At 33.7% G+C, this 58,013-nt stretch overlaps 3 protein-coding genes and 2 long non-coding RNA genes across 6 annotated transcripts; 4 read left to right on the plus strand and 1 right to left on the minus strand.

The window, feature by feature from the left end:
• Positions 1 to 5,137: 5,137 nt before the first annotated feature.
• LOC140875536 (putative disease resistance protein RGA1) lies at positions 5,138 to 8,140 on the plus strand. 2 transcript variants are annotated; one of them, XM_073279245.1, is made up of 2 exons: positions 5,155 to 5,224; positions 5,322 to 8,140. In XM_073279245.1, the coding sequence occupies exon 2, from the start codon at positions 5,546 to 5,548 to the stop codon at positions 7,988 to 7,990; it is 2,445 nt and encodes an 814-aa protein (XP_073135346.1). In that variant the 5' UTR covers positions 5,155 to 5,224; positions 5,322 to 5,545; the 3' UTR covers positions 7,991 to 8,140. The 2 variants fall into 2 exon arrangements, with proteins under 2 accessions (XP_073135345.1, XP_073135346.1); XM_073279244.1 differs by having other exon boundaries at positions 5,138 to 8,140.
• A 7,419-nt stretch (positions 8,141 to 15,559) lies between these two features.
• On the plus strand, positions 15,560 to 16,111 carry LOC140893232 (uncharacterized). Its single transcript, XR_012153078.1, has 3 exons — positions 15,560 to 15,652; positions 15,731 to 15,847; positions 15,935 to 16,111. It is a non-coding gene; the product is annotated as an uncharacterized lncRNA (long non-coding RNA).
• Positions 16,112 to 16,483: 372 nt separating this feature from the next.
• On the plus strand, positions 16,484 to 17,943 carry LOC140867161 (uncharacterized). The gene is made up of 3 exons (XR_012145072.1): positions 16,484 to 16,663; positions 17,684 to 17,791; positions 17,887 to 17,943. It is a non-coding gene; the product is annotated as an uncharacterized lncRNA (long non-coding RNA).
• Positions 17,944 to 19,952: 2,009 nt separating this feature from the next.
• On the minus strand, positions 19,953 to 24,675 carry LOC140874356 (CSC1-like protein At1g32090). Its single transcript, XM_073277642.1, has 9 exons — positions 24,629 to 24,675; positions 24,123 to 24,275; positions 23,950 to 23,980; positions 23,764 to 23,817; positions 23,357 to 23,458; positions 23,055 to 23,174; positions 22,872 to 22,952; positions 22,431 to 22,771; positions 19,953 to 20,043 (listed from the first exon to the last, which is right to left on the minus strand). Exons 1-9 carry the CDS (start codon positions 24,673 to 24,675, stop codon positions 19,953 to 19,955), a joined length of 1,020 nt encoding a protein of 339 aa, XP_073133743.1.
• Positions 24,676 to 32,780: 8,105 nt separating this feature from the next.
• On the plus strand, positions 32,781 to 33,263 carry LOC140874357 (uncharacterized). Its single transcript, XM_073277643.1, has one exon. The coding sequence runs from the start codon at positions 32,781 to 32,783 to the stop codon at positions 33,261 to 33,263; it is 483 nt and encodes a 160-aa protein (XP_073133744.1).
• Positions 33,264 to 58,013: the final 24,750 nt, after the last annotated feature.

A 58,013-nucleotide genomic window follows, 5' to 3' on the forward strand; every position in this document is an offset into this window, starting at 1 on the left:
TTCACAAATTCCTGAACAAAAAGGAGACTGCGGTCGACACCTTGCCCGCTACCGCAAAGGTTATTGCTATCCCACAACCGCTTTCAACGGTTCCGGTCGTGGCCAAACCAGTCGACACCAAAAAGTCTGCCAAGCGCCAACTGATCATCGAATCTGACTCTGAAGACGAATCACGTGAGAATGTTCCACTGATTCAAGCTTTCAGCAAATCATCTCCTTCTCTATCCAAAGCAGCTGTGTCATCTACGCCTGCAGGCGAGAAGAAGAGGCAGCACAAGAAGCTAAAGTCTCTGTCTGGCCTTGCTCCTACCCTGCCAACGGTCGAGACCACTACCGCTGCTGCTTCTACTGCTCCTCATCCTACAAAGGGTGTGACAATCCGGGAAGGTGCCTTATCAGCTCCTAAGGTCACTCTAGCTGATCCCAAAGACAAAGGGAAAGGTGTGATGATCTACACACCCAAGGCTCAACCAGCAGCTACGATAGAGCTAAATCTGATCATCTCACACGTCCTCCGCACTGTCAAGCGTCACCTACAACGCTTTGACAGATGACATCACTCCCGCACACACCTGACTCTGGCTCAAATATTTCCTAAATGGAAATCTCTAAACCTTATTGAGCAAAAGATGCTTCTATTTGCTGATACTAAAGACATCATGGAGGCTTTGGGAAGAAGACAGCTCATAGACTTGAAGCTTCGAGGAAGCCTGCTATCTCTGTTAATTAATGAGCGTGTCAAGAATTTCAAATCTAAGAGTTCTACCGCTGCCGATGACTTTGTGATTTTGACTGGACTACAGGATAGTCTACGTCAAATCACTCAACTGCTTCAGCACTATCAAGCTCTCAACATTGACAATACACCAGCTTCAGCAGCCTGTTTACAAGCTTATGTGCTGGAAGGACAAGTGATGATGAAGACCTTTCTCACTCAAGATCAGGGTGAGGAAGACGTCTATGCTTTTTCTTCTTCAGATGGGATTCTGACCGATCTCATCACTTCCGACCTCTTTCAATCATCTGCTCTAAAATCGAGTGTGGCAGCCTCTTCATCGGTCGACCCCTCCTCCACCGCAGTCCAAGCAGTCACTCAACCGGAAGTAGTTGTGATTGCTCACTCCTTTCCAGTGACGACCGCTTTCACCTCTCCAAGTCATCCACAAGATGTTTCAGAAGTGGTTGCACAAGAGATACCTGTCACCTCTGTGACAGAGGCTCCTTGCAGTAGTACAGCAATAGTGCTCCCAATGGAGACACCAAGCACTATTGTATCACCTGCATCTCCAGTGAACCAAGTGCCTGATGCTGATCAAGCACATCAACCGTCTCCATCCACTGAAAAGTTTATGGAAGATCTCATTATGGATGAACCAAGTGCTGATCCTGATACTCCACCAACCATATTGGCTGCAGTCGAGACTATTACATCTCCAACTATACCATTATTGGAAGGTCCATCATCTAGCTCTCCAGCCAGATCACCATCACCACATCATCGTGAGTCTAGCCCGGTTTCACCAAGAAATGACCAACAAGGGCAAATGCTTCAGACTGATGAGTCTTTGATTGACGCCATGGCCGCAGCTCTAGATCATACCTTGATTAATAGGCTACATGAGCTCACGCAAACGGTTAGGTCCATCTCTCAAGATATCACTAACTCCTCCTTCTCCGTTGATAATTCACGCCAGACGATGATTCGGCATTTCGAGACCGTGTCTCGAGATCTTGCTCGTATGACCACAGAAATCACTAATCATCATCGCACTCAAATCAACACGCTCTCTACCGTCTCTGAACAAGTTATCCGCTCCGAAAATCGCCTTCACAAGCAGTTGAATGATCGGATGGACACTATGCAAGCTACTCTACTTGCTCAACTCGATGCAAAGATTGACAATATGCAATCCTGCCTTGGCACTCAACTCACTGAGATCATCGTTCGACTCAACCAAGGTGATGTCAAAAAGGGGGAAGAAGAGCAACGTAGAGCAGCAGAGGCAAGAAGACGAGAAGAAGAGTCCAGAAGAAAGGAAGAAGCCGACAGAAGAAGAAGAGAAGGCGACAGGTCAGGCGATAGGTCGGGAGGAGCCAGTTGGTTCAAAAGATGAACAATCTTCACTTATCTCAGCTGCATCTCATTTTGACTTTCTTCTGTAGGTGTAATAAAAATGTTTATTGTACTTAATGAAATTCATTCTCTCAATGAAGTTCATTGTACTGCTTTCATATTGTTCTTGGGGCACTTAAGTTTTGTCATCACCAAAAAGGGGGAAATTGTTGAATCCGATATTTTGGTGATAACAAACAACAACTCATTGTATAGGAATGTGCTGCCAACCATTGTATTTCAGGAATCTACTACAACTTCTACCGGAAGCTTGTCAACCGCCTATGTCTCTCGACCGGTTGAAGTCTCAAGCCTATCGACTGGTTATTCAAACCAGCAGAGGACAAATATCCCTACCGGTAGAATGCCAACTGCCTATCAAGATATCTCGAGACAAGTACCTGTGACAAGATGTTCTTTGCAGGATCCTTTATTAAAAGCAGAACCGGCGTATCAGAAGATTTGTTGACTCCTGCAAACCATTGTATTTCAGGAATCTACTACAACTTCTACCGGAAGCTTGTCAACCGCCTATGTCTCTCGACCGGTTGAAGTCTCAAGCCTATCGACTGGTTATTCAAACCAGCAGAGGACAAATATCCCTACCGGTAGAATGCCAACTGCCTATCAAGATATCTCGAGACAAGTACCTGTGACAAGATGTTCTTTGCAGGATCCTTTATTAAAAGCAGAACCGGCGTATCAGAAGATTTGTTGACTCCTGCAAATCAAGACAACAGGTTATACCAAAATGGCAAAAACACAGAATGACTGCAGATAAAGCACTCGACCGTTTATTCCAGTTTTGGACCCTGGAAGTTGTCTGCAGTGTACGATCCTCATGCAGAATCATCAATGCATTTATGAGCATTAAATGTGCATTCAATGCAGCATCAGAACGTTCAAAATAAAGACGTTGATGATTGACCTATTTAAAGGGAGGATTGCTCAAGAAGTCAAAAAAAACAACAACAACAACAACAACAAACAAAAAAGGAACAACATCAAGTGATACGAGACAACGAAGAGAGACATTTTCAATCACTTGAGTAATATCAGAAGTCCTCATCTGATATACTTGAGCACACTCACAAGATCATTCATCTGCTGCTCAAACAAACCCTCGCTTATAGTTCACGTATCTGATCATCAAGGATCATCCTAGGGTTTCCAAGCCTCTCGACCGCTCTGCAGTCTGAGAAGCTCAACTCAACTATACTCAGTGTTGAAGAGACCTGAAGCTGCTCTGAAAGCTTCCACCAGTCTGATAAGAACTGAGAATCTTATCTGTGTAAATCTAGGAGTTTCGGATTAGGCATTGGATAAGTCCTAAGTCTGAAGTGGGTGTATTACAAGACGTTGTAATAACCAAAGTCTTCTAGTGAATTCCTTCCTAAGTGGAAGAAGGGGAGACGTAGAAGGATTAAGCCTTCGAACTTCCATAAAATCGTGCTTTAGCCTTTACTGCCATTTATCTTACATCCTGCTCATACATTGCTTTATAAACTTTGCATCACTAAAACCTCTAAACTAGTTCCGCACAATTTAAGTTGTTCAAAACGTTTTAGAAGTTGAGAAAACAGATTAAGTGAACTAAACCTCACTTGATCATTCTTTTCTAAAGAAGGAGAAGAAAAGTTTCAGAGTGTATTCACCCCCCCCTCTACCCTCTGAACCGATCCCAACACAAACTATTATCAGTTAATAGATGCTGATAAAAAGGAACATTATAAATTAAGTATTTTTAATAAAATACCTAATATACCAATAAATAGTAAAGATGAATTCTTAACTAGCGCTTATGCCAAAACATTAGGAGGAGCTATTAAATTTATTAAAGATGTTATAACAAAGAAATGTCATGAAATAACATTAAATAAAAGAATATCCAGATCTTACAAACAAAACAATAAACTTTGTTGTGACAAAATGGAATTCACAGTAAAAAAATACGGTTGTAAAACAAACATGTCACACAAACATTTAAAACGACAGAAACAGAATAAATTTAATAAACCTTATAAATATTTTAACAGGAAATTTATTCCTTATAAGAAAAAGATATTTAAGAGGAATTTCTTCAGAAAACCTTATAAAAGAAAATTTTATAAAAAGTTTGATAACAAAAAATCACCTTGCCCAAAGGGTAAAGGAAAGAATTGTACATGTTGGTTGTGCAACGAAGAAGGACATTATGCGAATGAATGTCCAAAACGAAACGAAAAGAAAAATAAAGTTAAACTTCTTGAAGAAATATATACTATTGATTCTATCCAGTAGAAACAATTGAATTTTCATCAGACGATGAAAATATTTATTATCTTGATGAATCAAGTGAATCAGATTTTGAATCCGATTCCACATTTGATAATTCAAGAAATAATAATGATTAAAATAAAGACAAGGGCATTTTCGGAAAGACAAATATAGGGAGTAAATTGAAAGTTATGTTTGATTTAGGAAGTTATCTACAAGTTGCCCATATTATATAGTGATTCAAATTAATATAATTGATATTTGTTTTTGGTTTTTGAAAACAATTTTTATTTTAAATATAAAAACGACCTCAAATTTATCATCTTGCATTGTTTCTATTAATTTTAAAATTATAAAACGGCATAATAATTGATATTATTCATGCCCAGAAGTCAACCATACGCAATTGGTGGTTGTTGGTCAACTTGTAAAGTGTTTTTTAATAATGGCGTCGGCAAGATTCCTTTGTAATCCCAAATTCAAAAAAATTAAAAACTGCAGATGGCTCCGACGTGCATGCCAAGTTATATATTTTCTATTTCTCCAAATTAAATTTTAAATTCCAAATTCAAATTCTATTTTCTATTTCTCCAAACATAGTACGTCGACGTGCATGCCAACCCATATATTCTTGCCTGCATGCCCACTTGCGTTTTGTTAATTAAAAGTTGTAGTTAGTCTCAAATGCATGTGCTCTGTTTTATTTTATTCTTATATATAGTGCAAATTTGCATTTTTTGACCACTATCATTTCTGAATTCACTCCGATCCGCAAGAACAATTCTCTTAATTATTATGGCTGATGCTAGCATTTCGATGGTGTTGGATCGATTGGCTCCGATCATCGAGAAGAAGGTACGAGATGAGGTGTGTTTGATGCTGAACGCAAACGATGAAGCTCAAAAACTTGCACTGAAACTGAAGAAGATTCATGATGTGCTGATGGATGCAGAGCAACAAGTAGTAACGGATCCGAAAGTTAAAAGTTGGCTGGATAAGCTTCAAGATATTTCCTACGACATCGACGAGGTGTTGGATCTGTGGGATTTGGACATTCAGAAGCGACGGCTCGACGAATTGGACGACGATGATGATTCACAATCACTGCTGCACAAGGTAAGTTCCTTTCTCCAATCTCTTTGCTTGTGCTTCAGACAAAGTATAGAGCGTCGAACTATGGCCAAAGACATCAAGAAACTAAACGAGAGGCTGGATTTAATTGCCCAACAAAATGAGAATGAATTCAAATTCATTCCCAATTTGAGCCGAGTATCTCAAGTTGGTTTTAAGCCACTCACAACTACGTCAGTTGTGGATGTTTCTAAGATGGAAGGAAGAGATGATGATCTGAAGTCACTGATGAAGAAATTGTTGCCTGAGAGTACTGTGAAAGAAGATGGCATCCTGCAGATTGTGTCCTTAGTAGGGTTGGGAGGAATGGGGAAAACCACTCTGGCTCAACTTGCTTTTAATGATGATACATTGAAGGATCACTTTGATCCTTCAATGATGATATGGGTATGCGTTTCTGATCCTTTCGACCGAATCAAGATTGCCAAAGCAATCTTAGAAAAGGTTACTGGGAATTCTCCGAATGTTTCTGAGTTTGAATCATTACTGGGACAAGTTAAGAACTCTATCTCAGGACAAAGATTCCTTCTTGTCTTAGATGATGTTTGGTTGAAGGATGAGGATGACACGATGTGGAATCCACTAAAGATCACTTTGATCAAGAGTGGTGCTCCTGGGAGTAGAATTTTGGTGACAACGAGGAAAGAAAAGGTTGCAAAGATAATGGGAAGCGCTCAAATACAATTATTGGATCCATTATCAGATGCGTATTGCTGGTCAATCTTGAGCCGATTTGCGTTCCATGAAAGAAATGAAGGTGACTGTTACATGCTTAAAGAAATTGGTTGGGAGATAGCCTTAAAATGCAAGGGCTTGCCATTGGCTGCAAAGACTTTAGGGAGTCTATTGCACCGCAAAAGCAGCCTTCAAGAGTGGGAACATGTGTTGAAGAGTAAGATGTGGGAAATAGATGACGTGAGGAAAGATATTTTCCGTATTCTAGCATTGAGCTACAACGATTTACACCCAGCGGTGAAACGTTGCTTCTCCTATTGCGCCATCTTTCCAAAGGATTCCGACATAAATGTCGATGAATTGATAAGGATTTGGATGGCACAGGGATTTCTCTACTCAACTGGCACTTCAGGTGACATGGAGATGAAAGGGCGAGAATATTTTGAGGATTTAGCAATGCGTTCTTTCTTCCAAGATTTTGAAAGAGGTGGCAGGGTAGGAGTCGAGCGCATCATATCGTGCAAAATGCATGATCTTGTGCACGATTTTGCCCAATTCTTGACAAATAATGAATGTTTGATTGTAGAAAATACTAAGGTTGAGGTCAAAGATGTCCGTCATCTAAACTTGCTGAATTTCAAAGCAAAGGCCACCATGGATATGTTTTCGCAATCCCAAATAGAAAAGTTATGTAGTTTTACATGTAAAGACAATGAGATTCCTCTGAATTCGTTGAACCATTTGAAAAGGGTCAAATTGCTAAAATTAAGTGATTGTAAGTTGGAAGATGTTCCTACGGAAATTGAAAATTTAATTCACTTGAGATATTTGGATCTTAGTGGAAATTATTTATTCGAAAAGCTCCCAAAGTACATATGTGATTTGCACAATTTGCAAACATTGAACCTCACAAGGTGTGGCAATCTCTCGGGACTTCCGCTCGGAATCCACAGACTTGTGAACTTGAGGCATCTGTTGGTTTATGGAACTCCAGGAAGGTTCAAGTTTAGGGAGGGATTTGAGAAACTAGTGAATCTTCGAAGCTTGGATTGTTTCCGTTGTGAAAGAGAAGCCGGAAATAAGCTGGGGTATTTGAAGGACTTGAACTTGATCGGAGGATCTGTACATGTTTACATAGAGGATATGGATGATGGATGTGATGATGTGGCGGATGCGGAGAAGGCCAACTTAAAACACAAGGCATTTCTTGAACATCTGGAATTATTTTGCGTAGGAGTGGTTGGGTCAAGAGTAATAGATGCTCTACAACCATCGCCAAACTTGCGTGGTCTTCGTTTTATCGGCTCGTATTTACCAAACTGGATGGCCACGCTCATCAATCTTAGGAAACTCAAGATTGAAAGGGGAGGAAAGGATATTGATGTTTTGCATTCTCTGAGGAACCTGCCTTTCCTTGAAGATCTTACTTTATATCAGTTGGAAATGGAGCGTTTGAGTGTTGAGTTTTTTGGACTAAGTAGAACAAAGACACAATATTCAGCAATAATAGCATTCCCCAATTTGTTGAGTTTTCGCTTACAACATTGTTGGAGGTGGAGAGAGTGGGAAGACATAGGAGAAGATGAAGAAAATGAAAACATCTCCTCTGTACTTGCACGCCTTCAACATTTGGAAATTGTTGGTTGTCCGGAAATCAAGGCATTGCCACATCGTCTCCTGCGCAAGGCGGCATCGTCCCTTCAAATTTTTGATATCGATGATTGTTACTCTTTAGGAGAGCGTTATGGTGAAGAAAAAGGAGAAGACAGGGATGAAATTGCACACATTCCATTTGTTCGCATAACATATTCTTAATCATGTTGGTGCTAAGATAAAAGTTGCTCTCTTCGCCCTCTTTTTTTTTTTTTTTTTTTTTTCAATTTCAATAAATAATTACATTACTTTTTGTTTTGTAATTATTAGATCACATCAGATCAGATCCGACTCTCCCCTCACTGTTTCTTATTCTTAGATGTGTTCATCGGTCGGTTCGGTTTTAATTTGTCCAAATTGAGTTCGGTTTTTCGATTTTCGATTTATGAAAAATGTAATTCGAAGTCAAACCGTTTTACTTCGGTTCGGTTTTATACTATAATGGACCGGTTTATATGGCTCGGTTTGATCAATAATACATAACAAAATAAAATGTAGATGTTTTCATTAGTCAGTTCAATTATTAAAACAAAAATGTAACATTTTTGTATAGATGCATTTCTAAAACTCCGAAAGATTCATGATCCTGATGACTGAATACGTTTCTAAAATGTAGATGTTTTCATTAGTCGGTTCAATTATTAAATGTAATAATATAAATATATTGTAAAATATAATATGTTATCTTTTTAAATAATTTTTAGTAAATTTTTTAAAAATAAAGTTTAAATGAATTACATAAACAAAAATTAACTAAAAATTACATTAAACAACCATCAATTAATCAACTCTGAATTACATAAACAACAATCAACTAAGAATTATTCAAAATGATTATTCATTCACTAAATATCATCTCATAACATATATAATATAAATACAAATATAAACAAAATTATTAATTTAATTAAATTTTGTTTTTTTCAGTCGGTTCGGTTTTGACATGTATAATCCAAAACTAAACCAAATAAACTTTGGTTTTAAGATTTATATCCGAATTACAAAATACGGTTTTCGATTCGGTTCGATGTTTGATTTTTTTGGTTTGGATTTACTATTTTTTTTGGGTTATCCAAAATTTGAACACCCCAACTATTCCTTGAATTTTGTATGGTTAATTGCAACTGTTTTTCGCATTACCTTAATATAAACACAATTTCTAAATTATTTTTAAAATTAAAATTAATAAAATATTTTCAATTATGCATTATAACTAAATCATGTTTTCGATCACAAAATTTGAAAAAATGGACTTGGTCAACCATTTTTTTTTTAAAAAATGGCATCTCAAAGTATATTTGAAATGCACTTGAGGGTGGATTTTTCTGTGACCAAGGTTGGATTAAAAACCTCGGTTTTCAATGTTTTAACTATTCTAACATTATATGTGTGTGTGGTATATAAACTTTAACATCTCTTTAAAGATTATCATAACTTTTAAAGTGGATGTGTGATTCTCTGTACCATGTGTGTTGTTTATCAAAAAAAAATATTATATTTTGCTGGAAAAAAAAAACTAATTTACTATTAGTATATCATCAATAGGATGCACGAAATGTTATTTTATATAATTAATGACTAGAATCAGTAAGTATACGTGTTTGAATAATAATTATTTTAAAATATTGATATAATATAATGAATATAATTAAATTTTAAATATTATTATGAAAAATATTTGTCAGTTGATATAACACTCAAATGGGGTAACAATCTTTGGCGATCAAATTGACTTATTTTATATTTTGACTATGTGAGACAGTTTCATAGTAATCATGTGTTAAATTAAATATTATATTGAAAAACACTACGACGGTTATTCGCAACCCAAATAGGATATTTTTTTTGGCTAAAATATTTCTCTACATATATCTTCATATCATGTAAGCCACAACTCAATTCACCTAATTAATCAAATATTTAATTACATAATTCAAAAATTAGATATATTGAAAAACACATTACAGTTATTAGTTATCTATTACTATATAATAAAGCAAAAGGATACTATAATAACTACTTTTGATATATTTACGTGAACTTTCATATCTACCCTTATTAACTACAATTAATCCAAATTTATCCTTATTAAATACCATTAAATTTATATATTATCAATTAATTTTCACATAACTTAGTCGATTTATTTTCTATTTTAAAATTAAAATAAAAATCATGTTTTTTTCAATCAATTTTTCATCTCACAAAATATGATATTTTAAAATACAAACAATATATGCACACATATTACGTGTGCAAAGACGCTAGTTATAATAGTATATCATTTGTATTAATACGTTTATTTCGTACATTAATGATGCATTGCATTATTTTTTTAAAAAAAAATGTTATCGGAGTATAGTTTTTAAAAAAACAATTGAGAGGTGTTTTTAGATTTTTTTAGAATGAAAGACAATTATGAAAATTGTAACACAATAGTTTTTTGAAATATTAAAAAAAATTATATAATTGTTGTCCAAACACATATTTATTTTTAAAACAATTTTTAAAAACATTTCATAATTTTTTTTCAGAAAGTGACACCCCTAAAAATATCGGGCCTGGTATGACCTGAGCCCATCAGTCCATTCCCAAAGAGGTTGATTCAAACTCATTCGACCATATTGTGCAAAGACCCAAGCCTTATGAAAGCCCAAATAATACACATTTCTATAAGGACTAGTAATTACCACGTGCCACGCACGTGAACGACGTATTAATTTATTAAATATAATATAAAATAAATTTAAATTTATTTATATTTATAATAAAAATTAAATTATCAATAATTAAATTTTCAAATAATATGTAATTGTTTGATTTTTTTAGATGTATTAAGTTTTTAATAGTTGTTAAATATCTTATACTTGAGTCTTAAGTTTTCTAATGTAAAATTAAAGGTTGAATTTAGGTGATTAATGACATAATTAATGGCACAATTACATCCAAATAATTTGACTTACAATATTGCTCTAATTTTTATCATCTAACTTCAAAAAATAATCAATTTCATTTTTAAATTGTTAATTAAATTAATCAATGTAGTATATTAGCAAGTCAATGCATAAATTAAACCACGTTTTTTTTCTTCCTTTTTTGCGCCAAGTACCCAACTATTATCTCAATTTTACATTTATATCCCAAACTATTTTCAATCCAATAAAAAATAACAAAAATATAAACATGAAATTGCTAAATTATTTAACTTCTAATTTTTATTATTTCAACTGTATTTTAACTCTCTTTCAATAAATTTTTCTATAATTAATTGTTAAAGTATACAAATACATTTCTCAAAAAATTAATCCTAAAGAAATAACCAAATAAAATTCTAATTCTAATTATTGAATTCAAAATAAAATTCTATAGCACTATTAAAATAAGTTTTTATCATTTATTTAATATTCGTTATAAGTAAATGAAATAATTTTTTTAAAGTTTTGAAAAATCTAAATTTTAAAATTGTGTCTCTTGGCTTCCCGTCACTATTTTAAATCCTAAAGAAATAACCAAATAAAATTCAAATTCCAATTATTTAATACAAAATAAAATCATATATCACTATTAAAATATGTTTTTATAATTTATTTAATATAAAAAATTTGCAAATATTTAGTTAATATGCAATTAACGGATCCATTAACTGCAATTCAATTAAAGCCATTAATTCATATATTATTATTATTAATATTATTATTATTATTATTATTATTATTATATCTATATAATCGAAATATATATTTACTTTTATACCCTAATTAAAAATTTGGCTTTGACTTCTATATCTCTACATATTTTTATATGATCTTAAATAAAGTGTAGAATAAAAGTACAAAATTGTTATTTCACAATTGTAAAACTATACCTTTTATTCACACTTTTAGATAAGTGATAGAAAATAGATAATAGATAATAGATAATGGGTAATAGATATTTATTTTTTAGGCTCTGAAATTCAGATTTTTTTTAAGGAATAAACCAAATTAAATGAATGTAAACAATATATATTAGTTTTATTGAAAATTGGTTTTAACATTAAAATATCATTTTTTTTCTAAATCTGTTTTATATTTATTGTTATTATCATTTAAAATAGCATTTTTTATTGTTTTTAGCATTTAATAATTTTAAAATAACATTGCATATATAATTAATGATTGACACGTCAGCTGTTGCCTTGTACGTGTTCAAGGTGGTTGCTCATTATATCAAAACTCTATAATTCATATTTTAATTAATTACTCATTTAATTGATCTAATATTTCATTCACACAATCAAAAAATATTTTTATATATAATTGATCTAATATTGAATGTACACAGTCAAAAATATTTTTAATAATTTCAATTTTATCCTTTCAACTTGTCAGTTATAAATGTTGGCTTTCATTTAATTTTTAATTAATAAATAATCAATTTTATTTTTTAATTGTTAATCAAAAAATATATGTACTTCTTGTAACCTAGAAATATTATATTAGCACTATAAATGAAATTGAAGTGCAAATACATATGTAACAATTTTTTTAATTTTATAAACTATTTAAAAGATGAAATTATTGATATTTTTTTTTTAGGCTCTTAAAATTCAGATTTGTTTTAAGAGATAAACCAAATTAAATGAATGTAAACAATGTGCAAATATTTAGTTAATATGCAATTAACGAATCCATTAATTTCAATTCAATTAAAGCCATTAATTCATATTGATATATATATTTTTTTGAAAGGTATATTATTATTATTATTATTATTATTATATATATATATATAATCAAAATATATATTTACATTTATACACTAACTAAAATTTGATTTTTTTTTTGGGAACTAAAATTTGACTTTTATTTTTATATCTCTACATATTTTGATATGAACTTACATAAAGTGTAGAATAAAAATGCAAAATTGTTATTTCACAATTGTAAATCTTTAATCTTTTATTTACACTTTTAGATAGGTAATAAATAATAGATAATAGGTAATAGATATTTGTTTTTTAGGCTCTGAAATTCAGATTTTTTTTAAGGGATAAACAATATAGATATTTGTTTTATTGATAATTGGTTTTAATATTAAAATATCATTTCTTCTAAATCTGTTTTATGTTTATTGTTATTATTATTATTTTAAAATAGAATTTTTTTATTGTTTTTAGCATTTAATAATTTAAAAATAACATTGTATATATAATTAATGATTGTCACGTCAGCTGTTGCCATGTAGGTGTTCATGGTGGTTGTCCATTATATCAAAACTCTATAATTTGTATTTTAATCAATTACTCATATAATTGATCTAATATTTCATTCACACAATCAAAAAATATTGTTATATATAATTGATCTAATTTGCATGCACACGATCAAAAATATTTTTATTAATTTCAATTTTATCCCAATTGCAACATGTCAGTTACATATGTTGGCTTTCATTTAATTTTCAATTAATAAATAATCAATTTTATTTTTTAATTGTTAATCAAATCAATGTAGTATATAAGTAAGTTATAAAGGCATAAACCACATTTTTTTTCTTTTATGCCCCAACTAATATCTCACATTTACATTTATATCTCAAACTATCCTCAATCCAGTAAAAAATAACAAAAATATAATCATGAAATTACTAAATATTTAACTTCTAATTTTTATAATTTCATTTGTGTTTTAACTCTCTTTCAATAAATTATTTTATAAAGAATTTTTAAATTATAAAAATACGTTTCTCAAAAAATAAATCCTAAAGAAATAACCAAATTAAATTATTATTCTAATTATTTAATTCAAAATAAAATTCTATTGCAGTATTAAAATAAGTTTTTATCCTTTTCAAAAAAAAATAAGTTTTTATCATTTATTTAATAGTTCTCATAAGTAAATGATATATTTTTTTTATTTTTTTAAAAGTCTAAACTTTAAAATTGTGCCTGTTGGTATTATATTAAAATAAGAATGATTCACTTAGAAAATTCAAAAATAATTTTTTTTTCAAAAAATAAATCCTAAAGAAATAACCAAATAAAATTCTTAAAAATTCTTATTCTAATTATTTAATTCAAAATAAAATCCTATAGCAGTATTAAAATATGTTTTTATCCTTCTAAAAAAAAATAAGTTTTTATCATTTATTTAATAGTCCTCATAAGTAAATGAAATATTTTTTTTATTTTTGAAGAAATCTAAACTTTAAAATTGTGTCTCTTGGTATTAAAATAAGAATGATTCACTTAGAAAATTTAAAAATAATTTTTTTCTCATGTTTTCTTTATAATAATTAACTTTAGGAATATGATGAAAATAAATTAAAATATAATGTTGTATTCAATTATTCAAAAAAATAAATGTACCACTTTAATGAATAAGCAACACATTGATTCTCCACAATTTTAATATCCCAAATTTGACTCTAATTTTTACACTATTTTTCCACACAATGCCCATGCAATTAATACACATAATTCATAGTTTTTGGGCAATATAGTAAATACGCAATAAAAACTTTGCCCACCATTCATATTTTTATAGTAGAAAATAGATATATTCAAGGTTGAGCCTATGTGACTGTGCCCAAAAGGCGAAGGCGTAGCAGGGGTGAAAAAGGACCGACCCGAGCCCAAGAGTGAAAGGCTGGACCAAGACTATTGGATATAGGAAACCCTTATGAATCTCTAAAGATAAAGGGAGATCTCGATAAAATCAGGATTGGATCAAGACCACTAAATCGGTTAAGAATCTTAGCCGCTACAACAATTGAGTCCTATCACCAAGGGACTCCTACCTTGGGTAGAATCCTACTATAACAAGTATTCTATCTCTACAAGGTAACTAACCCCTTCTACTTCTATAAATACCAAGGTTTTGTTTATAATATTACATATTCATTTTTATTCACACATTTACTCACTTATATTCCCTTGCTCTCTCGAATTTATGGCTCCCTTAATACTCATAATATGAGTACTGACATAAGCACCGGAGGAGTCACTTCGAAAACACCTTCAGTTTCCGCTGACCCTAATTTTGTCCGTGCAGAGTTCTATTTTGACCTTGAGGAGTTGGTGTAGTAACACTGGTAAGGATTCTGCTGACATCGAAACAACTAGAACTCCTAGAGGTCGCACAAAAATGGATAGTCTTGCTATATAAAGAGTTCAAGGATTTAAAAAGGATGTTGCATTCAATAAATTTGGATAGCCAGTTGGAGAATCTGCTATTGCAATGCAGAGTTATATTGGTGTGGTTGCACGGGAAAAGGTTAATATTTGTTACAAGACTTGGAAGCAAGTTCCAGGAGATGATAAAGAATTGATATGGGATTTGGTTAACGGAAGTAATTTAGCATGTATTAATATTTAGGATATATGTAATATTATTTGATTAAATCTTTCTAATGTATTTCCAATTTTGTGATTTGTAGTTGTTGTATAATGTTGACGCAAAGTGAAAGAAGGGTAGGGTTGTTTGCGATCAGCAAACACTAAGTGGCGTCAGTACAATACCCATCTCACTCAGACGTTCATTTAAGCCATCTTGATAAACCTGCGGAGTTGTACGAGCCACCTGCTGGATATGGTATACCAAAAGATTATTGGAGTTCTTTTGTCATTAGTCGCATGTTTGGAGACTTCATTGTAAGATTCTTAATTATTTATAATTTGTAAACAGTCGACAAAAATTCATTCTTTAAAGATTATTCATATTTGATATGTCGCATATTTTAAATGACTAGAAAGTAAGTGTGCAACAGAAAGAGGGGAGAAAACAACACATATATCCTCATCGACTTTCATGTAAGGGATATGCACGCTTGGCTGAAGAAATAGTAAGAATTTCTTTTGGCATATTTATTTACAAACCCTCCAATTAATTCACATATGTTATTGTATTTTTCTTGTTGTAGGCGACTGAATTATGCAACGATGATGACATTAGCAGGGCTATTATGTGGAAGAAAGGAAGAGTCAACAAATCAGGGGACTTTGAAGGGGAGGATTTGGTGCAAAGAGTACAAAAGATTGTAAGTAAATTCACAGTTCAAAAAACTCAGCAATTTTGTTGAAATAACAACTGTTTTAGTAATTATTCTTTTTAATGTGCATGATAGGATGATTATATCCAACAAAAACGAGATGGTGTGCTGAAAATTGAAGGGACAAAAGAGGATATCCTTACAAAAGCACTTGATACCAAAGAATATTATGGGCGTTTGAAGGGTATTGGAGGTCATGTCACTCCAACATTATATTTCAATGCTGGTAGAACATGGAAGAGTGTTGCAATTCCCACAGTTGTAATCAATGAGCATGAAAGGAGGTTGGTTGAAGCAAATAAAATAATTTCAGAACAAGATGCACATATACAAAGACTTGAAACAATGATGTATACCATGGGTTCACATTTTACTTGAGGACAAAGGTAGTTGCTCAGTGAAAAATCAAATTAAGCAAGCCGAGATGGAAGACAAGGATGATGAAGACCTGCAGATTTTGAGTAAATTCGATTCTTTACAGGTATGGCAGTATTTATGGGAATATTAAGTAGAAGTAATAAAATATATTGACATGTCTATTTTCTTTTTTAGGGTAAATCAACTGCATTAACTTTGGAATCTAGCACAAATATTGTTGCATATGGTACAGTTATTTGTGTTGACCCTCATAAGTTGCTTCATGGGTTTCCATTAGCAAAGAATTGCATGCGAGTCTCTATTGATGTAGCAGTTGAGAAATCAGCGCCTTTGCCATGTCCTATTGCAAATGAATGTAAAGTAGTTGGTGATGCTCTTGGAACCCATGTGGCTTGGCCACAACACTTGATAGTGGAGCAAGATAATGTAAATCTGATATTGTAACTTTTTTCATTATTTAACCTATCTAACTTGTATGTATTTACAAATTTAATAGAAGCCTCGAAAGAAGGATTTGGCACCACGTACCCAAAGAGAAACATGTTGTGTCACCTAGTGTCCCAAGGACATTACATATGTTGAATTGTTATAGCAAGCATGCTTTCGGTGAAGAAATATTTATATCACTGCATTTAGATCATGAGGTGTTTGACGATGATTATGTACTTCTTTTGAACCTTGAGGACATTGATGGTTTGTATCATGTTGGGCCAGTATCAGGCAATTGTGTAATTGCCTATATATAGAAAGTTTTTTTTCCTTAAGCTAAGTAATTCATCAACTTCATATTTGAATTGACATGCATGTTTAATTTTATTATATTTACAATGAAATGTATCTTTACAAAAAAAATGTTGGGAGATAACAAGAAAGAAAAATTCAGATTTGTGAATCCACACAAAATCTCGGATATGGGAGAAACTACACACGACAAAAAAGTAATCTTTAAAGGTTGAACCAAAGGGAAAGTTCTTTAGCAGATAGGCTGAGTGGTGCATCGGTTGATCAACTAGTTTTGGTGCCATGTAATATCAGGTAAGTAAAAAATTTAAAATCACTTTGGTAGCTTTATTTTGATAATTTATATGAATTATAAGCACTAATTATGTTTTTTTGCGTAGTTATCGCTGGATTCTCAATGTCATTGAACTTTACAATGATGTTATTTATGTGTTGGATTCCTTAAGTCACCGCATTCGTAATGATGATTGGAAATATGTAGTGAAAATGTGAGTTCATATTTTTTTTTTACCAAGTACTTATGTCAATCATTCAAAAACTCATTTATCAAGTATATGAAGGGCCTTGAGATTGTTTAATTCAAACAAAGGAAGGAAGGGTAAGAAGAATGCTATGTGGGTAGTAGTACAGGTATGCATAATTATGTTTAATATATTATGTCTAAATATCTAAATTTGTCACCAACAATTTTCTCTACTTCCATAGGGTCCTCGGCAACCAGATGCAAAACAATGTGGTTTTTATGTGATGAGATATATGAGAAAAATTATTCAATAAGTGGAGAATATCGAGAACATTTCACTACGATCAATCGTAATCTTCCTTAACTTAAATAATTACAACTAAATTGTTATAAATTTGTAAAGTTATTGTTGATTGTTTTTGTATTAAAATAATCTATGTGACAGTTCTCAAAAGGTGAGTACTCTTTAGAAAAAATTAATGAGGTGCGTTCGGAGTTGACAGAATGTATACAAGAACACATTTATGAATAGATATGCACATGCATTTTGTGTCTTGAAGAATGCTACTATTGGAAGTATTCACAGTTCATTCTTTGATTAATCTTGGAGGTAAAATTAAAAATACTTGATATAACAGATTTTAGTGCACAAAAGAATTTGCTTTAGCCGTCAAAGTTAAAATCTGGGAACTTTGCTTAGCTTGATGACCAAGAATTAATGGTAATGTAATATTTCAGTTTCAAAAAAAAAAGTGATGTGTGCTGACTAAAAAGTTCATTTTCAATCAATTTAGCTGATTTTTGCTTCTTTGTCTCAACTATATTCGATTAGGATGATTGAGCTTTGATCATCGGTTTTAATCACCAGTCAGACGGTAGATTCAGTTGTTTTACAGTTTTCTGTTGGTTTGTGTATCGTGGGATTGTAGCATTCTTTGCTTGCTGACTTTTTTTGTTTGTTGTGTTCTTGATGTAACGTTAAATGTCTAGCATCGGGATTTGTTAGTTCAGTTAACTCAAGTTCATAATGTTTTATTTTTCGGTCATGGCAGTACTATTACTTTGTGTTTGTATTTTCAATTTTCTTCATGGAATTGTAGATGTTGATGATTTCAATTGTGCAGTTTTGTGTCTGAATTGTCTTGACAGAAGGCTTATTGATCTTCACCAAAAGGGTTGTTTCTGATGAACTTCAACTTCCAGTCGGTTCAGTATTCATCTTGGAGGTTGGAAGATGTATAATGATCTGAAGAATCAGTTCTGGTGAAAGAAGATGAAGAGCGATGTTGCAAGATTTGTATCCCGATGTTTGAACTGTCAACAAGTGAAAGCAGAGAGGAAGCAACCGGGTGGTCTGTTGCATAGTTTAGTTGTTCCTGAATGGAAGTGAGATCACATTTTGATGGATTTCGTCATGAAGCTATTGCGATCTGTTCAAGGATGCGATGCTATTTGGGTAGTGATCGACATATTGACGAAGTCGGCTTGCTTTATTCCATACAGGATGACGTATCGTCATGGTCAGATGGCTGAGTTGTATGTTAGCAACCACTAGTAGAAAAATCGCGTAAGACTTCGGTTAATAACCGAAGTCGTAGGAACATAATTACCGAAGTAGTGTCACGTGAAGTAATAGGGTACTTTTTTACTTCGTTAAATCACCGAAGTCTTATACCTTAAATTACCGAAGTCTTTGGTCATTTTTTGGAGGCAAAATTAGACCGGCGCCGAAGTAAAAACATATATTTTACTTTGCTCATTTCATAAGTTACGAAGTCAAATATATGCTTATACTTCGGTAATTAATGAATTTAATGAAGTAACAACTATGATTATACTTCGGTTCGTATACGAAATGAAATATTGTGTTTTACTTCATTAATTTATTTTATCACCGAAGTAAAATGCAATCTTATACTTCGCTTATTAATGAAATTATTGAAGTCATAGAATATTTTTTTACTTCATCAATTTCATTAACAGACGAAGTAATATAATATCTTTTACTTCGTTAATTTCCTATATTATCGTAGTAAAATGCATTCTTTTACTTCGTCTATTAATGAAATTGCCGAAGTAATAAAATTTGTTTTACTTCGATATTTTGATTAATATACGAAGTAGAAGATAATGATTTACTTCCATATTTTTCAATTACTAAAATTGTCGAAGCAATAAAATACATATGACTGCAACATTTAAATCAACGATGAAGTAAATTCTTCGATTTATTACGTTGATACTAAAATTGCCGAATTAATAGAACACATTGCTTGTAAATTAAAATTTAGGTACAATAATGTCATAAATATATTTTTGAAACTTAAAATACACTAATAATAAATCAATCCCAAAACGACAAGCATACATAAGTCAACAAGTCTATCCACCAAAATAACGCAAAATTATATGCACATATCCACACATACTTTCTCAACTAAACGTGTACACATCCACACGTATTTTTTCAAAAGAATTTACTATCCCAACGTGAATGACATATTTAAGTACCTACATGCGAGTAGACAAATTCACTCCATTCACTTCTAACTTCGTCAAATTGTTCTTGACTGTAACACTCATTCTTGACGCATCCTGCAAACTGAAATTCAAAAAAAGATAGGAATGTCACAGTAAACCAACAAGGCAGCAGTTGCAAACTGAAATCCAAAACAAAGAATAAGCAACAATCTATTTGGTATGCATGCTGACATGTATGATCAGCTAGTTATGGGTTTTAAAACTTGCCACAAAAATTGTTGTTCAAGATCATCTTTGCTCAAAACAATCCATACACGGTTGAAATTAAATGATTATATTGACACTTTAAAATAGATTTGTTCAAAACATAAACAATTAGAATCCTTTAGCTTATCCTCATGTAATAGGAGAAGCATTACACTTGCAATAAAGAGACAATCTCATCCTATCATGTTCAGGATTGAATCAGTGTTTGAAACTGAGGGTTGCAACAAATCAAGCCATTTTGAAAGACTCACCACTGTCTGAAGACCATTGACCATTACTATCTTCTCATCAAGTGTATTACTTTCTGATAACCATACTTCAAAGGGCCCAAGAACTCTTTCAGTCTGGTTTACGAGATTCAAGCGTGCCTAAATAAGGATATCAAGAATGTGAATGATTAAGCTTAGACATAGTGAATCATGCATTAAAAAAAATAACTTATATTGTGTTTTGTGCATGGCTAAAAGAATATAAATTTCCAGCGACCTCACTTTGGGTCGTGGCTAGGTACAAGGCAGTCGAGACCTCGTTCCGATGTTGCATAGTGGAAGCGATGCACAACAAAAGGGAGAAAAATACACCTGAAATCCAGAAACTCAATAACTCTACCTGAAAAATACACAACCATTACAATATCACATATTATCAATACTCTACAAAATTATACTTAAGGTGAAGCAGCAATGGAAAACGCCCAGTGGCTGGAGAAAAATCACGAGTTTTATTTCACAGCAGCAAAACTTACCAGAATTAGGGCCATGATAGGATTATGGGGTGTTATTTCTTGCTAAACACGTACAATTTCAATCACATTTATCATTAAGACTGCGATTGTACAAATGCCAAGTGTAAGGAATAAAGTTTCCCAAGAATCAGGCACCATAGGATTTCTGTATCAATCAACTCCCTAGAAAGAAAAGGCCCGTGTTCACAGTTCTTAAATATCGAACTCCATTAATAGACACAGGAATATTACTAAAAATATATGTTCAACAAAGATATACAAGATTTAAAAATAACTGAAAAATTGAAACAAACCTTAGCTAGAGAAACATAATCCTTCAAACCACCGATCAATTCTCGTATCTGAGATTTGAAACATAAAATCCATTAATGAGAAGAAACAAATCGAAAGGGATCCAATTTCTAAACTGACTAGACATCAGTGTATATTATGAGCAGAAAATATCTTCTCTATACTTTTATGTTAAACAAAAATTCAATATTTTTCACGCTGCCAGGCTTGAGGCATGATGAGACTCCGCAATTGTATTACTGCACATGGCTGGGGGTATTTCTTAATGCACCTTAAATTAAAGTACAGAAAATTCAAGAAAAGATACAAGATTTGTCATCATTTACTTTTATCAGTAGATTAACAAGGGATGAAAACTTATAACCATACCTCACGATCGACAAAAGGTGAAGTATTGATAGAGAAATCATTGATCCTAATTAATGTCAATCACCGAGTAAATCATGCCTAGAGTGGATCCTAAACCGTGAATAAAGATATGATTATAGGTAATATCATATATCACTGTAAGGTAACTTTTGGCCAAAGTAATAATATAAACAAAAAGAGACATAATTTATTCTCTGTTTATTCCAAAATCTCCAAATGAAATAGATATAGAAATGTTGATGTAAACTCTTCCAGATATAAAACACATTAATCTTCTTGAGAATATTCAGATACTCTTTATAATGACCATCAAACATATCCCTTGATTTTCATCTTTTTCTATTGACACTTGACAGCATACCATCGTATTCCAGAAAAAGCAAGGCAACTAATTGCATTACATTCTAAGCACATCAACAAAGTTATCCTTCAAGATTTCTAATTCAACCTAATGGAGCATGGTGGTGATGAGTTAATGTATTTTACAATAAAAAGTGCATATATTGGTATACAGTGACAATAATAATTGGTTTTATCAGGGTATTCCAGTGTTAAACCTGTAGGTTTAGTAATTCATTCAAATTTCACTAATCACAGTGGTAAAACCAACCGTCATTCCCTTTGGATTCTCCACAAAAAATTATATCGATTATTACTACTTCAAGATATGAACTAAAAATAAAACCTAACCGTCCTTTTTCCAGTAGTACTTCATTAATCATTACTAAACACAACTATTGTTTATTTATTTTTAAAAAAAACACACACACACACACAACTATTCTTATATCCCATTTGAAACTGGAATGATATTTTTTTTTTCAATAGCTACTTACCATTCAACAACTGGCCAGAGAAATGGCGCGACTCTTTCCAGCCCTTCCAGATTCGGCAATGATTGAACAAAAGCAATAGGGATCATGTAAAAGAAAACCAACGCGAACACTGCTATTGAAATAACAAGTTTCCGAATACTAAGTGAAAAAAACATTATGGCCAAATTCTTCCAGTATACGTCACGTGGTTCAGTGGCCCAATTTGCCAACCAAAGTGTAGGATTTTTGCTCTGTTGTGTCTGGGCACAAACGGAAGCCCCCCATCTGGAATTAAACGATACAAAGGCAGCTGGTGTGACAGATTTAGAGTCCTTGAGAATTTTTTGGCGTTTCGTAGCCATCTAAATGAAAGGATCAAAATGGGAAAAAAAACAGAGAGAAAGAGATCAAAATATAAAATATAGAGGCCTGTCTCAAAAATAAAGAACAAGCACAACTCACCTTTCTATCAAAATCCTTTATTTGCTCTTTGTAAAAGTCGATTGAGTCGACCCTTTCACCCCACAGTCCAAGGCAGCCTCTCTGAAAGGCCAAATAGGATTATCAATAAATACAAGACTGCTTAACAGCAAACATACTTCATAGAATTTTTCTTGAGGGATTTTAAATAACAAAGTAGTGCACCTTCGTAGTTGGTCTCTTCCCTGGATGTCTCTCAAATTTAAGTTCATTGTAGTCCAGCCTATTTTGGAGACGGTTTCTTTTTCGAACAAGTTTAGCAAACTTATTAGCATCATATACACCCTACAAGCAAATGGTATGAGTTAACGAATAAAGGTTGGACAATAGAAGAATTTTCGCAAGTCAGTATAAAGGATGAAAGGCATTACTGAATGGAGTTGTAGAAGTTCTATTTTCGGGTCAAAACCTGAATGTGATGAAACAGAAGTTTTTTAGAATAAGAAATTTTTTACCACATTTATTACCTGGTGGCATAGATAATGATCTGGATGGGTTCTCCGAAAGAAGCTCTCCACATTATCTGATATCGAACGTCCAGAAACATTCGGCACGTTCCTAACAAGAACCTGAGGATAGTTCAAATGAGAATAACCAAAACAACACAGTTTTGAAGTGAAACAAGGAATAAGAATAGATGTGAGTGATTCTTAAAACACGGGTTGTATCAGATTTACAAGCTAATAACACAAAGAGCTGGATTCTTTGATTGCAAATGACGTCAACAGTTGAACTCACGGTGAATTGTTCAGCGCGCCTGCCTTGTGAAGCCAAAAATTTTAGTCGCATTGACACAACCTTACCATATTCCTTATAAAGCAAGAAACAAATCCAAAATGTGAACAAGTACTCCAATGATATGTGGATAAAGAACCTGAAATTCAATCACGGCATGTCTTTTCTCAGCAAGCATGTATAAGTAGCAAGCCTAAACAAGAAAAGTATCGAGAATGCAACAATGAGTTGTGTTCCTATATTTTCTATTTGATGAGTTATCTGTGTGATTCTGCACAACTGGAAACGTGGACGTTCAGTTTTCCTTTAAAAAATCCATGTTCACCCTTTCAAAAATTTGAACATCTACTGTGAACCTAGTTAAATTAACATTTTTTATATTTAGAATGAACTTAAATATTTTGGTTTACAAAATAAATCTAAATGTTGATAATGTGTCAGTGGTGAGATCATAAGCCATGACTCATGTATTTCAGGGAAGAGAGACATGAAACTTACTTGAAGGAATTGGGACGAATATTTGATATGGAAAGCTTGTCAATGTTGCTCACAACCAAGTCACGTTGCAGGAAAAATAAAGTACCACCGGATGCGTTCACTGGAAGCAGAACTAGGAGTGCAACAATGGCCACAGGTCCGAATATTTTCAAGCTGTCAAATGCAAAGAAAAACATAACAAGTGTAAATGACCGGAAAATAATCTATGCATTTTCAAAATATATATTTGAAAAACAAGATGACATTATCTAAGAAAACTTTGCATTAATCATCACGTTTAACTAAATTCTCATAATTGTGTGAATCTAGGGGAGATGACGATCATGTTATGTTGACGTAGCATGATGCTCTGAAAATCTTGTGACATAAATACAAGAAATTGTCCAGGAAAAAGTTCACATATTGAGGGAATATTGAAGCCTAGAGTTCCAGTCATGTGATACACGTAGATTTACTACTGTATAATAAAAGCAAACTTGAACCTCAAACAAATTCCAGGAATTTACAGCACAAAAGAATAGCCTATTCGACTTAAAGTGCAACCCAAGGCCATCAAATTAATAACAAAACAAAAATTAAATCCAGGAGTGGGCCTGAGTAATTGAGTGAGAGGGAGGAAGACACAACAACAATCCTAAATATTTAAGGAAAGAATTCTGAATAAATAGAAAAATTACATAATTCAAATGACTATGCCCCAGCCAGGTCTTCGGTCAAATAAAACATAAATCGCAGCTAAATGAGCAGAAAGTTATGGGCTTGGCTCAAATACTAACTTGAGCTTTGAAATCAACCTAGAACACTAATAATCGAAAAGAAATAGTTGTGGAACTCACCGGAGAAGACGCACGGAGCAACAGGTCAGGAACAGGGCTCGGTTTGGGCATAAACGAGCATAAAACATGGTGAATCATGGTTCAAATCGAAGCTACTGATCTTCAATACCATTTTGTTTCAAAATCTGGAAATCGATATTGAGGTATACACCACAGATTTCCAACAAAAACCAATACAATCCTTTGCAAGAGGACCATAAACCTTTTCCTAACAGTCGACCTCTCCAGAGCTGCGGTGGACCGGTGGGATCGGGAATGGAGATCGAGAAAGAGATCGAGAGAGGAACCCTAAAGGAGAGAATGGGTATGTCTACGCAACGGGAGTAAAAAAGAACCGATTCTACCTATTACTTCACCAATTATCCATTATAAATTTAATTTGGCCATTTTTTACTTCATCAATTATATAATTCGAAGTAAAATGTAACTTAAAATTTGAAGTGAAGTCCGTGTTTTTTATTTGACGAAGTTTAAAATAAATTTTACTTCGTTACTTTTATTTTCGAAGTAAATAGATGGATATTACTTCGGTAATATTAATTGCCGAAGTTAAAACTGGCGAAGTATATTCTAGATTTTCTACTAGTGAACGTTGTGAGATTGCATGGTGTGCCAAAGTCGATAGTTTCAGACCGAGACCCTAGATTCACTTCGAACTTTTGGCACAGTTTTCAAGAGGCACTTGGTACTCGATTGCATCTGAGTACAACTTATCATCTTCAGACCGAAGGACAGTCAGAGCGGACTATCCAGACTCTTGAGGATATGCTATGAGCAGTAGTGCTAGAATTTGGCACTAGTTGGCAGGATTCTTTGCCTCTTGTCGAGTTTTCTTACAACAACACTTATCAACCGAGTATCGGTATGACACATTTTGAGGATTTGTACGGTAAGAAGTGCCTATCTCCTTTGTTTTGGGACGATGTGTCCAAGTCACCTGATTTGGGACCGGATATACTTCGTGATATGGCAGAGCAAGTGAAGATCATTCAGTCGAGAATGAAGTCAGCTCAGGATAGACAGGCAAATTATGCGAATATCAGACGTAGACCTCTTAGTTTCGATCAGGGAGACCGATTTTTCTTGAAGATTTCTCCTTTCAAAGGCACTGTTAGATTTGGAAAGAGAGGTAAGTTATCTCCGAGATTCATCGGACCGTATGAGATTCTCGAGAAGTTAGGCAATCTTGCCTACAGACTTGCACTTCCTCCATCTTTATCAGGTATTCATGACGTTTTTCACGTCTCTATGTTGCAAAAATATCATCCAGATCCTTCTCATATTCTTCAGCCTGACAAGGCCGAGCTTGACGAGACTTTGAGCTACTTTGAGCGACCGATTCAGATCCTTGACCGAAAGGAGAAGCAGCTCAGAACCAAGTCGATTCATTTGGTGAAGGTTCAGTGGAGTCATCATGGAGTCGAGGAAGCAACTTGGGAGACAGAATCTGATATGAGACAGCGGTTTTCAGAGTTATTCGGATGACGTGAGTTCTTGTTTCTGTATTAAGTTCTTAATGTTATCTAATATGTTGATTCTTATTGATTTCGATGACGAAATCTCCTCTTAGAGGGGGAGAATTGTAATGACCTAAATTTATCTTAATTGAGTTTATTTGAGATAATCGGAGATTTTAGAATTCAAGAGCCAATTTGATTTTGATCAGAGTCTATTTTGAAAATTTCAAAAATTTCAGGGACTAAAATGCAAATATGGGATTTGTTATAATATCCTAGCTTGGTTGACTAGTATTCATTATTCTCCATCTCCTCCATATCGCCTCTCCTCCATTGAAGCTTGGAAATGCCATCTTCAAGCTTTTCTTCTTCGGTTTTCGGTCGATCCGTCCGGTAGAATTTTAATCCGAAGTTAGTTTAGTGATCCCAGCAGCGAGAGATTCGTTCCATCGTAAGTTTTTCTCCGATCAGTTATACTTCTATTTTTGGATGTTGTTAGAATCGATTGAGTTTCGGTTATCATGTTCTTGAACTAGTTCTTATCGTTTATTCTCAGTCGGTTTTGAAAAAGAGTGTCGTTCGGAATTGTTATGATTTTTGGAAGCTTATTTCAAAAATGGGAGTTTTGTGATTTGTTGGATTGGAATTGTTATTGATGTTTTAACATTGTATTGAGTTGATTGCGATGCTATACTGCTGTTTGTGTTTCTGGTTTGATCAGAATATAGTCGTTATGCCGCCGGTTTGAGTTTTGGGATTTTGATTCGTTTGAATTGTCGAACCATTGGTAGTTGGGTTTGATTGTCGTTGTTGATCTTCTTTTTCCTTCGTACAGATTCATTTGAGCCCAGAGTTAGCAGCAATCGATCGTCGAAGAGTTGGACGAAGAGCGGTAAAGAGTTTACCTTGAGCCTTTGTGGTTTTTGGTTGTTTGGACTTTGATATAACCTCTTATTCTAGCTTATCTAGAGTTGGAGCTATTTGAACAAGAAAGGTACAAGCAGACATCGTTTTAGCGGGATAGAACACTCAAGACAGATGGTTCTTGAGTTTTTCTTAAATCAAATACTTTCATCAATACTTGTTCTAGAATGGGGAACTTGTATTTTGCTGATTTACTCTTGTTATTAGTTGATTTATGGATTAATGCTTGTGTTCTATATGCATTCATCTTGAGCCAAATCTTTGATTTCAGCGGGCTATACGGCCCTTTTTTTTTTAGATATTTTGGGGGTTATACTGCAAGTGGCCTGGGTTGTAGAAGTTCACCTAGTGTCAGCATACTCCTTATAGTCGCACCAAAGTCTAGAGGATGGAGACACAGGGCACCTCCTCGATCGAGAGAGTCGGTGAGTTGTTACGTGATCTCATCCTCGGGATCCTAAAAGCATAGAAAAAATTCCTTGATTATCAGAGTTGATATCCCGATTTTAAAGACATGCATTTCATTCGTATTAACATTGAATATGTTGTCTATATTTCATGTTATTGAGATATTACTTGTTATTACATGTTATGTTGCTTTTACTGAGAATATCATTTTCACCGGAGTTATCTAGCTGTTGCTTTGTTTTATATGTGTACTTGGCAACAGGTGGGGCAGAATCGAGTCATCGGAGACTTGGTTAGCATCAACATCTAGAGATAGAAGTGGGACTCGGTTTAGAAGTCGAACAGCATGTCAATCTAGTTATATGTTGGAACATGTTTAGAACTCGAACTTGTTGATTATGTTGTATCGTTTATGCGAGTATTGAGGGTTGTATGTTGTTGTTGCATGTATTTTGTACCTCATTATGTATTAAATGGATTTATGTAGTTGAAGTTGGTATGTTCATTTCTGGAAAAAATTTCAGAGTTGTCATCGCTCGATCGGTAGAGTTTGACCGATCGAGCGAGAGTGTTGCAACCTCTTTTCTATTTTGCAAAAACTTTGCTCGCTCGATCAGTTGAGTTTTACCAATCGAACGGAGCTGGTCTTGAGGCGGGCAACAGAGTATAGAACTTTGCCCGCTCGATCGGTTGAATTTTACCGATCGAGCGAGGCACTGTTCACCTAAAAATTTAAAAAAAATTATTGCTATTTAATATTGGTTCTTGTATGTTTAATTATTGTTTAATCCAAGATTAGCTGATTAGAACCGAGGTCTCACATAGGCTATTGGGGAAGGCTACTTCAGTCTTAATTGCGCAGTCTTAGCAAAGAATATAACCATCAGAAGGATGTTTAGTGATAGTTGGAATCCTTTGGATTTGGTTTGGGTACTGGAATATTGCCAAGGGATTTTGAATTTTTATTGTCTGATTCTGTCAGAAATAGGAATGTTGAGTTCAGTACAAACTTTGTAATTCCAAGTGTTAGGAATTAGACTTATGGCAACGAGATCGTTGATCGAGCCATGAAAGTTATCAGTGATCATTAGATTATCGTCTGACTTTGTCGGAGATAAAGATTAATGAACTCGTGGGAATTCTGTTATTCCAAGAATTTTGGGTTCAGATAGTTCTCATTGAACAGAACCACGGAGATCATAGTGGTTGATCTTCAGTGTAAGGTTCTAGTAATCGAAAACTTAGTAAGTGGTAATTATACTAATTGATTCTTATGGGCTAAGTGTGTGCTACAGTGAATCAAGAATTATGCAGTAATTTAGACTAAAATCAGTGTTGATTCTAGTTATTATTGACTAGAAAGTGTTGAGACAGTTCTGTAAGCTCGCATGCTTAAGAACAGGGTCTGTGAGTTATATTTATACATTTTCAATGTTTGGGAAATTTTCATAAATATGCTAGTTCAGCTTTTGGTTTTCTTTCTGCTTAAGAAGAGTTGATAAGAAATTTTACTTCTAATTTATCTGTGACAGATACAGATGTTGTAACCCCGTAATGGGAAAGGAAAATGTTCTTTTGTAGAAAGTATGATTGGAATTGTTCATTAATAAGTGATTAGGATCTGAACTGTGAGATTGTTAATCATTGGAAGAAACTGATAGGATGAGTACAGTACTCTGATATTCAGTCCTCAAAAATGTTTTTGCAGTATTTCTGGATTTCATTGTCAGAATTTGATCTAGCAAGTGTTTGAATTTCAAAGGGTACTAACAGGATAGCATCAGATGGTTAGACATGGAAAAAGGACAGCAGCTGAGATCTAAATTTACCAGGTCTAGCGGGATTGTTGTCACTTTCTGAATGTCTATTGGATGCATTAGTCCATTGATGTATCTGATTCGATGGGATCGAGTCAGGAGTTAGCTAGATTGTATTAATTTAAGAACTTTGCCAAAGAGGGATGAAATAGTTGTGTTCATCTAGTAGCGCAAGTCAGAATTCAGCAAAAAAATTTATTATCTGTGACAAGATAATTAGTATTATTGTTTTGAGCATTATCTCAAGTTATGAGATAGATTTCAGTATTTGACCCAGATTATCAATACCAAGAATTTTGTTAATCGACTTTTGAGTCAACAGAATAAATATTGATATTTCCAAGAAAAGAACCTGAAGGGTTCAGGAAATCAGGAATTGTGGGCAACAACGTTGTCACATGTGTTATAACATGTGTTAGTCATTAATACGAGAATTCTTTTGGTGTACAAAGACTTGTGTACTCGCTTCTGATGGAAAGGTATGAAGCTCTTTGTGTATCAGCATGTTTCTTGATATTGGGTGTGTCAACAGATTTATACTAAATATCGACAATCTGAAAGTTTGTATCTTATTGATCGATTCCTGGGTGGAAATGTGAGTTATCATGATGGACTTTGTGACCCATTTATCGATGTTCTCGAGGAATTATGATGCTATCAGGGTTGTGATATATCGACTCATCAAAGAAGCGCATTTATTTCCGCGTAATCGAAACTTCACCATTGACAGTAGTGATTGATTACACATTCAGGAAATTGTGAGTTTTCATGGCATACGAGTAAGCATTTTCAGTAATAGATATTCCAAATGTGTTTCCAGATTCTGGGGGAGTTTTCAGCACGTCTTAGGGACTATTCTGAATACAGCCTATTATTCGAAGACTGATGACCAGTATAAGCATACTATTTGTACTTTTGAGGATATATTGCAAGCTTGTGCTGTGGATTTTGGTCTAGCTTGGCGAGATCAATTGTCACTTATTGAATTCGCATACAATATTTATCATCGCAGTATTGGTATGACATCATTTGAAGCTTTGTACGGTCAGAGATGTCGTACTCCATTGTTCTGGGAAGAAGTGGGGCAGCGACATGTGAAAGAATCAAATTTAGTGTAACATAATGTTGATATAGTTGATTTAGCAGAAAGATATCTTTAGAGTTTATTGGTCCAATTGTGATGTTGGACAGTAAATGAGATATAGTACAGACTAGCATTGCCGCTATATGGGTCTAGTATCCACGATGTGTTCCATGTATCATTGTGGTGATGATTTATGGTGGATGGGTCTTACATCTTATAATCCTCCAAGGTACAATGGATACAAATTTGACATGTGTGGAGAGACCATGTTGTTACTGAATCATAGAAATAATATTTTAGAATAAGATGTTCCTTTTGTGGTCCAGTTTCAGTATTGAGACACTACTGATGATCCTTTGGATTTTAGTAAGATCTTATGAAATGATATGAAAGAATAAGAACTTGTTGATTTTATTCAAAGTTCATTCGGCACTTAAGATATGATTTTAAGGACGGAATCTCTTAAGTGGGGGAGAATGTATTAGTCCGGTTCCATTTTACAATATTAAGAAACTTAAACGTATTTAAGAAATTGATTAAGGGACTAAATTTCAAAATGTATTCGGGTGAGATCGGACCGTTCGATCTCGGAACAGAGCGTCCGATCTCCCCTGTTAGGTGTCAATTTGGATTCGACACATGGCACAGATCGGACCGTCCAATGTGTTGGCAGAACAGGTGTTAACAGGATCTTGACACATGGCGAGTGCATGAAGATCGGACCGTCCATTGGCGGGATCAGACCGTCCGATCGAGGTCTATAAATAGGGCCGAGATTTCTCATTTCAAATGCAAAATGAATCCTTTTCTCTCCCGTCATGGCTCTATTTTAAGGGATTCGGGACTCTTTATGTAAAAGTTGAAGTAGGAAGTAGTATTTTTATAACGGACAGTGTCCGTAGTGGTGGCCAAGCAGCGGAACTTTGGCGAGGTGTCTAGGGCTTGTATCAAGGCTGTGCCCAAGCTTTGGGCATTCGACATCAGCGGGCTGACGACGGACGAAAGTATAACTCTGGCTCCTTATAGAAAATAACGATTATGTTATAGTTTAATTAAGGCTTTTAGAGCATGAGAGATTATGTGTGACATGTTAGATAATACATGGTTGTTATGTATTGTAGTGCTGCATGGTAGAATTGGAACCTAGATGAAAGCTTCTAAGATCTGCCTTAGTAAGGTACGATAGTACTGTTCGAGATATCATGACTGAGTATGCATGTATTATGTTTTTGCATGGTTTATTTGATTATATGGCATGATTTTATCTGCATATACATGTCATGATATTATGCTACATCCATGAGCATTTTGATCCTGTACGTATCCTTGTGATATCCTATAGTAGGTTTCTTACCTTAACCTGTTAGTGGATGGTTGGACACGTGGACTCGTGTTAGGTCACCGTTATTTCAATGTCGAGTATGTGAGCCACCTCCTAGGGCGACGACGCAGATTGCTACATACCTAGGACTCAAGTATGTTCTTGATCAGATATTTCTTGACATCGTGTCTTGGTACACATACACTTGCATTCATGCACATATAATATTCGTATACTCATACTCTTGTACTGAGCGTTTTATGCTCACGTCCTCGTACTTATATTTTTGTACACCCCATTTAATGAGGCAGTTGCAGATAGTTCTCCTAGGGATTTGGAGAGTGGGTGGTGACCAAGGCAGGGTTGCAGGGTCAGCCATTAGGTTTTACCATGATGGTAGTTTAGTTATTTTAGTTTTCGCAGTTTATCTCTAATTATGATTAATTATTGTTTCATTGCATGCCTAAGTTTTTTATTAGTAGGTGATCACAATGCGGGTCACTACACACATTTACCTCAAGTGTTCAGAATCTGTATTTTGATATATTTCCGCACATACACTGTTTGTCAATTTGCATTAGACACAAAGATAAATTTAGGATTCAATCACCAAACCGATTGAATTCGATGTCTTTTTATCGAAACAATTTTTGAGTGTATTCACACCCCCCCACTTTACACTCTAAACCGATCCTAACAAGTGGTATCAGAGCAAGGTTTTTATCTTGCCTCTGAACACTATCTCAAGATGTCTTCATTCAGCAAAATACCTATGTTCTCTAAAGAGGACTTTGATGACTAGAAGATACATATGCAAGCACATTTATCAGCCCTAGATGACGATATGTGGTTTGTCATCACTGATGGACCTCTTATCATCACCAAGGTGAATACTGCTATATCCATCTCAAGTGGTGGACCACAATACATCGAAAAACCAAGGGTTGAATGGACTGCTGAAGACAAAAAGAAAGAAAATCTTGACGATGTTGCTAAAGACATTTTGTACAAAACCCTTGAAAAAAATACATTTAGCAAGATCAATAGGTGTAAAATTGGAAAAGAAATTTGGGAGAAACTTATTCAGCTCTGCGAAGGAAATGAGCAGAAAAAGGAAAACAAGTTATCAGTGGCTACTCAAAAATTTGATAATATCAAAATAAAGTCAGGAGAATCCATGACAGAGTTTGATGAACGAGTCAGTAGCATTGAGATTGTACTCAATGCTCTGAGAAAAACATATCCCAACCGAGAAATTTTCCTTAAAGTCATTCGAGGTCTTTCCAAAAAATGAGATGTAAAAATAATGGCAATGAGGGAATCAAGGGACCTGAATAAACAAGAACTTCATGATCTATTTGCTGAACTAAAGGCTTATGAGTTTGAATTGAAAACTCGAGAAGAGCACCAGTCTACCTCTCAACTGACTAAAGCTCTAGAAGCAGTCAAAATAGAATCACCAGCTCCAACAGAAAGAACTGCTGAACAACTAAGCAGTAATGCTATGTCACTATTTGAAAAAAAAAACCTTTTACGTAGGCTTTGTGGAATGCAAGAAGTCAACAAGCTTCCGTGTTTAGTGGGTGGAGACTTTAATGAGATATATTTGTGGCTACTTTTGAGTGGAGGATGCTATACCCGACGTCGAAGGTGTACTCTCTTGAATTCTATCACTCGGACCACAAACCTATTCTCTTTTAGTTGGGGAGTTCGGTGCAGCAGGCTCCTAGGCCGAGCAGAATCTTCAGATTTGAGCATCATAGGGCTACCGAATCCAACTAACGAGATGTAGTCCAGAAGGGGTGAGAGCAGCATGACTAGCTCCTGTCACTCGATCCCGAACCAAATAATTGGATGCAAGGAGACGCTACGTGCTTGGGATGGAAATAGGTTTGGTAACCTCCCTCGGAAAATTTAAAACTTAAGCAACTGAACAGACTGAAAACTCATGGCAGGTGGGTGAATTCGAAGGATAGTATTCGGAGCCTTGAGCAAGAATTCGAGGAATTGGCCTCAAATGATGAACTGTATTGGAAATAGAGAAGACGGGTCAACTGGCTGGCGAACGGGGATAAGAAATCCAAATACTTCCATGCTCGTGCGTCGACTTGGAGAAGGAAAAATCATATCAGTGGTTTTGTATCTGCTCATGGAGATTGGTGTACAGAGAATAATAGTATAGTAGAAATTATTCAGGGGTATTTCGTGAAATCTGCTCAATTCCAATAACCCTACAACTGATGACATGAACCAGATATTGAATGATGTTACTGCTACTATTGATGGTCATATGAACTCGGTCCTTTGTGCTCCATTTTCGTCTGAGGACGTAAGGAAGGCGGTGCAAGACCGATAAAGCACCGGGGTCAGATATATGGTATGCTGGTTTTCTTTTTTCAGAAATTATGGGATGTGATAGGGGAGGAGGTCACAAAGGATATTTTATGTGTTCTTAATGATGGGGCTATTCTATATGACTGGAATTCCACGGTTGTGACACTAGTGCCGAAAATCCAGACTCCCATGACTATGAAGGATTTTCGGCCTATCAGTCTATGCATTGTCTGTTATAAAGTAGTGGCTCGATTCTTGACCAACCAAATGAGACCAATACTCAAAAGGACAGTGAATGAGTTTCAAAGTGGATATGAGCAAAGCGTATGACCGAGTATAATGGAGTTTTATAGAGGGGATGATGTTTCAACTGGGCTTCTCACACATTTGGATGGAGAAGATCATGAGATGTGTACGTACAGTCAGATATTCTTTTTTTGTGAATGGTGAGATTGCTGGAAACGTAACTCCAAGCAGAGGCTTACGTCAGGGGGACACTCTATATCCCTATTTATTTGTCCTATGTTCCAATGGTTTATATTCTGCTCTTTTAGCTCTTGAGGGGCGGTGCCTGATTTTGGGAGTTCGTATCGCCTCCTCGTGTCCGGCCATTACTCACATCTTCTTTGAAAATGATAGTCTACCGTTCTTCAGAACATCATAGTCAGACTGTGAAGCCATTTGACAATGCCTTTTATCCTATGAAAAGGCTTCTGGCCAGATCATTAACTTTGAGAAATCCTCACTTTCATTCAGCCCAAACGCATATGTGCAGTTGGAAGAAAGTATCAAGTCGTGTCTGGCGATCCCCATTGTGAAGGGCCATGCATGAGGTGTATCTAGAGCTCCCGGTGTTCTCTACTCGTAATAAGAAGCTACAGTTCATATACTTGGTGGAAAGGGTGGTTACGAGGATACAAGGATGGGGCAACAAATCTTTCTCGATTGGAGGAAAGGAGACCCTAATTAAATCAGTACTGCATTATATCCCAACCTACGCTATGTCATGTTTCCGTATTCCTAAGTCGATTTGTGAGGAAATTGAAAGGGAATGTTCTAACTTCCAGTGGGGGATGGAAGATGGATTCCTAGTTTACAGGATCGGGCCAAGCCAGTGCATGAGTTGACTGCCCAAGTTAAAGTTAAGGACCTTGTGACTAATGGTCGATGGAATGAGCAGTTGATACATCAGTTATTCTCCCCCCACCTAGCAAATGATATCTTGGCTATTCCCATCTCCTCGACTCCTCATGAGGATTTTTTATTCTAGGTATTTGATCAGAAAAGACATTACACAGTCCGCGATGGATAAGAGCAGCCATGGGATTTTATTATCCTCCGGAGTCGAACTCATGTGCTCAATTAAAAAGATGGTGGAAGTTTCTTTGGGCTCTGTCGGTACCTCCAAAAGTACGTATATTTTGTTGGAGAGCGGCACAGAACATTATACCGACAGGACATAATCTATTGGCTCACCATGTTCTGCCTTTAGGATTTTGTCCGCTCTGTAACTCGAGTTATGACTCAACTAGCCCTGCCTTATTTTCATGTTTGGTTGTCAAATCTTGTTGGAAAGGATCAGGATTTTGGACAATGCTTAAACATAGTTTCGTTTCTTGGATGTGCTCAATATTTTCCTGAGCTTAAAATAGAAGCTCTCAAGGAAAGATTTTGAAGTGTTTATTATGAGTATGAGAAACATGGAGTGAAAGGCTTCGGATGGTTCACAAAGAAGGGGCTCCTCCGTGTGGTGAAGGTACAGAGTGACTCGCCTTTGAATTGAACTGATCCACCGATGAACAAATTCAAATTGGATGTTGATGCCGCTTATAATTAAGGGTCAAATATTGCTACAATCGGTGTGATAATCCGGAACATGAGGGGCAACCTGTGATAGCATTTGGTCGGAGGATTGATAAGCCACCTTGTGTCATTTATGTCGAGCTTTTAGCAATTGAGTAAGGATTAAAGTTTGCCAATACACGAAACCTACAGATTCAACAAGTCTAATCTGGTTCCCTTCTTGCGGTGCAAGCATTCACTAAGCTAGAAAAAAATCTCAGTTATGCTGGATCCATCGCTACAGATATCAGACGTCTTATGGATTCCTAGAGCAACGTTTTTATTAGCCACGTGAGGCGCTCAACAAATGGGGTGGCTAATTTTATTGTTGTTTTTGCTATTTTTTCCTCTCCCCAGTTTGTGTGGGATACTTGAAATTTCTTTTTTGGTTAATACATCTTGTAACTCAAGACATACTGTTTGATTAATAAATTACGAGTAGTTGACCTTAAAAATAAAGTATTGCTAGCAAAAGTTATCAAAAATAATTTATTTATTTATTTTTCAAAATTTTTGCATCCTATAAAACTAATTTTGTTTTATTAATATCATACCAAAAAATCTTCCTCGTTTTACAATTATGTTTTTTTTTGTTGTTGTCACTTATGGACTCCAATTAAAGGGTGTATTATGCAATCCAAATATACATTGTTCCCTCTTCACTCGACGACTCCACGTTCTACACTAAGAAAAAGACTTCTCATTTAATTAATCAAATTGAAAATTTTGTTGCATATGCTGCTGCCCCAATTTTTCTCCCTCCTTAAAAATTCACTTTCACCATAAATTAACTGCGAAATTTTTTCTTCTTATTCTATTGAAACTTTGCAAAAATTTTAGGACTTTTTCAAGATGGCGTATTTATTTTTTTGAAAAAAAGACGTGGGTTATGACAGTTATCCAAAATTCGTTTGCCTACATAGAGTACATTGTGCTTTTAAGGTACTTTTATGTTTATTGTCTTATGGATTTTCGATCTTAGTTATTATTTTTATTTTCCATATATTCATGAACTTAGATGAGATTTGATTTAAATTAACTCGATAAGTCTGTTAATTTCAGAGAATTGACTCTAAATCATTCATAAGCAACGAGAATTTGGAAATACGGGGGGAATCCAAAGGTTTTTCTCAGGTTTTTGTTTTTTTTCCTTCAGTCAGATATTTGTAGAGAATTTTATGCTTGATAAGTTATCGTACTCCCAGTCCCAGAAATGATTTTTCGATTCTTGAAATTTTTTTATATTTTTGTTCCAAATGCTACTGAAGATGGGATTTCTATCAATTATTGTAATCCAATCTTATAAATTTTATTGGGGTGGAAAATCCGAGACCGCGTGACGAGTTATAGATGGGTTGGTTGCAGAGAAAAACGAAAACTTCAATTCATTTCGTATGATTATAAATCTATCTTTAAAATTTGAAAAATACATTTTCATGTTAAATGTGCGCTCCAGATTGTGTCCAAATCTTAACATACCGTTCCCATTTTATTTGTTGAGATCACAATATTCAAATTATTGATCAAGATAACTTTGTAGCTTTCATTTATCCAATCTTGCCTATTAGTTTCCTCAACACAAGTACTCCGTTAAAAAAATAAAAAAGCAAGAACTTAAAGCGTACAAAATTATTTTAAACATGTTAATGTGTACATGTAATTTTAATAATTAAAGTATTGATTACTATACTACTTTCTTTAAATTCAGGATGCCAAAAAAAAGTTGTTGTAAGAGTAGAGGGTGAACAACACAATGAAAATTGAGAGGATTCAAGCTATATAGAGGATTGGGCACCAAACACTACAAAATTAACAATCAAAGATTATGCATATATATGTGTGTGCGTACGCGAGCATGGTTCTTCTTTATTGTGAATTCATGTGGTTACGATTAATAGTTTATCAAAATCTTGTTATTAAATGGTAGGACTTTGATCAACATTTCAAGGGGATTGCTAATCCTTGGTTATTCCAATATATATTTTTTTCGAGTAATTCTCCGTGCGCTTGCATTGTAGATTGGTTTTAATTTAAGTTAAGAACCTTATCCGAATATGAGAAAAAGAGTTTTCCAAAGCCCACAAGCAGAGGCGTCCACAACAAACACTCTATATTTTGTGTTTAGAATTTTCATCCTATTCCATTACATTTATTGTGAAATTATTCATCTTTTATGGTTTTACTTTATGTTGTACTTAATTTGTAATTATATATAAATATATATATATGAACTTCCAAATAAAATCTTACCATTTAAGTTTGTATTATTTGATTCCGAAATAAAGTCGTTAACTTTTATTATTATATTATTAGTTAAGAACTTTTAGTGATCCTTAAAAAAATAAAACTAATACTGATTACATTGAATTTGTGGAAGGAGAAAATATTAATGTCATATTCAAGAGGTGGGATCGGGTCGAGACCCGTCCGTAACCCTTCTACCCAATCCTATCCCAAAAAAAATCGGGAGACTTATTTTCTTCCAATCCCGTACCCGACATATTTTGGGACCCAATATTCAGGATCCCATCTGGTAGGGAGATATCCTGATAATGTTTTTCATGTTCAAGGTTTCGTTCAAAAAACCAAAAATAAAAATTTTTTAAGGGTGAATTGGTATGCAGTCCCTAAACCAAAAGTCAAATTAAGAATCAGTCCCTTGTCAAAAAAAAAATTGTTTGCACTCCCTGGGCCCACATTATTTTTTTCGGATAAAATTGAGTATAAAACATTAAACATATGGTACAAGTACATGATATTTGAGCACTAATTGTTCAAGATCAAGTACAAAAAATAAGATTTTGAGTATAAAATCTAAATATCTTTATTAATGTGAACTTGCAACATATGTTTGAGTACTCAAAAATCATATATTTTTACCAGATCTAACACATTGGGTACTCAAATATCATATATGAGTACCATATTTTCAATGTTTTGTACTGATTTCCATCCAAATAAGATAAATGTGTTATTAATATCAACATTTTCTTAGTACTCAAAAATCATATATTTGTACTAGATCTAACACATTTGATACTCAAAATCTCGTATATTAGTACCGTATTTCTAATAGTTTGTACCGATTGTCATCTAAAGAAATCAAATGTGTCATTATATCAATATTTGCTTACATATTTGAGTACTCAAAAATCATAAATTAATACCAGATTTGAAACAATTGATACTCAAATATCATGTACTTGTACCATATTTTTCATGTTTTGTACCAAATTTCATCCGAAACAAAACATGTGGGCCCAGGAAGTTTAAACAAAGTTTTTTTTTCTGACAGGGACTGATCACTGATTTATGTTTAGGTTTGGGGATTGAATTATAAATTACCGACGTACTAAATTTTTTTAAAAAAATACTGTTTAGAACTTATATTTCTAAAGAAAAAATAAATATAAAAATATGTAATATTAAAATATTCAAGGCTTTGTTAAATGAAAAATATTAGATTGTGCATCGGATAACTATTAATAAAACATTTGGATACAAAGTATTAGATAAATTTTGTTAAATAAATTGTCAATTGCATCACTTGTCTATATAATTAAAATCGTCAAGGTTTTGTAAAGATAAAAACATCATATTGTACATCGAATAGCTATTATTAAAATATTCGATACAAATTACTAGATAAATTTTGTTAAATATATGGTCAAATTGCATATCTTTTTCTACATATTTATTCTAATTAAATTAAATAATTATAAATATGAATTATTTTTTAAAATAATATACAAGAATAAAATGTAATTTAATGATTCTACTATTTGATCATTTCAGCAATACACATAAATGCGAATTAAGTTCACAATTAATTGTTATATGAGTGAAATCCATTAACATTTTACTCCAATCTATTAATAAAATTTTTAATAAAATATATTATAATATTATTTCAGGATGGGTCGAGAATCCCGCCGAAAAAATGTTTTATTCTTTATCCCTCTCCCAATATTAATTGGGATGGGAAAATCCCAAAAACTGGGTCGAGAAAATATCAGGTTGGGATTTTTTCAGGACAAGACTGAGATGAAATTCGAGGGTCTGGATTTCGAAAAATTTTCCAGGCCTATCATATTCTGTGTTACAAAATTCTCACTTTATTCCATTTTATTTAATGCAAAATTATACATCAGCTTTTATGATTGTACTTTATGTTTCACTCAATTTGTGATTAAAAAGTTATATATCTGAACTTCTAGATAAAATCAATCTTATGATTTAAGAGTGTGTTATTTGATGTTAAAATAACGTCATTTACTTTTTTTATTATTTGTTCTCAGTTTATGAGGTAAATTGAGTTGTACCAATAATTAGACCTGGCCTGGCTGGCCAAGGGCCGGGTCAAACCCGAACCCGACCCAAAACCGGCCCGCGGTCAACGGTTCAGTTAACCGGGTCAACGGTTTTGACCCGGAACCATGACCGGACCAGCCATTCCGGCCAATGGTCGGTCCGATCATGGTTTTTCATTATGAAACCCGTCGATCCGACGGGTCTGACCCGGGTCCGACCATATTTATTATTTTTTAAAAAAATTTAAATAATATCATATAATATATTTAATAACCACATATGTTGGATTTGAACTCAAGACCAAATGGTATTGAAGCATGACTCTTGCCACTAGGTCAAAAGATCATTTGATATTAGAATGTGATTGAAAATAATTAAATGTAATAAATTTTGTATACAAGATGCTTAAATTGAAATGTAATAGATTTTTTATTGAGATATATAGAGTTTTTAATATAATATGTTGAAAGTTGAAATATAATATATTTTTTATTGAATAAATGTAATAAAATTTTTTATTGAAATATATATAATTTTTAATATAAGATGTGAAAATTTGAAATGTAATATATTTTTTATTTCATAAATATAATATATTTTTAAATGAGATAGATATAGTTTTTAATATAAAATATTGGAAGTTGAAATGCCATATATTTTTTATTGAATAAATGTAAGATTAGAAAATGTTAAAAGTTTAAATGTATATATTTTTTTATTTAATAAATTTATATATTTTTTATTGAGATAATGAAATATTTAATAGAGTTTTTAAAAGTTCAATTGTACAAGTTTTTTTTTAAAAAAATTATTTTTTAAAAAAAACAAGGGTTGACCCTGACCCGGAACCGCCGGTTAACCGGACTCGAACCCGGATCGGAACCGGCGGTTCACCAACCCGGACCGGAACCGGCCATGGGCGGGTCGGTTAAGGGTTGGTAAAATACCAACCCAGACCCGGCGGTCCGACCCAGAACCGGACCGGACCCTGCCCGTGGCCAGGTCTACCAATAATAGATAAAAATTATATGAGGCTACGGTTATTGCCATCTTGAATTGTTTTTAATGACTTGTTAAAATCATATATCTTTATTTATATTTTAGAGATATATCAGAATATTGCATAGATATCCATAATTCTAGTCGGTTCGTAATATTCGCAACCTTTATAGGAGTGATTTTCATTCAAACAATAAGACCATAAAATTAAAGCAGTCATACTTCATTCTGAATTCGGTCTCTGGACCTCTTCCTTCTCAATTCCTCAGTTGATGATATCTGATCTACGGTTAGAGCTGACTTCAATATGAAGAATCAAAGGTATTCCAAGAATCTTATCCGGAACAACATCATCAAATTCTACAGACTCTGGTATATCAACCAATTCGGGCTTAATTTTCAGAACATCGATTGCAATTGTCGATAATTCATCCGCAAATCTATATAACAAACGGTCATCGACAGAATAAATATCAAAGGAAATATTTAATTGAGAATTTCTTACCGAAAGATTTCCTCTTGTCTATCAGTTCGAATCCAAATCTGGCTACTATCTGAAATCTATTTCTCGGTTGCCCTGTACTCGGTTAAGCAGCTATACATGCAACATAATCAAACTCTGATCACTTAAGTACAATACTGCTTAGTTCAATCAAATTCTTATCAAATTGAAGTTCATAATTTCGGACTAACCTCGAATAAAACCATTCCTCTCCTCAAAAACGAAGAATAAAATAACAATAATCAGATGCTTAGCAGGAATAGTTACATCATCATAAATTTCTCAATAAGAAGGTAAAGAACTCACCTGTACCTGTCAGTACAAGAACAGAAGATCGAAATCGAACTGTTACCTGCTAAGACATCGGTAGATGCAGCCTGTGTCTAAGGATCCTCATTAAAAGCAAAGACTAAGGCATGCTGCCTCGGAGGTTGATTCAAATTCTGATTAATTTCCAATCGGTTCAATTGTGGTGGCTTAAGCGAATGAACATTCTGAAGTCGCTCAAAACCACGTTGAGGAAAATCCTAGCATAGTTTCTGGGATGATGATAGGCATGCCAGCTTCCTCGAATACCATGACACTGTTCACTCAGCTGTAGACCTCCACAACTGCTGTAAATCACATCTGAATATTCCAGAACTCTATCCTGAGCTGATCTATTTCGAACCACTGGAACTAGAAGAAATGTTCATCGGTTTTTAAAATTGTTTTTCCTTCAGTTGTAGATGGTCTCTTATGTTGTTACTTCGATATCTGGTCGATTGCTAGATCGGAATTTCAAATCTGACACATCACTAGTCGAATTCGGCGGTCATCGGTGTCATCCAAGGAATCAAACATCTGATCGGTTTCCTCTAGTCAACTTTCAGATTCCACGACACTTTCAGTACTCTTTGGAGTCGGTGGATTAAACGACTGCAACCTCATCAATAAGGATTTCATCGGTGTCGGAGTATCATCCTTCAAATCGGTCGCAGTATTCATCGGGGCCATATCTCTTATTAACGAGGACTAGGACACAATATATCTCATAAACTCAAATCATAATTCGGTGTCCATCAATCTCTGTTCGGCTAACTCATTCCAGCTCAAGAGAACTCGGATTCAATCGGGAATCAATAACAGTTCATATCTCAAGTAATTCATGCTTTATAATTTAAATCACATAATCCTGTAATTCAAGTAACTCATAAATAATAAAGCATGCTTTCAATTAAATCAAATAACCATGCTTCGAAATTAAATCGCAACTCATGTAATTCAATTAACTCGAGAATGGTAAAATCATGCTCGCATAGAATTTTAATAATCAAACAAAGAATTCAATCACATGTGAGAAATCAATTCACGCGGACTCGATCTACCCCGCTCACTCTAATTCAATCCAAGATCATATCGCTCTGATACCACTTAATGTGAGACCTCGATTCTAGACATCTATTCTCGGATTAAAAAATCAGTAAGCCAAAAGAATTCCTGATTTTTTTTTAAAGCATTTAGCCTCGCGCCCGCGCGAGGTAGTCATCTCGCGCGCGCATAGGCTTCATCTCGAGAAGCCAAATGGAGGGCTTGCGCTCGTGCGAGGTGCAGGTCTCGCGCGCGCGGGGGCTTAAAGTTCAGAGCCCCTGGATGATTCTCGCTCGCGCACGGGCATTCTGGGCAGAAAAATTCGAGCAATAAATGGGCTTTCGAGCTCGCTTTCGTCATGACTCTAAATTCGTAAATAAAACGGAGTGTGGAATTACATGCAATATCAAATATCAACATAAAGTCTCGATCGATTGAAGTTCTAAACATGCTTCATTCCAAGATATACAACTCCCAAAAATACAAATGAGTTCGAATACAAGGTTCGACTTCTAAAATCAAGTCCTCACTCTATCATTCCCCAACTCGACCTAGTCATGCTTCTTGTGACTCGAACCTTCCCAACCTGTTGTCAAGCACACATACAAACAAGACAACAGCCGGATAACTCCGGTGAGAATAATATTTCCAGTAAAAGAGACAAACAGGCAGAAGCAACTAATATCTCAAATATGAAATAAAATCAACTAGACATGCAGTTCATGTAGTAATTCAACAACATGAATATAATAACAATTCAATTCAAAATGCAATAAAAATGCAATGCGTGTCATCGGGTTTCAAGATTGTTTAAATCAAATACTCAAAGGAATTTCGTTTTCGAATCGTCGGTTGGGATCCCGAGGCCAAGATATCACCACAAATCACCGACTCTCCCGATCGGGGTGAACATGATATATCTCGCTCCTCTAGACTTTGGAGCAACTATAAGGAGTATGTAGAACTTGTAAGACGTCAACAACCCAAGTACTCGCTTAAAGTCCCCAAATCGTCTAAATTGAAATATAAGGAGCATTCCAGCTCTTGGAAAATCTCGAAATCCAAGGCCACTCCAATATAGAAACAAATAACTCGGCTCAATATGAATGCATGTGAGATTCGAAATACAATCACATAATTCAATTCAAGTACGTAATCAATCAAAAGCAAGTAAACATGCATGTATGTGATTTTAGGGACTCGAGAGTTAATCGAAAACTCGAGTATTCATCCCTTTTAATTCGATGTTGTCATTTACCTTATTCTCGATTCGACTGGTGCTCCAAATCTGGAAATAAACACCAAATAATTTCTCAATCAATTTTCATTCAACTATTCGAGTCAATTAATCTTCGAAATAGAATTCGATACAAACCGTTCTTCGACTTCTAATGAATCAACTTCGAATCATGGCTCAAGCCCGACTAACTTCAACCAAATCTGAAATGAAGATTAATATAGACTCATTATCAACTTCTCAATTCAAACAAAACCCGGATCAATCAATTCAAACACGGCGATATTCAAAAATCAAACCGACGGCATAACGGCTATAAATTCGATAATCCAAAAAATACAAACATCAATATATCAATTCCAACAACCCATAACAACCATCATTCCTCCAATTAAACTCAATCTCAACAAATCTCAAAACACCCATTTTCGAATTAACCTTCAAAAATTCATAATAAATCCAAACTTCATTATTTTTCCATTTCATCTTCAAAACAACGATATACACTAGCTCAAGAACAACATATCCAAAAATCATTGGATTCCAACAACATCCGAAAAATGAATTATATCCTATCGAAGAAATACTTACGTTAAAATAAAACCCTTGTTGTCGGGATCACGAAACTCACTTTGAATTAAAAATCTACCGATCGGATCAAGCACAAAATTGGAAGGAAGAGCTTGAAGATGGGGCGGCTATGGAGGTTGGCGAGAGAGAGAGAAGAGGGAGGAAGGAGAAAGGGGTGACTCCCCATCCCACTCACATATTATTTATGTATATATATATGTATGTAATATATACACACACATATATATCTATCTATGACCAAGTTAAAAATTAGGGAATTGCCCTTTAGTCCTTGATCAACTTATCCAAAACTTCCAATTTATACCTCAAATTTCTTAATCTCCAATTGTCAATATTTATTTCTTAAAATCTCGGTCATGCTAATTATGGGGCGTTACAATCAGTGTACCAATCAAACGCATTCCCCTTTAGTGAACGGACAAATTGTTTGACTAGATAATCTCCATATGTCCCTGCATTATTACATGTCTCGACGAAATGAGCCACATGTTGTTTTGGGTTACCCTTGATGTGGGGACCTCGGGTTGCTAAACTTGCTTGGGGCAATTGACGAATAATTAACATTAATCAAACATTATAAAGAGTAATCAAACCCAAAAGATTTTTTTTTAAAGAAGGCACCTCGCTCGATCGGTTAAACTTTACCGATCGAGCAGGCAAAAAGTTAACTCTAGGGTCTGAAGAACATATGGCCTCGCTCGATTGGTTAAACTCTACCGATCGAGCGGGCTGAAAAATGTACATCTTGGGTTTGATAAAAAACAGGCCTCGCTCGATCGGTACAATTCAACCGATCGAGCGGGCATACCCTGCTCAATAATCAGCAGCTGTTCAATTACTGAATTTGCTGCTTTCTTGGTGCCTTTCAATCTTTATCATGCTTCTAAATAATATACATGCATTGACAAATAAATCCTAGCACTTAAATACATCAATTCTTGAATATAAACTAAGATTCACCAAGTAGAAACATGTACAAGGTTCCTTGTCTTCTAACATGTTTACATACAATACATGTCATCTACTTAAAAACCCGAGTCACCACTTCTAATCTTTCAATCTCGTGCTATCCAAGCTATATCTGATTCTTCTTATTCCCCAACCTGATGCAATGCACACATACAAACAAAGCAACAGCCGGATAACTCCGGTGAAAATAAATCTCAGTATGAATAGCATACATATACATCATTAAAGCATATTGAATCTATATGTCGTAATAATATTAAATCATAAAACATGTAATAACATGTAAATCATAGAATCATAATCGACTCTTAAATTCTTGAAGCATAACTATTCATCTAAGGTAATCTCATACCAAGCATATAAATACATTCACATCTTGAATGGAATATAATAACATGCTAGCATTTATCATTTATAAACGCAGATTCTAAACCATAGAAATCTCTAGGTTAATGCATAAATGTAATGCATGTGTCAAAGAGTAGGCTATCAAGTCTGATATCAATAAATCGTAATTCTGGGATCCCGGGGAAATAAAATCTTTAACTAACCACCGACTCTCCCAATCGAGGTGGCGTCAAATCTCTCAGTCCCCTAACTTTGGTTCAACTATAGTGAGTCATCTAGCTCTGGAAGTAAATCGACATTCCGTGTCATGAGTCATCTGACTCTGGGAATAAATCTACATTCCGTGCCACTCATCTATAGCTCTCCAAACGTCATCTGCACTCTAGGCCTTTCAGCCTTCTATGCTTTTCAGGTTGGAGTTCAAGATGAATGCAACATAATCTGTATGCATTAAAGACTATAAAACATCTTAAAACACAAATCAAATAAACAAGCAAAGCAATCCAATCATCTAATCACATAATCATTCAAGGTAACGATATCATTTAAATCTAAACAGATATTTTTTTTAGATACCTACAAATATGTAAGCATCAATTGAATTAAGTATAACATATTCAATATAGAACTAATATAATAAATCAAAGAAAACAAGTAAACATTTACATAAATGTTCTGAGAATTCAAGAAGATATCTATCTTGAATATTCTATCGCATTTATGCAAATGTGAGCAAATAGACATATAAACATGCATGTATGTGATTTTAGGCAACTCAATAATCAGAAACGATTTCGAGTTATTCTGCCCATCGTATTAATGTCTATTCATATCTTTGTCTGAATTTGGAAGTATTCTAATCCTTGCAAAAGTTGATCACAAGTCTTGTAAAAATTCTGCTCTTCTACTCTTGCTAGTTGAAAGTGTTCTTGTTCAACTTCAACCTTTTTAAATTATTCAGACTCGAATTCGTCGATTCGAATTCGGTAAACTTACACATCAATTTTGAAATGAAGTTATAACATAGCTTAACATCAGTTTTCACTCCCATTGCAATCTCATCTAATCTGAAACAACTACAAGACTTGATTGCTCAATCAAAACCAAGACCGACGGAGTAACGGTTTGACTTCGGTAATTTCCAAATGCATTAACATCAATAATACAATCATCTCAATCAAATATAATCACCAATTCCAACAGCATAAAACGTGAACATCAGCTCCCAAAAATCAGTATTGAATAAAATCTTCAAAAATCGGAAACATGTTCAAACGACGATCTTTTCTCGATTCGTCTTAGATATGCTATCGTCGTATATACTAGAACATGATTATACAATCAAATCTTAATCTTAACAATATCTTCAAATTTAAATCATCATAGAACTTTCTCAAACTTACATCAAAACGAAGCCGTCGATGCGAGGATCGCAAATATATGCTCAATCGGAAATTCTATCGAGCGGATTAATTTTTATCGGAGCTTAGGACGGATGAAAATGGCATGAGTCTTCATTTTCATTTCTTCCCTCATATTCTGCTGGATTTCACGTGAATTTCAAGGAAAATGGTGAATTTTTGGATATATATTGGCCTATTTACAATTTAGTCTCTGAACTCTTCAATAATTGCAATTTGGTCCTCAACCAATCTTTTAATTCAATTTCAATTATAAATAATTTAAGAATATTAGAAATTAATTCTAAACTCTAAAAATTCTCAAATTAAATATTCTCGGATTAAAATTAAATAATCTCGGTATTTGCAAATCAGTCGCTGCTCACGTTTTCGACTTCTACTTCAATCCTTTAATTTTGAAAACTTGGAATTTAAATCTTAAATCCCATAAATATTCAATTAAAATATTTTAATCTTTTAATTTAAGAATCCCGGAATTTAATTTTTAATATCCGTAAATTTTTAAATTAAATATTTTCAACTCGGAATTTAAAATTAAAAATTCCTTAAATTGTTAACTGATTATTCTCGGGCCTTACAATTCCTCCCTTCTAAGGAATGATTTTTTTCCTCGAAATCGCATTTGATCTTATTGCTGAATTTCATAAACTGTATAGCTAACTGAAGTAATACTTACTTCATTTCTGTGAGCTTTAGATATCTGTTCTGATATCTTCTTTTATTCTTCTTTCTGACCTCTGCTTTATCTGATTAAATTCATAAGAAGGATTCTAATTGAAGTTCTTCATCTTGTACCTATGAATTACATTTCATATATCTGCCAAATTCAACTTGAGTACTAATCAATAAGCTAGATCGAATACTCACAAGAATTCATTATTATATCATTTCTGATATCTCTTTCTGAATCTGATGATACTCTGGACAGAACTTTCTCGCTGATCACTCTGTTCAAACTTCAAAATCAGTATCTGCTATTCTTCTGCTAACTTTGTTAATTTTGCTTTTATTCTTGTTCTGTTCAGAGACATCTTTACATTCTCTGTTTTTGTTCGAATCACATCTGATATGATGGCTAATATATCTGTAACACTGTCTCAATAGAAAGAAAATTCTGCTTGTCTTATCATCGAAGAAACAAAACATTGTCTTTATATCTCTTAGATAGTTGTCACAGGAATTATAATAATCAAGTGGCAAAAGTCAATCACTAGTAACAAACCTAGTACTACAGTTCTGAGTATATCCTCGGAAATCTGGATAATCACATCTGATAGTCCACTAATCAAAGGATGGTATAATGAAATCTCATACAACCAAACACTCAGAACATCTGACAATCAATGCCACAATCTAGAAAATAAATCTAATGTCTTTGTCTTGATAATAGATTTCAATAATTCCTCTAATCTGATTATCTTGTTAACTTTGTAACATGTATATCTTTATGTCTGTATCATGTCTAATACAACATATTCTTGAATCTGTCAAAATCTACTACAATCTAAATCGCAAAATCATGACGATTTCAGTAGATTCGAACTAAAATTCTTCGAAAAGTTGATCTTCGTTCAGCGCTTGTGTAACTAATCTGTTACAGAAACCACTTAGGTTATTCTTTTCTGCTTCTTTTACTGGAATTTTAGTATTGGTAATGTCAATTCTGTCGTATCTGCTTTCATTTCTTTCACCAATACTAATTTCCAAATAATGACTACATGTAAGTCATACATGTTTAGACAACTGAATGGATATTAAATCTGTTATCATATGCCTCGTTCAGAATCTGATATTCCATTTCTAGAATATCTGGCACAAGCCAACGATTGTTCATCGCAAAATTCATCTACTCTGATCTGCTTTCTTGTCTTATATCTGAATCTGGCATTCTCAATCTACTTCTAATTGCTTGATCTCATATCGATGTTGCTTTCATCTTTCCAAACCAATTGAGTTTATCTTGGATTGCAACAATTCTGATTGTTTGAGTATCTGTCTAGAAACTCAAACACAAAAGTACAAATATTACAGATCTGTACATAATTGATCAAGCAGTCATCTAATTATTTTTTTCTATTTCCCAATTACTGGTAATCATACAATCAACCCATAAATCTTGCTGGTAATCTATATCAAAATTTCTATCAGTTACGAGCTAACGACTTCAAATATACTGAATATACACATCAAATAATCAACAATTCTCGAATATCGACTCAAAAGAACTGGCTCAAATCAAGATCATCCAAAATGACATATTCTGAATGACACAATCTGCTCAGTGAGACCACCTCACTTGCATCATAAATTCAAAATGAATGAATTAAATCAAACTCTAGCAAAGAATGAAGAGTCAATCAAAATCGATCGAGGCGAATAACAAACCTCAGAATCAATATCAAGAAATTTAAGAATCATGATTTTTATGATGTAATAGCTTCAGTAAAATCAAAGGAAAAGCTCAACTATAACTGATTTTTCTTATTCTTTGCTGATATGAGTTTATCTATTAATTCCCTTTTGACAATAGTCGAATATCAGCTTTTAGACTTAACTTATTGTCGTAGAATTCAGAATCACTTCGGTACTATGATAATTCTTCTTTAATCAATCTCTTAGATATTTCTGGAATTCTTCAGTTCAAGTAGTGTTTTTCTATACAAGTTGTCATCAGACCTTTGTACTAGACACCACTCTATATAGAACTGATCTTTTGATTTCGTAATAAGGTCGGGATATCTCATTAGACTATTTTTGTACATTCTAACCACTGACATATCTGTCAATTCTAGGTTAGTTTTTTTTTATACTAGTCCAGTATATCAACTAGAATTCTTCCGACATTCTTCTACTTTCATTTGGATCTTCTCAGTACCGAAATAAAAGGAATTTTATTTTCTGAAACTCATATCATAAATCTTGAATCATTTCTATTGCTGATCCAACTTAATCACTGCATGGAAACAATCAATTGTTAACCGGTATTCAGTTCTTGCATTAATATACCCAAGTCTTATCTTATCGAGTTCAATATTAGTTCCTCAAATCTGTATTTCATCCTTTCTGACTATTCTTGCAAATGTATCCATCTACTCAAAGACAAAAACTCAGCAATCACAATTAATAAAGGCTCAACAGATAATGATTGTAGCATAACAAATCACTGATCTATGAATGTATGAAATACAATCAGTACATAAGCAGGTTAATTACAATTAACTCAATTACCTGCAATCTTATTATCTGGTGCAATTTGAGCCAAATTAATCTGTCATTGCTTCTTGACGATGAGATTGTTCTCAATTCAAATTTCATCTTGATCTGTTTTAGCTAGGGAGGATATTCTCATACATCTGAATATACTGTCTCTTAGACTGAATCGATTTGTGCTGCTGTTATTACTATATCTTGCTTCATCCCTATTCTGTTATGAAATCTGTCAAACTATTTCAGTAGCTCTGCTCTTCAGCTATCTCTTCTTCACAATCTACCAACTTCTTACTAAGGCATGGAGTTGATATACAATTAGACTGGTTCTATGTTCATCTGAATATTCTTCACTTGAACAACTGATCCAGCTCTTCTACTCAACCCTTTTCTAGCCATAGTATATTCTGTATCTTTCTGAGTTGGTAATTACTAGCTCTGAAGGTGTTCAGCTATCATCCTTCTCAGTACAATCATCATTTCTATCGATGCAAAAACTTACCTCAATACTGCTCTGTTCTGTCTGAAATACTCATTCTGTCTGCAAAAGTTTTCTTATTCTAAACCAGAAGAAATATATAAAACAAAGCTCATGAAATACTATTCAGTATAATATATAATCTCAGGCTTCTGAATATATCACATGCTTGCCAATTCTTATGCTTTTCAAATAATACATGATAGCAACGAATTCACTTTCAAATGAATTCAATAAATCATGTATACATATTAGCATATAAGCATGTAAATCTCATATCAGTAGAGCAAGCAGTGTTCAAGCAATAAATCATGTCGCATACAATTTCGCAATTCAACTAAAGCATAATCATGCAATACTATAAATGCATGAGACTCAATCTACCCCTCTCAACTATCTCAGTCCGAGAAACTTAAGCTCTGATGCCACCTGTTGTGGGGACCTCGGGTTGCTAAACTTGTCTTGGGGCTATTAACGAATAATTAACATTAATCAAACATTATAAAGAGTAATCAAAACCAAAAGATTTTTTTTAAAGAAGGCACCTCGCTCGATCGGTTAAACTTTACCGATCGAACGGGAAAAAAGTAAGAACTCTCGGGTCTGAAGAACATATGGCCTCGCTCGATCGTTACAATTCAACCGATCGAGCGAGCATACCCTGCTCAATAATCAGCAGTTGTTCAATTGCTGAATTTGCTGCTTTCTTGGTGCCTTTCAATATTCATCATGCTACTAAATAATATACATGAATTGACAAATAAATCCTAGCATTTAAATACATCAATTCTTGAATATAAACTAAGATTCACCAAGTAGAAACATGTACAAGGTTCCTTGTCTTCTAACATGTTTACATACAATACATGTCATCTACTTAAAAACCTGAGTCACCACTTCTAATCTTTCAATCTCGTGCTATCCAAGCTATATCTGATTCTTCTTATGCCCCAACTTGATGCAATGCACACATACAAACAAAGCAACAACCGGATAACTCCGATGAGAATAAATCTCAGTATGAATAACATACATATACATCATTAAAGCATATTGAATCTATATGTCGTAATAATCTTAAATCATAAAACATGTAATAACATGTAAATTATAGAATCATAATCGGCTCTGAAATTCTTGAAGAATAACTATTCATCTAAGGTAATCTCATACCAAGCATATAAACACATTCACATCTTGAATGGAATATAATAACATGCTAGCATTTATAAACGCATATTCTAAACCATAGAAATCTCTAGGTTAATGCATAAATGCAATGCATGTGTCAAAGAATAGACTATCAAGTCTGATATCAATAAATCGTAGTTCTGGGATCCCGAGGAAATAAAATCTTTAACTAACCACCGACTCTCCCAATCGAGGTGACATCAAATCTCTCAGTCCCCTGACTTTGGTTCAACTATAGTGAGTCATCTAGCTCTGGAAGTAAATCGACATTCCGTGCCATGAGTCATCTGACTCTGGAAATAAATCTACATTCCGTGACACTCATCTATAGCTCTCCAAACGTCATCTGCACTCTAGGCCTTTCAGCCCTCTATGCTTTTCAGGTTGGAGTTCAAGATTAATGCAACATAATCTGTATGCATTAAAGACTATAAAACATCTTAAAACACAAATCAAATAAACAAGCAAAGCAATCCAATCATCTAATCACATAATCATTCAAGGCAACGATATCATTTAAATCTAAACATATATTCTTTTAAGATACCTACAAATCTGTAAGCATCAATTGAATTAACTATAACATATTCAATATAGAACTCATATAATAAATCAAAGAAAACAAGTAAACATTTATATAAATATTCTGAGAATTCAAGAAGATATCTATCTTGAATATTCTATCGCATTTATGCAAATGTGAGAAAATAGACATATAAACATGCATGTATGTGATTTTAGGCAACTCAATAATCAGAAACGATCTCGAGTTATTCTGCCCATCGTATTAATGTCTATTCATACCTTTGTCTGAATTTGGAAGTATTATAATCCTTGAAAAAGTTGATCACAAGTCTTGTAAAAATTCTGCTCTTCTGCTCTTGCTAGTTGAAAGTGTTCTTGTTCAACTTCAACCTTTTTAAATTATCCAGACTCGAATTCGTAGATTCGAATTCGGTAAACTTCCACATCAATTCTGAAATGAAGTTATAACATAGCTTAACATCAGTTTTCACTCCCATTGCAATCTCATCTAATCTGAAACAACTACAAGACTTGATTTCTCAATCAAAACCAAGATCGGCGGCGTAACGGTTCGACTTCGGTAATTTCCAAATGCATTAACATGAGTAATACAATCATCTCAATAAAATATCATCACCAATTCCAACAGCATAAAACGTGAACATCAGCTCCCAAAAATCAGTATTAAATAAAATCTTCAAAAATCGGAAACATGTTCAAACGACGATCTTTTCTCGATTCGTCTTAGATATGCTATCGTTGTATATACTAAAACATGATTATACAATCAAATCTTAATCTTAACAATATATTCAAATTTAAATCATCATAGAACTTTCTCAAACTTACATCAAAACGAAGCCGTCGATGCGAGGATCGCAAATATATGCTCAATCGAAAATTCTACCGAGCGGATCAATTTTTATCGGAGCTTAGGACGGCTGAAAATGGCATGAGTCTTCATTTTCATTTCTTCCCTCATCTTCTGCTGGAGTTCACGCGAATTTCAAGGAAAATGGTGAATTTTTGGATATATATTGGCCTATTTACAATTTAGTCCCTAAACTCTTAAATAATTGCAATTTGGTCCTCGGCCAATCTTTTAATTCAATTTCAATCCTAAATAATTTAAGAATATTAGAATTTAATTCTAAACTCTAAAAATTCTCAAATTAAATATTCTCGGATTAAAATTAAATAATCTCGATATTTGCAAATCAGTCGCTGCTCACGTTTTCGACTTCTACTTCAATCCTTTAATTCTGAAAACTTTGAATTTAAATCTTAAATCCCATAAATATTCAATTAGAATATTTTAATCTTTTAATTTATGAATCCCGGAATTTAATTTTCAATATCCGTAAATTTTCAAATTAAATATTTTCAACTCGAAATTTAAATTTAAAAATTCCTTAAACTGTTAACTGATTATTCTCGGGCCTTACACTTGACATCGAACTGTTGAAAATTTGGAGGCTGGTAACTAGTGGACATCCTCAAGTCATCGAACTTTTGTGAGTATGGCTTGGAATATGTGAGAGATGACTTGGAGCTTCCATCAAGTTTTTCTTTGATAGTACTCATGATGAAGTCTTTTAACTGGTCTACAGGAACTGACCCATCAGGTGAAAAATGTAAATCTTTAGTATGTTCTTTTCCCTTTTTCTTCATTGACGACTCTGTTTCACCATTAGTTTCATCTTGTTTGTCCATGCAACTTGCATCAACATGGTCTATCTTGTCCATCAATTTTATAATTTGGGAGTCTTGTTCTTGAACATGTCTCGAGAGTCCCTCAATTTCCTTTGTTAGATTCGCTATTTGATCTTCTAAAGTTGAGGCATTCGTCACCATCACGGGTGCTATGTGCGAGCTTTGATGAGTTTTAAAGAAACGAGCTTTCTCAGAAGATTCTTGTAACTTCTTCGGCATGCCTTGTGATGACTCCAAGACTTTCAGTTGACTTAGTAGTAGAAACCTTTATGTTGGATATCTTTTTATTGGTGGACATGATGACTTAAAACTTTTGGCGAAGAGAAAAGATGAAGGGTAGAGACTGTCCCACTGGGCGTGCCAAAATTTGTAGCTCAAATTCTTTATTTCTTAAAATTAAAAAATAGAACATTGATACAAATTAAATTAAATAAATATTAGTGAATACAATCTCTAAATAATCCCTTGATTCTTCTCTTCAAGAATGTGCAATTTGAAGTTCTTGAATATTTGATATTCTTGGAAGATGATTTGATATCTTGATAACGTTAATTCGATGGGTTCACACTTTGTTATCGAATGAACCTTCAAAATTTGAGAAGAACGCGATGAATGCCTTGAATCGCGCCTTGAATTTAGTTGATCTTGAATTTGGTGAAGAACAAAATCTTCTTGGATTTGAATGTATTTAAATATGTTGAAGAGTAACGCAATCAATTCCTAGAATCACGCCTCGATCCTCTTGAATTTAATGAATTTGAAGAAGAACGCCTTGAATTGCGCCTTGATCTTCGTTGATTTCCTTGAACTTCTTGAAGTTGACTTGAATTATTCTACTCTTTTTCTTCAAGCTTCTGTGTTGTGTTTTGGTCTTGGTCATCTGCCTCTATTTATAGTTGAAGGATGCAGATTCCTTCCATTTCCATTTGATGAGGTATCGCAATTTGATTGACTTCTCATGATTCATTTGGTGATTATTTTCTATTAATCACAATATTTGATTTTAAATACTAAAAATATTAGTATTTTCTTCCATTGATTCAAGATTTGATTTGAAATACCAAAAATATTGGTATTTCATTCCATTTATTGCAAAATTCAATCTTGATTTTCTCACAAAATATTTTAAAATATCAATTAATTAACTATTTGTAGGAATTTAATTTCCAATAAATATTCAATATTTTTTATTGATATTTAATATTATTTTGTTCTTTCCATAATTTCAGGGTCGACAAATTTAATTGTCTACAATAATAAAGTGTGATGAAAAAACAAAAAAAAAAGTACAAAACAATTAATGATGAAATGGAAAGAAACAATTAATAAAGACACATATTAATAAAAACATTCAAGTAAATTCACAATTGAAACTCACATATTATATATAACTAGCGACAGAAGCACACGCAGTTGCATGAGTGATATAATATATGATAATTTATGATTTTTTATTTATGAAATAATATATTATTTACTAGTTGAAAATTAGATATTGGAAAGATAATATAAATTTAATATCCTATTATTTATGAAATAATATATTATTTAGTAGTTAAAAATTAGTTATTGGAAAGATAATATAATTTAATATCCTATTATATTAAAAAAGGTAGATGAGAAAAAATGGAGAAAATTGTGGATAAAAGAGTAAAATTGAAAGATATTTTTGGTGATAGGGGTAAAATGGGGAAAAACAATTGGTGTGGTCTTGACACACCAAAAATAGTTATTAAAGGGTGCTCAAGTTTAATAGAATAGTAGAGATATAATATAATATAATATAATATAATATATATATAGGACTTTTCAGCTTCCCAACAATATTTTTCCACCTCGTCCCCGTCCACTAAAATCCGGTACCGGGTTTTAGTTATTTTTTTTTATTTTTTGCATAACTAAAACACGGTACCAGATTTTAGTTGTCGAGGACGAGTTGGACATCATTGGTTGGGCAGCTGAAAATTTCTGTATATATATATATATAGTCTTGATCTATCACACCTTAGGAGGAGGGGATCCGTGTGCATCCATTCGTGTCCAAAACAACCTCGATTGCCTTGAAATTTTAACGATAGAATATTCTCGAAAATGCGAATCTAACAATATATCATATAATACCAATTTCAATTTCGGTGGCCAGAATCGTGAAGATGGCCGAAAATTGCAGATTTAACCCAATTTCCGGCAATCTTCACGATTCCGATTATCGAGATTGAAATTGGTATTATATGATACATTGTTGGATTCGCATTTTCGAGACGATCATATCGTGAAATATTTCAAGGAAATCGATGTTATTTTGGGACTCGGGTGCACAAGGATTTCCCGCACCCTATATAATATATATATATATATATATATATATATGTATGTCTATATATATGTATAATAAATTTTCAGCTGCTCAACCAATGATGCCCAACTCGTCCTCGACAACTAAAACCCGATACCGTGTTTTAGTTATGCGAAAAATCAAAAACAAAAACCCGGTACCGGGTTTTAGTGGTCAGGGACGAGTTGGAGAAATATTATTGGACAGCTGAAAAGTCCTCACATATATATATATTATATATATATATATATAATTGTCAAATATTTTGTATATGAATATCAAAACTTGGGATAAAATATAAATAATATTAAATTGTATTGTTATTTAAATTTTTTTATACATAATAAAATTCAGTTATTTTTAATAATAAATATTAATTTTATTTTTTTGAGTTAAAATTTAATTATTTATTGTATTTGATTTCTTTAAGGTTAATTAAATTTTAATTATAAAAAAATATTATCAGGGCAAGATTGTCTAATAATCTATACTATCTTATAATACTTGAGGCACTTAGAGAAACCGCTCATATGAACATCATGTTTTATTTCCATTTTTGCCCCTCCTTCACTTCTTATTTTATTATTCCATAATATCTACCCTTCTACCCACAATCTCCACTAAAAACCTCTCACTAACTTCACTTTCACATTAAAAAAAAAACTATTTTTTTATAATACTTTTAACTCCA

The sequence above is a fragment of the Henckelia pumila genome, chromosome 1 (genome assembly GCF_033568475.1).
Source record: "Henckelia pumila isolate YLH828 chromosome 1, ASM3356847v2, whole genome shotgun sequence".
Taxonomy (NCBI): Eukaryota; Viridiplantae; Streptophyta; class Magnoliopsida; order Lamiales; family Gesneriaceae; genus Henckelia; species Henckelia pumila.

What these genes read in the sequence shown, in the direction of transcription:
- LOC140874357 (XM_073277643.1), top strand. Translation starts at nt 32,781, where the DNA reads ATGCAAGCACATTTATCAGCCCTAGATGACGATATGTGGTTTGTCATC.
- LOC140875536 (XM_073279244.1), top strand. Translation starts at nt 5,165, where the DNA reads ATGGCTGATGCTAGCATTTCGATGGTGTTGGATCGATTGGCTCCGATC.
- LOC140874356 (XM_073277642.1), bottom strand. Translation starts at nt 24,675, where the DNA reads ATGGCCTTGGGTTGCACTTTAAGTCGAATAGGCTATTCTTTTGTGCT. An exon ending in ATGTTCAAATTTTTGAAAGG is followed by an intron (nt 23,818 to 23,949) that starts GTGAACATGGAT and finishes TTTCTTGTTTAG; the next exon opens with GCTTGCTACTTATACATGCT. An exon ending in ATCATTATCTATGCCACCAG is followed by an intron (nt 23,175 to 23,356) that starts GTAATAAATGTG and finishes ATTTGCTTGTAG; the next exon opens with GGTGTATATGATGCTAATAA.